The sequence below is a fragment of the Juglans regia genome, chromosome 11, assembly GCF_001411555.2.
Source record: "Juglans regia cultivar Chandler chromosome 11, Walnut 2.0, whole genome shotgun sequence".
NCBI lineage: Eukaryota > Viridiplantae > Streptophyta > Magnoliopsida > Fagales > Juglandaceae > Juglans > Juglans regia.
Window position 1 is genome coordinate 16,186,764 of NC_049911.1, and position 72,089 is coordinate 16,258,852.

A 72,089-nucleotide genomic window follows, 5' to 3' on the forward strand; every position below is an offset into this window, starting at 1 on the left:
TTTAGTGAAAATCTTTTACCGAAATTTAACCTCGAAGTGCCCCTAAAAATAATTTCACAATTTCCAACAGACGTTTCGTCCGGAATTATGAAAATAGGATATTGTGCCATAAAATCCTAAATAATCCACTGAGTGTAATGGCGTAGACCATAATGCATTCTGACACTTCTAACCACCTCAAATAAATAAAACTCATATTTCTAGCAGCATAGTGAGTGATAACACTGACTATGTTGACAGACTAAAACCTATGCAATAGGTCGATTCGTAAAAACTTATGGGATTTTTCACGAGATTCCTAAAGTCAATAGAAATTCCTTCAATGAATTTCTAGCGGGCTGTTACAACTAGAATGTGACATTGTTAATTCAAACAACATGGACATATTGTTTGTAGTGTTTTTTGATAGATGTGAAGTGACATTGCATAAATATTGTGATTATTGTTTGTATAGTTTGTGAATAGTATGTGAGTTTATGCATAGTTTGTCTTTAGGTTTTGTTAATACATGTTTATTGCTTACTCAAGTTTAGGAATATGTTAATATTCTTACCATTTAGTTAGAATATGATTAGTTAGAATAATCATTATTATTCAAATTATAACTATAGTATAAAAATTAATTTTAAAAAATATAAAAAAAAGTATATAACTTAACTATATATAAAGTATAATATATACAAATAATAACTATAATTAATAATTACTTATTAAATATAAATAACTCACTCAATTAAGTATAACAATTAAAATGATACGACTCTAGGAATAATAATAATTAAAATTAGTAATTATTAATTATAGTTATTAAGTATAACAATTAAAATGATACTTTAGGAATAAGATGAGTATAAAACTTAATTTAAAAAAAGAAAAAAGAAAAAAAATATATAACTTAACTATATATAAAGTATAATATACATATAATTACTATTATTAATAAACCGTCCATTAAATATTCTTACCATTGTGAGGTTCCAAACCATTATATTATTAAATATATATATATATAAAGAAAGAAAGTAAAATACTCTTCAATAAAAAAGTCTTGAACCTACAAAATAAGTAGAGTTGGAATAAATAAATATATTTATTTAAAATAAACTAGAGAGTAAGTAAATAAGGATCAAATAAATGCTTATATAAAAATTATATACTTATTGTCTATATAAATAAATAACTCACTCAATTAAGTATAATAATTAAAATTATAATTTAGGAATGGTAATAATTAAAATTATATAATAACCTTTAAAATTATATATAACAATTATAATAACAATTATATAATAACAACGATGGAGAATGATCTTGAAGAAATGTCTATCAATTTGCTTGACTGTCATAGTCTCTCCTGCCTTGACAACAGTCCTCCAGTCTTGACAACTACGACCTTGAGAGTTATCAAGACTGGAGAGTCTAACTGCTAAGAAAAACTACAGCAAACATGAACACCTCTCTTTCCCGACCTTTTACTGTTGTGGAGGTAAAAGAAGCCCTTTTTAGCATGAACCCCATGGGATCACCTGGCCCTGATGGGTTCCCAGTAGCCTTTTACCAGGGACACTGGGACATAGTAGGGGAAAAAGTAACAAAAGCAGCATCGGACGCTCTAAATGAAGGCTGCAGGTCTAATAAGATGAATGATACCCTGACTGTTCTTGTCCTAAAGATCCCATCCCCATCAAAGGTAACTGATTTTAGACCAATAAACTTATGCAATGTCTTTTACAAGATTATTGCAAAAACACTAGCCAACAGGTTGAAACTAGTTCTGCCTCACCTTATCTCACCTACTTAGACAACATTTGTTCCAGGGAGGTTAATCACAGACGATTTGATTATGGCCTTCGAGTCTTTCCATACTATGAAGTCAAGATTGAAAGGAAGGGAGGGATACAGGGCCCTTAAGCTCGATATGAGCAAGGCCTACGATAGGATAGAATGGACTTTCCTGAAATATGTTATGCAGTAGATTGGATTCAATGCAAAATGGGTGGATAGTGTAATGAATTGTGTGAGCTCAGTCTCCTACTCTCTTATTCTTAATGGAGCTCCTCAACAGTCATTCACACCTTCGAGAGGCCTTAGGCAAGGGGATCCCCTATCCCCTACTTGTTCATCCTTTGCTTAGAAGTCCTTAGTTGCATGCTTAACAAAGCTGAACATGATGGGATCTTAATAGGTCTACCTATTCGAAGAAACAAGCTCTCTATTAACCATTTGTTCTTTGCTAACGATTGCCTCCTTTTTCGCAAAGCAAATCCAACTGAATGGTCCAACTTATTTCACTTCATGGAGATGTATGAGAATGCCTCAGGTCAAAGGCTAAACATGGATAAGACTTCTATCTATTTCAGAAAGAACACAAAGGAGGAAACCAAAGGTAGCATCACTAGCATTGCAGGGATTAGGGGCTCTAACTCTTATGAAAAGTACCTAGGCCTTCCAGCTCTCTTAGGTAGATCTCGAGTCCAATCTTTAAACATCATACTGGACAGGGTGTAGGCCAAGCTCACAAACTAGAAAACCAAGTTCCTTTTTTAAGCAGGTAAGGATTCTGATCAAAGCAGTCATTAAAGCCATCCCCACCTATTGCGTGGGAATTGTTAAACTGCCAAGGCACCTGGTGAATGAGCTTAACAAACTAGTCAGAAGCTTCTAGTGGGGGCAGAAAAACGAAAGCACAAGATCCATTGGGTTCATTGGGACCAAATGAAAATGGACAAATGTTATGGGGGCATTGGCCTAAGAGATTTTGCCAATTTCAGCCTAACCCTCCTAGCAAAACAAGGATGGAGACTTGTTTCAAATCTAGACTCTCTGGTAGCCTAGGTCTTGAAGGAAAAATACTTCCCCAACAGCTCTTTCCTATCAGAAAATCTTGGTCAGGGGACATCTTGTGGCAAAGTTTTTTGGCTACTAGAGCTGCGCTAAATGAAGGCTTGATTCGGAGGATGGGTAATGATAATCAAACTGAGATATGGAATGACAAGTGGCTTTCTAAACAAGCAACCTTCAAGCCTCAGAGAACTCTCAAATTTCTATAAGGGGACATCAAAGTCTCCTGCCTCATAGATATAGCAACCAACCGATGGAAAGCTAACATGATCCATGCTTTATTTACAAAAGAGGATGCAAAGCTAATTAATGAAATCCCACTAAGCCCCTACCCCAAGCCTGACAGGCTTATTTGGAGATGCACCACCTTAGGGGAGTTCAGTGCAAGGAGTGCATACCACCTGCTCGCTGAACTGGACATCCAACAGCTGGGTAAATCCTCAAATCAAAGCAATCCCCATGACCCCTGGACCAAGCTCTGGAACCTGAGAATCCCAAATACAGCTAAGACATTTCTCTGGAAGGCATGTCTCAATGCCCTTCCCACTCGAGCAAACTTGTTAAAGAGAAAGACTTTGGAGGAACCAGTATGCCCCATTTGCATCCAACAACCAGAGACCATTGAGCATATACTGTGGGACTGTCCATCAACCAGAGATGTTTGGAGCCATAGCACAAGGAAATTACAGAATTCAAGCCCACACTTTCACCAGTTCAAAGACTTAGTTGCTAGCTTTATGGAGACTCTAGAACATGAGGAGCTAATGTCTTTTTCTTTAATTTCATGGCTAATATGGAAGAGAAGCAACGACATGGTGTTCAAGGACCTGTTTCTGCACCCAATGGCTATTACCCAACAATCAGCCCACTTGGTGGAGGAATTACAGCAAAATCCACAACAGACTACCTCAGCTTCTACCAGGCAGCAGCCATATATGTGGGAAGCTACACCTCAAGGTAGGGTCAAACTAAATTGGGATGAAGCACTTGACAAAAGGGCTTGCAAGATGGGAGTAGGTGTTGTGATAAGAGGCAGTGAGGGCCAGATCCTTGCTACTCTAAGGATGCAACATCATCTTTACCCAGACCACTTTCTGGCTGAAGCTTTGGCTACACTACAAGCATCCCTTTTCTACAAATATGTTGGTTACTCGAATGTGATCATGGAGGGTGACTCCTTGCAAGTGGTTAATGATTTGAACTCAACCTCAGACTCCATCACCTATGCAGGACAGTTTATAGTCGATACTAGATACAACCTTAATAATTTCTGTGATTGGTCAGTAAGGCACATTGTAAGAGTCAACAACTTAGTTGCTCATGCCTTAAGCAATGATGTACTTCGCATCAGTGATTATACCACCTCTTTTGACTTTGTTCCCCCTTGTATCCGCTCTTTGGTTTAACTCCTTTATCAATATATGCCATACTTTCATAAAAAAAATAATAATAAATAAGTCATAGAAGTCAATGCTTGTGAAATATCATCAGATTGGAGATCATGATCCAACTGGTGCCAACATTTAACGTCGTGTGTATATTTTTTCTTCAAATTGGACAGGTCCCCGAGCATTGTCACGAGCTATGCTGTTGGAGATAGCAAAATTGTGGGTCCCACTAGAGGAGACATTAGGACGAGACGTGTGATTGGCTTGGGAGAAGCCACTTCCTGTGGAGGAGAACGAGCATTGTTTGCCCTTGTTCCCGTGTCAAGTTTTGTTCCTATAGAAAGCATATGCTTGTGTGTTGAAGGAAACAAAAAGTTGAGTCTCACATCTCATATCCTTGCAGCAGCAGCACAAGCTCGGCGTAGGAGGGCATTGGTGGCTTGAGCATGGAGGTGGTGAAGGGTTCGTATTTCGGACCTAAGCTGTTGAGGAGGGAAAAAACCTTCATATTGTCAATCACGGGACGTCCGGCTGCAACTAGGTGGTCGCACACAAGGTTGAATCATTGGAGGTGATCTTGATCTTGCAGCGACGTCATGGCTTCCTTCCTCATGTATGTCAACTGTTGAGTAAGCTGGAAATCCCTTTCTTGGGATTCTTGGGCATAGGCTTCTTGAAGGGCATGCCAGACTTGATACGAAGTCTCAAGACCAACTACTCCTTGGATGGATGGACCGATAATCCATCCATAGAGTAGTCGGTCAGATTTCCTCCATCTTAGGTATGTAGAACTCAATTCTTTGTGACTAGTTGTTGTGGCTTCATCGGGGATGATTTCATACGGTGGAGGGGAGGCAGCGTCTGTGAGGTGTCCCACGAGGTCTTGGCTCTCAGCCAAGGCCACAACCTGCTCCCGCCGTAAGTGTAATTCCCCTGGTTCAACCGTAAGGTCAAGAAATTGTTGACCGAAAGTGAGATTGATGCCATGGGAGTAAGGCTCTCTTGCTCGCACAAGGCTCTAATTACCATAAAGACAATTGAATAGGAGGTGTTTGTGAAAAATTCTTACACATCGTGAGAGTCTATTGAGAACCCTTAAGTTACAAAGTTTGAAAAAGTAAATTAAGAGGATTCGTTGGATGTGATTTCCATTCTAGTGCATGTAGCTGTTGAGTGTAGAGTTTCCTTTTGTGAAACAGGAGCCGTTGGTGGTAGAGTTTCCTTGTGTGGAATTGTATCCGTTGTCGGAGTGTCTGAGCATTTTCCTTTATTTTATGCTGTTTGGTGACCTACCTATTAAAATCTTGAGATAGTTTTCGAAGGGTAATATTACTTTTCATCATAGATCTTTTCATTCCCAATCAGTCGTAAATATAGCACATTTACCCGGGTTCATATACCAAGCACTTAAAATGTGTCATATATTATTAACTAATCAGGAATACATTGCAGGAAAAGCACAAGACACTCGATGGAATTGCAGTGTTATAATGGAGCTATTCAGGAGTTAATCTTCCTGGAATTCTTTCTAATCTCTCCCCTTGAACCTATCAATGAAGAAATATTTCCCATCTTAATCATGGATTGGGCAAACTACTCGAAGAATAGCTCGTTGTTTTTCGAATATTTCTTCACCAATTCCATGGATGCTTCGTTCTTTGTGAGAAAAACTTGATCAGAGCTTAAAGGCCTTAATGTCTTTGATCTTGTTGCGCTATCCAGTAATATTTAAAGAGCTAGCTTGAACCTACCATTGTGTCAAACCATAATCTAGGTCCTTAATTTAAGGATAAATGATTGAGGGCAAGGGTGTGGAGGAATCTAAATTACCCAGAACACACGTGATTAACTTGGTTTAACTTCAAAACAAAGTCACCATCTAAATTAACCTGGTAAAATTTAGTATGGAAAGAAGATTATTGAAGTCTGAATAATTGTTATGCAGGGAGCCACACGATAGGAAATGCCCTGTGCACCAGTTTTAGGCAGAGACTCTACAACTAGTCAGGCGAAGGTGGTGGACGCGGTCCGTGACTCACAGGGGTGCCTCAACTGGCTGCAGTCCTAGAAGGACGCACTTAAAGAGCAATGTTTCGAGCTACGAGAAGGTAAGGAGGAAGTTGAGTCCCAACTCTTGGAGCTGTTACAATCCCATAGGCAACTAGAGGGGGGGGGGTCTCAAGGCAAGAGGGTAACAAAATTGGAGGTCGAGCTTGCTGCGACCAATGTCAAACTTGCCCTATTTACTCTCGAGCTTACAGCGGCCAAGCACCTTCGCAACCAAGCTTGGAGTCGTGAATACTCCCAAAGGCTAGATAAACTAAAGAAGCACTGGATGTCAACCGTGGAACTCTCCTTTGTGACTTAGGCCTAAGTCAACGGTCACTGGTGAGGAGGGAAGAGTGGGACACAGGGCAGAGGTGTTCCCCCTTTATGCTGAACAGGTGAGGCGTAAGTGTGGAGCTTCAACCTCAGGGGCCATGCAGGATCCGAGATCGACCACCAGGCAGGCAAGGGGAGAATGGGACACTTGGGAGATGTGTTCCCCTTCAACTGTCGAGGCACGAGCGTAGAGCAACAACCTCGGGGGTCAGACAAGATTTCAAGATCGACTACATTGGCGGGTGAGGGGAGAATGGGACACTTAGAAAAGGTTTTCTTCTCTTAGGCTGTTGAGGCACAAGTACGGGAAATCGGCCTCCAGGGCTAGGCGGGATCTGAGATCGACCTCACTAGCAAGAGAGGAGAAAGTGGTACACTTGGGAAAGGGGTTCCCCCCCTTCGGCTGTCAAAGATGGAGCACGGAGCTTCCATGAATTCCCCCCTTTGTGACTTGAAAAGGTTGTCTCCAGCATTGACAAAATCGTCTGCCCAATCCATGATTTCTCGCAAGGTCAAGGAGGTCTTCCTTGCGATTTCAACCATAAATGAGCTAAAAGGCCACAAGCCTCCCAGGAGTACCGCCAACGTGATTGTTTCATCTTGATTGTTGGTGGCTAATCACTCCCTGTTGAAGCAAATAGGTACGCTTTCAGGCTCTCTTCTTCCCTTTGCTTCACAGTGAGTAAGTAAGTGGTTGGTCGTCTTATGTTTCGTCTGGCCATGAATTAAGTTAAGAACTGTCAATCAAGCTTTTCAAAGTTGTTAACGGAGCCCGACTAGAGAGTCTTGAACCATGGCTAGGTAAAACTTTTCAAATTAAGGGGGAACGCCCGGCACACTATCTCTCCCGGGAAGCCATCTAATGTCATGTGGGTTTTGAAAGTTTCTAAATGTTCGGTCAGATCCTTGGATCTGTCATACATTTCTATTTGGGGAGCTTTGAACTTGGGCAGGAGTGGCACTACAATCACCTCTAGACTGTACAACAAGTCTATGTTGCTGGGTATTTGATCTACAGACGAGGACCCTCCCAATCTATTTGCCATATGCTCGTACTTGTCTTTGAGGCCCCGTATCTCGTCGCTCATTCGTCTATGTACCTCACCAACGGCTTGTGACTCTCCCTCCATTTCTTAGCTTTACTCAGGCTGGCATCCTCCCCAAGTTTCGCGCTCGTTTTCCTTATCACTTGGCCCTCTCGTCTGAGGGCCTCAGTGTCTACCATCAGTTTCTTTATTAGTTCTTCCATCTCCGCCATTCTACCTTCCATTTTTGTGAGTGAGGATTGCTGCTCAAATGTGGGGTCCAGAATACAAATGGCATGCTATTGTTGTAAGGCCAAATAAGATTGGATCTCATAGACGGCACCAGCGGTTAGGACTTGTTAATGTGTACTGCCCATTGAAGGAGTTATCTTCAACCTACTACCTATAATAGGAGGGGAAGGTTGGCCGAAGCTGGGAAGCCTCCGATGTCAAAGTCATGAACTCTCATTCCGTTTTTCAAGGGTCTAGAGGCTGAGTATCGCTTTCCTGTCTTCTGTAGCTTTTTGCCTTTTTCACTGTGTCATGGGTTCACTTTTGCATCCTTCCTCATGAAACCCGTCTGTCACGATCATTCCCGCTTTTCATGGTGACGGTGGGATACAACATTTAATGCGGCCATCAATAACAGACATTGAGCCAGCTTAATGAGGAGAGGGGACGAGCTGCTAATTTAATCCCCTTCTCATGGTGGACGCTGTTTGGGCCCAATTTCTTCAGATCCTTCCAGTTTACTCTTTTCACAAATTGTGGGTAGGATAGTATGGGCTTGGCCCAAAATGTTAAGATCTCCCTTCCAAATTCCAATAACTATACACAATATTTACAGCGAAGGGTCAATGTTAGGGGTGTAAAAATTAACGAGAAAGTTGAAAAATGGGTCTGGACTGGCCCGGACAGGTGGAAATGGTCCGGTTTTGGACCTGTACGGTCTAAGACCGATTCCCTTAGTTCCAAAACCGGTCGGTACCGGTCCGGTTCCGGTTCTATGCTTTTTAGGACCAGAATGGACCGGTTTACTATATTATATATTTTAAATTAATTTTTTTAGTATTATATATAATAATATAAATTATAATTATATATAAGATAATGTTATTATAATTTATGACATAAAATTTTAATCTTAAACATGAAAATTGATTTGATCATATGCTTTAAACATAATATATATATATTAATAATATTTTATGGCCTAATAAATTCTCAACATATTTTTTTTATACATATATAATACATTATTATTACTAATATATATTAGTATATTAATTACATTTCTTTTTTAATTAATTAATATACTAATGCATATTAGTATAATAATTACATTTTATCCCCTAATACTAATACTATTAAAACTGAAGAGTCAGATCGAATTTATCGGTCTAAGAAGATAACTGATGTATAATTGGTTATTGAAAATGCAAAATCAATATATACCAATTTGATCCTAAATTTTATCCAAAATCAAACCGAACCTAATCGATTACTGCAAAGTATAGCATTTGATTCTTCCATCTCAAGCGATTCTTTTCTTATGCATATAATTTAAATGCAACCTTTTAACAAGGTGATATGACAATGATTATCCTTATGTGCACGTGGCACCATCTACTTTAAAAACGGACGAAGTTGACCGTGCACGTGGAAACATGAGTAATAACTTTCCTATAACATCTACTTAATTAATTATGCACTTTTAGCTGGCTCAAGTAAACCTTTCTTTCTAAGCTTCTCGTTAAGAAAGCTATGGCTCTTCCATTTTAGGAAAACAAGATTTTATAAAGGAATGATATACACAACTAATTTTTTTATAATTATCATGTTTTAAAATTAGAATATTTATATAAAGTGATATTAATTTTATAAGTTATTTTATAAAAATGTTTTTCATTGAAAATATAATTGTATAAATTATTTTAGAAATATTGTTTGTCCATAATTTTTTTTAATTAAATGAAATAGTTAATACAACTTAGGGCCCGTTATAATTAATTTATACTATATTTTAAGGGTGTGGTAATGAATAATGGTATGCTAAACTTGGTTTCTTTGGAGTTTGGAGCATGTAAGAGAGCTTTCCATGCCCATATACCCTATGCTCTAAAAATAGGAAACATAAATAATGGACGTTTGCAGACGAAAAAAAATAAGATAGGCCAGCTCTCCCATGGGCAGCATGTGGTCTTCATTTTCCGATCATCTTATAAAGATTTATCTGATTGTGAACTTGGATGTTAGACCGATGAATCAATAGAGGGACATAAGTGTGATGATTTGGAGAAAAGATGGGAAGTTTTTATATTTATTTTTTATTTTTTTGAAAAGAGAAAAATTAAAGTAAGGAAAATTCGTTGCAAGCTTAATGGAACGCAGTGTTTCATTAAAGGGAAAGTGAAATCTGCAACAAACAGCCCCCCTCCCAGTTGGCTCATATATATTCGCACTGAATCTCCCCTTGATAGTTGCTGCTTTCTCTTCCCATCAAGTGAAACCCATGCATTGCTTCTAGCATCCATGATCAATAAGCAAACTTTACTAGTGACATAAAACATAGAACATCAGTTCTTGTATCATACTCGAACAACTTTATGTGATGACAGAATGGTTTTAGACTCAAAATAATGTAGAAAGAGAGAAAATTTGGCATGAACTAGTACTTTCCTAGATACTTCTTTGAAGAACTAAAAGGCATTCAAAATATGACATCCCACTACTTCACTAATAGGAATTACAGTATGACAGAAGTCAATGTGAATACAAGTAGCAGAACCTGCTTTGGATATGAGTGCTGATGATCAATACTCGATAATTTATATTGGGCCGTGCTGATGTGAGTGTTGTATGCCCGAGAATTTTCCAAGCAATACAATTAAGCAGTTGAGGTTTTAATGCAAATTTTCAGCAGAAGTTTTTACAAATCTTCTTTTTCTGTTTTGTTGTTTGATTTTGTGTTTTTTTTTTTTTTTCAATGACAGGTTTATGAACTCAAGTTATAAGCTCTTCGGCCAAATTCGAAAGGTTTTGATTCGAGAATTTATGGACAGCCAATGGACTAGTTGAAATTGAACCATCCATCTTCACTAGAGACAATTGTGTCTAATCTTTTGAACTTTCCATCAAATATCTTTGTCATCCCAATTGCACTCGCAAAATCAGATTAAGGATCTCCAAAACCCAGGTTCAAAAGAGGTTGCCAAATTGCCACTCCTACTAGAATATCTCGAGGTCTCATTGCAAAAGAAGCCAAGGTTACATTTAAAGTTGAAGCCACTTTGACACGAAAAGCTAACTGTTTGTAGAAAAATCTTAGGTCTTCACCATCAAGGCCATTGACCATTTGTGCTTCTTCCTCCTTTTCACAACCACTCAAGTTTTTCTTATCAACAAGCCATTGCCAAAGTGATACGTGTGGGTTAGCATTCGAGGGAGCTTGGTGCACTGCATCTATCTACTTCTTCAATCACCATCAAAAGCCCATTTTTGTGGGGTCAATATGATGATCCAACACCCCAACATTTGTCATTGCTTTGTGACTTTGTCGATGGTGGAGGTGGTTGTTCCTTGGTGAGAAAGTTTTTAGTGCATATTTTGGTTAGAAAATTCATTGAAAAATTTTCATATTGTTTTTCTCAAAGAGTGTGATCGTGCTACATGTTGGAGAATTGATTGGTCGAGTTTCAACCACTGGAGTTCTAGGAGAAAAGCCAATGTTTCAAGATCGTCAGAGGTTTTGGCTGCTACTACGGTAGAAGACAAATGGGTCATTTTTCTGGTCAAGTAAGAGTGTCAATTGACGAAAGTTTTGTAATTGAGCTCTACTCATAATTGATTTTCAAATAATAAAATTGAATTTTCTGGGTTTGACTATATCGTAGGGTTTTACTTTTAAAGAATTCTTTAAAGGGTTTTCCTTCGATGCCAATCTTGGTGTCATGCAATTTATTTTATGTTATTATTTAATTATTAAATATTGCATGATTAACAATTAACCAATTTATTGAGTGAATTGATAGATATTTCTACTGCATTATAATACAAGGCTACTTGAGTAATTTCACAGACCTAAAACTGACAACATCAAGAATCCAACAAGAACCAATTTGAATTCTAGCCAGAGTGGCTAATAAAACTGTATTATGTTTGTATTTTCTAGCAAGAGCGAGACAGAGCCATCAAGATCTCAAGCAAGCAAAAAACTCTTTATCACAAATCCAACAAGTTACCAGCATAATAATTGGACTGGGGATATATTACTGTAAATCAGAATCTAAAATAAAGTTATGAAATCTACCATCTAAATAGAATTATCGAGCACATAGTTAATTGATACTCGGAACAACTGAGGTGTCGTACCTGTAATATGACAGCTAAAACGAAATTTATGTATGAGAAAAAAGAAGTGACGCAATCTTTTTTTCCCCCAAGGCACCACTAGATAAGCATATTTCATTTGACCCCTTGCAAAATATTTGAAAACCCAAAACACTTAGCAATACCAATTATAAAATATCTCTCTCTCCGTAACAATTCCTTGTGAAACGTAAATTAATTGTTTTAATGAAAAAAAGAGAGAAAAGATAGAAATAAGAATCTTTCGTTTTCTTTCTGGATGATTTTTGCAGAGCATCACTGTTCCTTACATATAGCTGGCATATTCCAACGGTATTGTTCCTATCAAGCAGCTGGCATATTCTTTACTTAGACGTAAACAAGACCATTAATGTGCATCAATTGTCCAAGTCAACTGATCTGAAATTTTCTTCCGTCTTGTTTACGTCTTCTAGGCTGACATTAACATCAACCCATGATCAAGCTGGCCTGATTCTCACTAATGGTGATGTTTGTTAAATTGTTTGATAGTTTGGAAAGCAAGGGAGCCTCTTTCCTATATATATATATCTCTAGCTAGCCTGTTAGTGCTAGCTTTTGTCATAATTCTCCAAGTCATCTCCAAATTACTATCTAGCAAGCATTTCTGTAAACAAGTATTGTTTTTTTCAAGTGTCCAATGGTTTCCCTAAGCACTCAAAAAGCCTCATCATCAGTACCACCGTCTTCTTACAATTCTCCAAGACCTCGATGGATACATGATGTTTTCCTCAATTTCCATGGCGAAGACACCCGCAAGAGTTTTACAGACCATTTATACACTGCTTTAGAAAAGAAAGGCATTATCGCCTTTAAAGACGACGAAAAACTTGAGCGAGGAAAGTACATTTCTCAAGAGCTCTTGAAAGCAATACGTGAATCCATGTATGCCATCCCCATTATCTCAAAAAACTATGCTTCCTCAAGATGGTGCTTGACTGAACTTGCCCAGATTGTCGAATGCATGAGAGAGACGGGTTTGACAGTTTTGCCTGTTTTCTACCATGTTGATCCCTCTGAGTTACGAAACCAAACTGGGGCTTTTGCAGAAGCTTTTGCTAGGCATGAAGAAGACCCTAATATTGATATGGAGAAGATGCAAACGTGGAGAGTTGCTTTGAAAGAAGTCGGCAACATATCTGGATGGCATTTTCATCTTAGGTAACATTTTTTCTTTTATTCTTATAGCGAGAGCATGCATGGATATGTTGGAGATTCTCAAATTTGTACCCCCATAAAATTGGATTCCGGCCGGTTGTACCAATCAAATTTAATTGGATCCATATAAATACACATGTTAGACTCGTGTTGATCAGTTAGCGATCCAGCTCATGTGACAAAAATGATAAATTCTTGATGTGAAATCTAATCCCTTTAATTAAATAAATTTAACAATTGATCGTTATGATCTATTAATTTTTTGTTAGAGAAGTGCTACTGCCACGATTAGGTTTGGATACAAAAAACATTTCATCTCAATCTCATCTAGATCATTACAAATATCTCAAATTTTCATACCCAGTATAATAAATAATTTAACTTTTTTAAATCTCAAAAGAATAATAATATTAAAAAATAATATTCTAACAGTATTTTATTCAACTTTCAACTTTCATCTCAACTCATCTCATCTCAACGCACTATCCAAACCTCCCGTAGGAGATTTCAAAAAACTAAATTTATAAATTGATATGACTTTATGTGGTACGCAAATTTGTACGTCAGATTGAATATTTGATGATCTATTTAATGTTTCCAGATCAATATTTGTTTGGCTGCTTTTGGTTGTGGATAACAACAAATTTAGGGAAACGATGAGGGAGATCTGGCTACCCATTCAACTGGTGCTTGCCCCCTAATATTAATCGTTTCATCTTCGACCATTGGCCATTTAGCTATTGCCATCACCCAATTTTCCCTCCTTGTTGGATTTTTTTAAAATATGTATATTTATCTGACTATTAATTGTATCATCACTCATGGCTCCTCCTCTCTAAGGACTGACAACCGTCTTAATTTTCATCCATATCTATTCCTCTAAAAGCCAGCATGCATTTTATGGCTTCCCTTCATCCTCAGAGCTACAACTTCCTTCCTCTGGCTTTATTATATGCATCTGTTACTTTTGACTACATATCATTACATTGCTCCCTAAGTCGATTCCCTTGTACTTTACTATCAATTGTATGAAACTACATCATGCAACCTTGTCCCTTTGGATTTAGCATCAACAACAACTCCCAGATCATCAACATACCAAGAAACCCCGATTCCTTATCAAAACCTACAATTCTCCTATGGATTCTAATTTAGAAAAAACACCCAAACTCTCCTAATTCTCACAAAAAAATAATGGAAATGTAAGGGTCAAAAGTTCAACATTATTAGGGTGGTATAATTTTGTAGATATGTGAGCGGTACTCTAATTTTATCGATAACCCTTATTTATGGTAGGGTAATACCATATACAAAGGGAGCATCGAGGTTACAACTAAAATCCCAAAACCATGCACCTTATAATGTGCTATATTGCACATTAATACATTATCATACATTTGGCTCTTGAAAGGCTATCACTGTCTCATAATAATTAATTATCTTATCATTTTTCCCAGGCATGAATCAACAATTGTCCAAGAAATCATTAAAAGGATACTTCAAGGATTAAGTCGTAACTTTTCAACTCTTTCCAAGGACCTTGTTGGAATAGAATCTCGTGTGGAGGAAATGATGAACATACTTGGTATTGGATTGGATGATGTTCGCTTTATAGGAATTCATGGCATGGCTGGAGTGGGTAAGACAACTTTGGCAGAAGTCATTTATGATAGAATATCTTACCAATTTGAAGCAAGCAGCTTTATTGCCTGTATTAGAGAAGAAACTAGAAATCGTGGTTTAGTTTCTTTACAAAAACAACTTCTTTCTAAGATCTTCATGGAAAGGGCAATAAATATATGGGACGATCGTGAGGGAATGAATATGATACGGAATAGACTATGTTATAAAAAAGTATTTTTAGTCCTTGATGATGTGGACAGAGAAGAACATCTAACAGCATTAGCAGGGAGCCATGATTGGTTTGGTCCAGGGAGTAGAATCATTTTAACGAGCAAAGATAATCATTTATTGAAAAGACATGGAGTGAATGATATCTATAAGGTTAATGAGTTGAATAATGATGAAGCATTGTAGCTCTTTAGTTTGGCAGCTTTCAAGAAACCCTATCCTGAAGAAAATTATGTGGATTTATCCAAAGGCTTTGTGAAATATGCTCAAGGCCTTCCTTTAGCTCTCAAAGTTTTAGGGTCCTCCTTGTTTGGTAGAGGAACAAATGCATGGAAAGGTGCTTGGGATCAACTGAAAGTAAAGCCTAATAAATGAATTTTAGATATACTTCAAGTAGGTTTTGATGGATTGGAGGATTTGCAAAAGAAGTTGTTTTTAGATATTGCTTGTTTTTTCAATGGAGAGGTTTTAGATAACATTTTAATGGATATATTAGAAAGTTTTGGTTACTATCCATACCTCAATATTGATATTCTCATGGAGAAATGTCTTATAACCATCTCATCTAAAAGGTTGAGGATGCATGATTTGCTACAAAAAATGGGAGAAGAAATAATTTATTATGAATCCCCCGAAGAGCCTGGCCGGCGTAGTAGATTATGGCATTATAAGGATGTTCTTCACGTGTTGACGAATAATACTATAAGTGGATTAATCCAGATATAAATCATGTATAGTGTATTTTCGTTCTAATTCTTAAGTGTTTTGCAAATATTTCTCACACAATTTTATTGTTCTTGGTTTTTAGGGGACTGACGTGATTGAAGGTATAGTGCTAAACTTACCTAATCAAAATGAGGAACGATTCAGTGTTAGAGCCTTCTCAAAGATGAAGAAATTGAGAATTCTTAAAATTCGGAATACAAGTTTTGTCAACATGAGTTTTTCTAATCTCCGTGATAAGTTATTCAATCTGCATTGGCACAGCGACCCTTTAAGATTCATGCCAACACATGGGTTACGGGTACTAGAATGGTCTGGATATCCTTCAAAATCCTTGTCAAATAGCTTTCAAGCAGACAATCTTGGTGAACTTAGATTTCCATGCAGTCACATCAAGCAACTGTGGAAGGGAATTAGTGTAAGGTGTTTTCTTCTTATTCTTCTTTCTACTAATGGTACTAAGCTTGTTAATGCTTTTTTTTTTTTTGTTCAATATGTATTGTTTTATAACAGAGTTTTGGAAGTTTGAAACGCTTGGATCTTAGCAGCTCTCAAAACTTGTTGAAGACACCAGACTTCACCGGAGTCCCAAGTCTTGAGACACTAGACCTTGAAGGTTGTACAAGTTTATCTAAGGTCCACAAATCTATTGGTGTTCTCAAACAGCTTAGACGATTGAATCTACATGCTTGCAAACGCCTTAAAAGCTTTCCAAATGAGATTAGCTTGGAGTCTCTTGAACATTTTTATCTTTCTGATTGTTCAAGATTTGAGAAGTTCCCAAACATTGTGGGAAACATGACTTCATTGCGGTTACTTTATTTGGATGGTACTGCCATAAAGGAACTACCCCCATCATTTAAGAGTTTATGCAGCCTTTCCATATTGTCTTTACATAATTGCAAAAAGCTCTTAAAGTTTCCGAGCGTTATTTGTAGTTTGTCATCTCTTAAAATTCTGGATGTATCTGATTGCCTAGCACTTGGTGGAATTCAAGACATGAATCGTGAGGGGTATCTGGAACAATTGTATGAAGGTGGAACTGCTATCAAACTCACTAAGTTTTTTGCAGTGCCAGAGCTTGGCTCAAATGATGCTTGCTCTATGCAAGAAATGTTTATGACTAATGATGACTCTATTGGGGCCTTCTATATCGGTTTTGATGACAGAGTCTACTATATTAGAAGCTTGAATCATGAAGAAAGTAATTTGCAAACAAAGGGCTATGACGTTGTGAGTCTCTTTGATCTCTTCTTTTCTTTTTCTTTTTTTTTTGAAATGATACTGAATTTCATTGATAACAGAAGACATTACATCAAATCACTAATTACAGTGGATTAAATACATAATGGAATTTCTTCCAATGTATACTTGTCTTCTACAAAATCTAACCCAACTCATGCCAAAATATATGCTGCCATGTTTGTCAGTCTGCTTGTATGAATAATAGACTATGAACTGAGGGTTGTTAGTACTCCTTTGGCATTTGCAATTAGTAGACCAACTAAACTGAAATTTGTTTCAGCCTTGTTTGCCATCAAAACAACTTGCATAGCATTCCCCTCAAATACAACCTTGGACAGCCCCATCTATTTGGAAAAAATTGCAGCTAATAGAAAACCATAAGCTTCTACAATAAAAGAATCACAGTTTATTGATATGGGAGCTTGTAATATGCCAATCACCTGCCCTTGGGAATCTCTAGCAATCACTCCAATGCCAATCCTTTCTTCTGAATATTTTGTAGCATCATCCCAGTTTACTTTATGAACTCCCTCATTTGGTTTCTGCCATGATCTCTTCTTAAGATGTTTTGTGGGAGTGGTTATTTAATATACTCCAACTAACATCTTTCTGTTTTTTGTTTTTACTTCACGTGCAGGAAAATAATTGTTTAAATCCCAAGTTAATGTATGGCTCTTCCCTGGGAGCTGAAATTCCAGAGTGGTTCAACAATAGAAGTTTTGGTTCTCATGTAACACTTCAAATCCATCCAAACTTAGATAATAATAGTAAGTGGAAGGGATATTATCTTTTTACTTTTTATGAGGTTGATGATGAGGTAGAGAATTCAGATCCAAGGAATTTCCAGGGCAGTCATCCGGATGAAGGCCAGTTTGTTGAGTTTGTTTACCATTTCGAGACTAATGAAGGTCCTCTAAAAGAACCCTTAGTCCTTCGTGCCCCCAAAGATCACCCTTCTGTAGGGCTACTTGGGTTTGGGCTGTATCTACCAGTTGAGTGGTTTTTGGAGCAGTCAAATAATTTGGATAGATGGAGCTACATTGGAGCATCAGTTAAAACAAGTAGCTCAAACATGAAGGTGAAAGAGTGCGGGGCACGCCTTCTATATCAACATCCTCATTCTGAATTATATAATACTTTTTTCCCTCATATTGGTTCAAAATTAGAAATTAGGCATCATCTTTGTTGTTGCTTGGAAATGGGTAGTCGTATTGTTGTACCTTATCGTTTCTAAGGCATAGTAAGGAATTAAAATATGTGTGGTGGGTCAGTACTCTAGGCCAAGTTGTGTAAATGGATGCAATTCATGTATATATTGAGGCTTTCATCAATTATTAATGCTAGTTATTGGACAAGACGTTTGAGAATGTAGAAGTGTGAGATTTGCAGTGCTCTATACTAGATCTACATTAAGTATGAGATACAACTCTTCATTCAAGCTGTACAAAAGAGATCAACTTAGCAATTCCAGATTTAATTCAGGAGAAATTTCCCTTGGGTTAACATCGACCGACCTTAGCAGTGTTCCTTTACATTTTTTCCACAAATTTCTAATATAACAATATCGACCGCCCTCCTTAATATATATGTGTAAAAGAGTTTATAATATATTTTTAATATTACGTACAAAAGAAAAGTTTTAAAATTTTATAAAAATCTACCATATATCATTTACAATTCATTAGGGTTTCTTTTATTTTTTTTTTCAACCCCTATGATCTCAATCTTTTATCTATAAAAATGGTTTTTATGCTCTCCAATCACACATCACCACGTCGTGATTTCATTATACAATAAACTAAATCTATAAATCCAAAAATATGAGCCCTAAACTTTTATAAATTCTAATTTTATAATAATTCTTCTTATCATTCAGTACACCACACATCATATCTCTTTTATTTTATTTTTTTCTCCTTGTCATAAAAAGTATGTGATGTATGACTGATGAGAAGAACAACTTAATTAGTTTAGAAAAAATAAAATAAAGTAAAATATAAAATATATAAAATGTACTGTGTGAGATAATTTTTAGCATCTCTCCTAATTTTAATTTTAAGAGGCTTTGTAATCACTATTAGAACTGTCACACTTGGAGAGATCGTCCAAATCTCACGGCCATTCAAGCATATTAAAAGAAGAGCAGTGCTACTCTGCCACTCAAAGTAGCCCGCTACAACTTACCGCTGGGCCAATATCACATTTTTATTTTTTTTCAATTTTTTATTCATTTTTTTTATCATTTTAAAACATTTTTAAAAAATATGTAGAAAATATCAATACACTAATAGTCACTTCCTTAACTATTAAGTGAAGAAAAATATTTAAAATAAAATAAAATACCCGAGGTGTCAAAATGAGGGGGCAAATTGAGTAGGTGAAATAGCATTTTCCTTCAAAAAATTTCCATCTTTTTCCACCTTTAATATTTAGAAAGTTAGCAATCAATTTATCGGTCCCATCTAGATCAAAGTTGATTGGCCAATCATATTAAGATATTGTTATTTTATTTTAGGATAATGTTAGGTGACACCAAATGTGTTTCTCAAATATGCACACTAATGTAAATGATTTTTTTAAAGTATTTTTTAAACATCATTAATCACTAAGAAAAAATACAAATTCACTAATAATCATTTTCTTAATCACATCTCAAGAGCATACTTAGATTGAGATAAAACTACAGCTGGGAGTCTCAGTGACTTGAATGCCTAAAAAATAGTGTATGAGAGAACCAGATCTTTCATAGCAAACTATTGACCAAAAGTAGTAGTGAAGGCATTAAGATGTGAGGGGTTTGAACTAGTGAGAAGAATATTATCTACATATAATAGTAAAAAAATAGTGCCTAGAGATGAGTGATATATGAAAAGTGAAGGGTTAGCAGAGCTATACTGGAAACCATAGGCAAAAAGGAAAGTACTAAACTTATCAAACTAGACGAGAGGGATCTGTTTTAAGCCATATAAGGCCTTGTTTAACTTGCAAACATAAGAAGAAAACGTGGGATGGATAAAACCTGGAGATTGGCAAATAAACATGTCCTCTTGGAGATCACTATGGAGGAAGGCATTCTTGACATCGAGTTGGCGAATATCCCAATGGCGAACAAGGGAAATACTGAGAATGATCGGATGGTGCCGAGCTTGATTACAGGAGAGAACGTCTTTATATAATTGACACCATCAATTTGGTGGAAGCCCTTGAGAACAAGCCAAGCTTTCAACCAATTGAGAGTACTATCGGCATTGATTTTGATCTTGAAGACCCCCATTTGTAACCAATAACATCCATGTGAGGGGAATGAGGCACGAGTGTCCAAGTGTTGCTGTCTTGGAGAGCTTGGATCTCATCTTGCAGTGCTTTGGTCCAGCAGGCATGGTTAAGGGAGGAGCGTATTGTCTTTGGTTCCTTGGGAAGGTCAACAACAATGTCATAGTCGATGTACTTCAAGTTGGGTTTGCGGATCCCAGCCTAAGAGCAATTTACCATGTTGTGGCAAGGAGGATCTGAAACGAGTGAATCAATGGGCAGGAAAGGGAGAAGGTCATCATGTTGGGCACTTGGACACTTGACTTGGGGGTGAAGCCGGTGGAGACAACTCCATGGGAGTCAAAGATGGTATAGGGGTGGCGCCAATCATGGGTGACATGGAGTCAACTGGTGGAAGAGGTACTTGCACAGAAGAGACACTAGAGACAATTGTTGGGTTAGAAAGTGTAGAGTTTGGTGAATGCCAATCCATAAATGTTGATAAACTTTGGTCAGAAGAGTGGGAGGTGGAGATTCTCGGGCTGTTTGTAAAGGAAGGTGGATTCATAAAAAATATGTCAGGAGACGAAGGTTCAATGAGAGGTAGGGTGGTAGCATTTATACTCTTGGTGTTTGTCACTATAAAAATACATGGGAGAGCTTTTGGATGAAATTTGTTGTGCTTATTGTCCCAATTATATGGGTAGCATTTTGACCCCAAAGACCCGAAGAGATGTGTAGTCAGGATAATGACCATGAAGAAGGGAAAATGGTGAGTTAAGATCTAATGTAATGGAAGGAAGACGATTTATTAAGAAACCAGTAGTTGAAAAAACTTCGACCCAAAAACGTTTTGGAACACCACTTTGAAAAAGTAAGGTCATACCTAATTCACGAATTGTTCAATGTCGTCGTTCCATCAAGTCATTCTGTTCGGGGATATGAGGACATGATTATTGATGGAGAATACCTTGTTGTTGAAGGTGAAGATTGAGTTGTGTGTTGTTGAACTCACCACCACCATCGGTTTGAAAGATTTTGATAGTTTCATTGAATTGACGTTCAAGAAATTTTTCAAATAAAATAAAGACATTAAAAAATCAGATTTTTTTTTCATAAAAGAATAAACCACATATATTTAGAAAGCATCAACAAAACATGCATAATATTGAAATTTTCCAACAGATAAAACCAGGGCTAGTCTCCATAAATCACAATAAACTTCATCAAATACATTTAAACCAATAGAAGAAAAGGGTAGAAATGGAAGTTTGCTCATTTTGTCTAACTGAAAACTCTAACAAGGAGAGTTTTTTTTTTTTTTTTTGAGAACAGAAATAAAGCCATGAGAATGAAGAACACTAAGTGTAGATGCTTGGGGATGTCTCAACCGTTTTTGCCACACTTCCTTAGAAACAGTTCGAAATCGAGCGCAGAAGTGAGCTTCAAGTGGTAGGGACAGTACATATAAGTTACCATTTCGTTGTCCATTCAACAATGTGCGATTATTTGGCCTTTCCTTAATAGAGAAACCAACACCGTAAAATTCACAATTGTAAGGATAATCAGTTGTTAATTGGCTAATTGATAAAAAAAAAATTGCCTAATCAAGAACAAGTAAAATATCTTTTAATTTAGAGCATCCTCATCCGGTTGGCTATAAAATTTCCTAAATTTTAACTAAAATACATCATTCCTTAAACTTTATCCTAAATTTTACCTATCTTTAATAAACCTCCTACATCTCATTCTCTATATTTTCCCTATTCTATGAAAATAATTTTTTCCTATTCTTTCTTTATTATTTTTTTCTCACTTCCATTTATATTCTTAACTACTAACTCTTTTGTATTTTTCCTTTTGTTTTCAAAATACATTCTACTATATTTTGTAAACAGTTTATATGATTTTAATTTGGATACAATAGTACTTTTAAAATTAATACAGCATTACGAATAATAATTTTTTCTTAAATATGTGTGATTTCCAACGCAATGATATTTTTTAATATATTTTTGTCTGCATATATAACGGTAATATTTTATTTGTTTTGTGTAACGGTAACATTTTTTGTCCTTCATCCAACGTTTAATTATTTTCAGCCTTCCGCCAACAGTAACATTTGTTATCCTCTCTCTAACGGTAACATTTTGTTGGTCCTTTCCACAACGGTAACATTTTGTTAGTCCTTTTCACAACGATCACATTTTTTATCTTCTCTCCAATGGTAACTAAAGTAAGGCATGAATTTAATATTCATGTTAAATTGCATGAATTTAAGTAAGGCATAACTAAAGTAAGTCATATCTATTGGCATTTGGTGCCGCAAATGTCATTTTCCCTTATAATTTGGCGGAAAATTTAGGATTTTCATCCTAAACCATCAATTGCAATTCACAGCACAGAGCAATAAAATAGCATAGAGCAATGAAATAACACTAAACAATGGAACAACACATAACAACGGAACAACACTAAGCAATGAAACTGCACAACTGCATGGTCGCAGTGGAACATAACAGAGCAACGAAAGAGCAAAGAGCAATGAAACAACAAGTTGGCAATGAAACAACACAGAGCAATGAAACAATAGAAACCAATAAAATTGCACATAATAATGAAACAACATTGTCATAATGGAACAACAAAGACCAATGAAACAACACAGAGTAATGAAATAACACTAAGTAATGAAACAACACAGAGCAAATAAACATCACAACATAATGAAACTGCATAGAGCAATAAAACTGTACAAAGCAATTCACAACACAGTGCAATGAAATTGTACAGAGCAATGAAATAGCATAGAGCATTGGAATTGCACAGAGCAATGAAATAGCATGGTTGCACTCCGACAACACAGAGCAATGAAACAACACAGAGCAATGGAATAACACAGAGCAATGAAACAACACAGACCAATTCAACATCACAGAGCAATTGAACAGCACAAATCAATCCAATAGCTGGCGAAAATATCTAGAATTTTTTTCATAATTTGCAATATATAGATCAGTGGAAAATAGCCTCAAATCTAAGGATAGAAAATGGCAACCCCAGCACATGGAGGAAACAATTGCTCAGAAAAATCTAGGATTTTTTTCCCCAAATTGCAATTCACAAATCAATGAAAAATAGCCCCAAATCTACGCATAAAAAATGATTACCACAGCAATGGAGGAAATACATTGCAACAAAAATCTAAGCAAAGCATTTATTCGAAGGAGATCTGAAAACCCAAAGGAAATCTTGAGTTTTTTGTCAAAACGTTGAATCTGAAAATCTAGCAATGGAGGAACCTTATTCTCAGTGAAATGAGATAGAGAAGCTCGGTGCAAACAACCATGGAGGATCTCGAATGGATGAAAATCCAAAACGCCTTGAGGCTGAATCGTCATTGTGTGCGAATGAGAGGGTATAGGGTATAGGGATACTCACAACGATGAACCGATGAGAGGCTAACATCGATGGTAGGTGCGGTGCAATGGAGGGGCAAAAACAATGATGGCACCCAATGGTCGAAGGGAGGGAGACGTGAGAGCAAAGAATGGCAGCCAACGAAAAGAACAATTCGGAATGTACAGTGGATCCCCAGATCCACTATAGCATCCGAATTCTGCCACCCTATTTTAGGGATTAGGATGGGAGAGTTTGGGGTGAAAACCCTAAACTTTCCACCAAATTATAAGGGAAAAGGACATTTAGGCACTGAATGCGAATGTTCTTAGTCATAGAGTCTCCATTACAACTACTCATCCCTCTGGAGTCTCCCTACTCATTCCTCTAGAGTAACAGCAACACCATTAACTGCCATCGTTCTCACCCTTCCACTCAGAAACAAGCCACTCACCAACACACTTCAACATGGATATGGACTTTTTAATCCAACAAACGGAAGCAGTACTTTCCTGGCAGGATCTAAATCTGGAGCCAGCTCATGACTATGCAAAGGTAATCACATAACTTGCACTAGTGGGAAGAATAGTAGCAGCACGTCCATTAAACAAAATATGCAAGCTTCAAGGCAGCTTGGAACTTCATCAAAAAATTTCACATTGAATTGGCTACGTTTGGGTAGTGAGAATACCTGAGAAGTGTTGAGAATGTTTATGAATAATTATGAGTAGAGATTGGAGTGGGTTTGTGGGTCCCATTGAGAGTATTTTTAGTTGTTTGGATGTATGAAGTATGTTGAGTTGTTGACTTTTGAATAGATAGTTGAAAAAGGTGTGAGTCCTATCAATGATAGATTTTTTTTTTAACAATGATGATATGATAATTTTATTTATATATAACAGTGATAAATATTTTAGTATTTTATTTATTTTTTTATATATGATAGTGATAAATATTTTAGTAATTTTATTTATTTTTTACATATAATAGTGATAAACATTATAGTGATTTTATTTTTTGTTTATATATAATAGTGATAAATGTTATAGTGATTTTATTTATTTTTTATATATAATAGTGATAAATATTATAGTGATTTTCTTTATTTATTTTATATATAATAGTGATAAATATTATAGTGATTTTATTTTTTATTTATATATAATAGTGATAAATATTATAGTGATTTTATTATTATTTTTTTCTTTCCTCACTGACTCACTCACTCACTCTCTCTCTCTCTCTCTTTCTCTCTTCTCTGGCCCGATTCTCCCCGACTGAAATGGGTTTCACCCCTTTTCTTTGCACTTGCGCCTCCGTACACGGCAACCCAACCTCACCGCCACCACCAATGACTCCCCCTCATGCCGGCGACCAAGCCAGACACTACCGATCTCCCCCACGCGCAACTCTCTCTCCTTTGCAGTAACCAAACCGAAATGGGTTTCACCCATTTCTGTCCACTTGTGCCTCCGTACGCGGCCACCCAGGCCACCGCACCTCACCACCTCACACCGGCAGTCACCTCTCGCAGACCTAGCCACCACTAGCCTCCCTCTCCCTCTCCGTCGCACACTGGCATTCGCACCCAACACAGACTCTCAGCTCATAGTGAAACATAGTGGCAAGAGATGTTTGAAAACTACTTCAAACTCATTTAGAGGGAAGACTATTTTTATCCGTACGAGAGTTTCTCAGAATACCTAAGAGTAGTTAGACACCCAAACATAGCTAGAGGTCAACCTCTTCCTTTTCACTTTTTAAACTCCCCAAGACAGACAGAGGATACTCAACCAAGCTCCTTCAAAGGCCATTTACTCATACTAAAATTGTGGTCACCAGGTTCCACTTGGCAGGAGATAAGTCTAAATTCTTCTATGTTTCATGTGCAAATTCATGATCTTACTTTAGATCACATGACAATGGAAAACACAACAAAAATAGGTAATGTTATTGGGAAATTAGTAGAGGTAGATGTAGACCCACAATTTGGGATAGCCTGTAAAACATTTATACGAATGAAGGTTGAAATAGACATAACCAAGCCTCTCAAGCAAGGTTTTTGTCTCCCTATAGATTATAGCATAAACACTTGGGTATCATTCAAATATGAAAGACTATCAGATTCTTGTTATACTTGTGGGAGGCTGGGACACTCATAGATTTTCTGTAGATTTCTAAAAACCTTCCCCTTAGAGTTACCCTTTGGTTCTTGGCTCAGATCTGATACGTACAGTACAGGATCAAACCCACCACCACAGCAAAATCAAGCACCTTTTCACTTGAGAAAAGCATGGAAGGAAAATCGAGAAATACACAATTAATTTGCTTGAATGGAGAAAAGGGGAACACAAGCAGCAACAAAACACAAGAAGCTGAAAAATTGATGGGAGCAAAAAAAGGAAAAGGAAAAATTGATGAACTCCCTGAAGCTTCATCTCAAGGAACAACCCGATTAGAAGCACCCCCAAATTTATTGTTGAGCTCACATGCAGTAGAAACATTTTCGGTCAAAACCCATGGAATGCAATCTTACATTTCGGACCAAGCTCAAAATGCCGCTTCACTGAATCAACAAAAGGCGGTGAGAGTTTCTTCTAAAAACAAGGTTGGTTTAGATCATGGTTTTAGATGAAAGATGAAATTTGAAAAAAATATTGTTAGAATATTATTTTTTAATATTATAATTGTTTTGAGATTTGAAAAAGTTGAATTGTTTATTATAATTTGTGTGAAAATTTAAAAAAATTGCAATGATGAGATGAGTTAAAATGAAACACTTTCCGAATTCAAACGGAATTATTCTCCTGCAATGATTTCAACCAAAAAGCAAAAAGTGGTGGAACAAATCCAGACTAACCCACTTATGGCATTATTTGTGCCGATGCACAGAATATTGCACGGCGAATGGCTCCAAAAGAACATTGAACCAACAAGCAGACCTCTTCACGACGGAATGACCCATTCATGGCAGAGCGCTCCCTACACTCGTGCCAAGCCCAACTGCTTCGGCTTCCTCAAATGAAGTATTGTTCAAAGAAATAAATTCATCCACAGTTGGGAATAAGTCTTTATCAACAACTGCTAGGTTTCTCAATACGAAAATACAGTTAAGCCCATTGAACCCTCTCCCATCAAATACAGTGAAAGGAATTTCTGAAGTAATGGAGGACCTGCAGGGAAGGGGAGAAGATAAATCAGCTTTAATTCTATTAGGGTCAAGTGAGCCGTGGGTTCATTCATCTGCGAAACTTATCAATCAAGAGTTCTATCTCTACACTATTAATACCTTTTCATCAAAAAAAGAGACAAAACCACCTTTTCCTAAAAGAGGAAATTTCTCTGTAAAAGCCATGACAGAGGTGGTAAATATGGGAAATATTTTTTCTACAACTGGGAGCCACAAACCAACAGTCAACCTGCATGCTTCTCGGACGAGGACATCTACATCAGCAAAGAAAGTCAAAGCTCCAAGTGAATAGCAATAGCCAAGTCAAGACCAAAAAGCAAATCAAGATCTGGATATTCAATGTAAGCCCATCTCCCCACTCTCAACTTTTACTCAACATGGCCCATCAATTAAAGTACAAGCACATATAGCCCAGAAAAAAGGCCCCTACGAAATTGAAGTGAAGGGAACCAAGGTGGGCCTAGTCTTAAAGATATGTTGCAAGTTCCAGATGGGCCAAATACAAGTTCAAGGGCTTCAACGATGAAAATTATGCTTTTGATTCATTTCATAAGCTATGGAAAGGGCAACAACATGACTTATAGGCTTTGGACACTTGAAGGCTTTCAACTTATTTAATTAATTTCAAGGACCTATTTTATTTGCTTAGAATAATTGGGTTTATGCCTATGTAAGGGCATGTTGGGAAAGTTATTATTTTATTGAACTAGGGTTAGGGTTACTGTAGCCGAGTTACTGTAGCGCCATACTGTAGCCGCGGCACTGTTCACTCAGGGGTATTTTTGGAAGATGGGGTTTTATTTTATCTAGGATTTTAATTAGGTTTTGCTTTAAATACTCTTTGTAGCCTCATTTTCAGAAGTAAATGAAGTTTATGAAATTTGATGAATTTATTCATTGTGAGTTGAGTTTTACTCCTCTTGTTCTTAATTGATCTTTTGAACTTATCAAAGGTAAATCACAACCTTTGTGGCGTTCCTCCTTTGTAATCTGGGTTCTTGAGATGTGTTCTTCAATGGGTCTATATTTTAATATAATCTAGGTTCTTGAAACGAGTTCTCATCGGGTCTAGGTTCTCCATCCATTGACTTGATTTTGGCTTTCTTGGGGTGTTTTCAAATTGACTATGGGTTCAAGAGATTCCTTCCCCGCGGGTTCATATCATTTGGTATTCAGAGCGAGGTTTCCAATCAGGTCTGATTCTATCTTTTAATTCTAGCATCCTTAAATTTAATTCTAGGTTTTCATTGTTCTAGGGTTGCCAAAAAAAAAAAAAAATAGAAACAAGAATTAGGCTGTCGAAATTCTTATGATTTTGGGTTTGGCTGAAATTTGCATCACCTAGGGCTTCAAAACTCTAGGGTTTCCTGCATCTCTAAGTTTGTTAGTTGCTTGGAGTGTCGTTCCATTGATTCTCTTCTACTTCATTGTCCATGCTTGTGTGTTTGAATTCAATTGTTTGGTTTTTACAATTGAATATTGCTGTTTGTGATTGAATTAGAGAAAAGAAAAAGAAATGAAAGGAAACGAAAAGAAAAGAAAGGAAAGGAAAAGAAAAGAAAAGAAAATTCGAAAAAAAAAAAAAAAAAACTAGAAAGAAGAAGAAGAAGAAAAGAGAAGGTGGCGTATTCAAAGTTGCTACATAGCTACAACAAAGAGAAAGAAAGTGTTTGTTGATTGAGCTTTTATCATCATAAGAGCTGAATACATCTTTCTAGTTGGCATCTTGTTTTATAATTACTCTTTCCCTCGTATAAATTCCTTGAGTCTCGTGTCATTTTATTCATTCCTTGTTTCTTTGATCTATATTACTGGTTGGAATAATACAAGGTTGTGTTGTCTTGATTTAGTTCAACTAGTTCTTAAAGAACTTGAGTGTGAAAACTATTGAGGTAAAAGGCAAGAGAGTGTGAGACTATTATCGGAAAAAAGCCATTAAGAATGAAACACGAGTGGAGTGCCATTATTTGAGTGTAAACACGTAAGGGAGTGTGTGAGGTTTTCCACTAACATTATTTTTGTACAACACATTAGGATGTCTCATAGAAGTGACTTTTCACCAAAGGGGATGGCAGATAACTCATCCTTTGTGTTGCAAGCCATGCAAAAACAGTTTGAGCAGTTGAACTTAGTGTTGGGTGAAGTGAGGGATAGTATGGATAATCAAGAATCAGTGATTAGAAATCTGCAAGGTGAGAGAGATAGGAGGCGACGTCAGTCTAGTGTTGAAAATGGGTACGAGAAAGAAGAGTATGGTGATTCTCTTGTTACTAGGCCTGCACTCAATACACAAATTAACATGGATGATAGAGAGCAGCAAAGCGAGAACAATTTTCATACTAGATGCCACATCAACAACAAGGTATGTTGTATGGTCATTGATTTGAGGAGTTATATTAATTTGGCTAGCACTACTTTAGTTGAGAAATTGAATTTACCTACCTTGAAACACCCTAGACCATACAAGTTGCAGTGGTTGAGTGATTGTGGGGAAGTCATGGTAAATAAGCAGGTACTAGTTTCTTTTTCAATTGGGAAATACCATGATATGGTGCTTTGTGATGTTGTGCCTATGCATCCTGGCCATATTTTGTTGGGGAAGCCTTGGCAGTTTGATAGGAAGGTGATTCGTGATGAGTTAAAGAACATGTACAGTTTTGAAATAGATGGAAAAATAATCAAACTTGCTCCTTTCAGTTCAACTCAGGCTCATGGCAACCACCTGAAACTGAAAAGTGAGATTGAGCAAAAAAGTAAAAGTGAGGATGAGATTGAGAAAAAAAGAAATAGTGAGACTGAAAAAGAGAGAGAGAGAGAAATGAGAAAGAAAAAAGATGATGGTGAGGCTGAAACCTCAAGAAAAAAAGAGAATGAGTTGCAAAAATATTGTGAGGCTGAGGGTTCAAGAAAAGAGGAGCGTGGAAGAAAAAGAGAGCGTGAAATGAAAAAAGAGAATGAGAGGAAGAAAGAGAATGAAACCGAAACGTCGAGGGAAAGTGTGAGTGAAAAAGAAAATAGAGAGATGGCTGAGAGTCAGAAAAAAAGAGTGGAAAAAAGAGGTAAAAGAAAGAGAGATTGCAGAGAGAAACAGAAAGAGAAAATTGAGTTTTTATACTAAGGCAAGCTTTTTTACTAATGAATTTAACGATTCTTTGCCTAGTGTTGTTGTTTCTTTGTTGCAAGGATATGAGGTCGTTCGTAGCTGTGTGTTTAGTGGATTGCCACCTATTAGGGAGATAGAGCACTACATTGATTTTGTCCCAGATGCAACAATTCCAACCCGACATTTCTTTGAAGAACATGAGTCCTTGACACATTTGAAGGGACAAAGTAAGTTGTTGAATAGATTGCATGCTAAGTGGGAGGATTGTATTGAGACTTTTCCTCATGTATTCAAATACACACAAGGTATGAAAACTTTTGTGGTTGATGCTTTAGCAAGAAGGTATGTCCTTATCTTCATTTTAGATGCAAAATTGTTGAAACTTGAATATGATAAGGAATTGCATGCTAATGATGATGACTTTGCTAGTGTGTATGGAACATGTGAGAAAGCATCGTTTGGTAAGTTCTATAAACTAGATTGGTACTTGTTTAGAAAGAATAGATTTTGTGTACCTACTAGTTTTATGCGTAAGTTGCTTGTGTGTGATGGACATGGTGGTTTGTTGGGTAACCATGGTGTAAGGAAGATTTTTGTTGTATTACATGAACGTTTGTGGGAATATCATTTGCCTTTCAAAGACGTGTTGCATGAACGTTTGTGGAAGTATCAATTGTCATTCATTGATGTGTTGCATGAATGTTTGTGGGAGTATCTTTTGCCATTCATTGAAGTGTTGCATAAACGTTTATGGAAGTATCATTCGTCATTCATTAACATGTTGCATGAACGTTTGTGTGAGTATTGCTTGTCATTCATTGTGTTTGCATATAATTGGACTGGTCATTTTGGTGTAAGAAAAGCTTTAGGTGTGTTTCATGAACATTTGTGGGAGTATTTTTTGCCATACATTGACTTGCTGCATGAACGTTTACGAGACTATCATTTGCCTTTCATTGAGTTTGCATATAATTGGAGTAGTCACTCCGGTGCCAAGAAAACTTTAGACATTTTGCATGAACGATTATGTTGGTCTAAGATGAAGAGATATGTCAATCACATTTGTGGCAGGTGCATTACATGCAGAAAGGCCAAATTTATACTTTTGCCACATGGGTTGCATACGCCCTTACCTATTCCTAGTGAGTCATGTGTAGACATATATATGGACTTTGTTTTGGGGCTGCCTAGGAAAGAAAGGAGTAGAAATTCTATTTTTGTGGTTATGGATGGATTTATAGAGTTTGCATATAACAGGACCATGCATACTACCACTTTATATTCTCCTTTTGAAATTGTTTATAGACTTAATCTATTTACTCATTTAGATTTAATATCTTTATCTGTTGACAACAGGAGTAGCTTGGATGGATGTTCTCAAATTCTTGAACAAATTAATGACAATGCATATGAAATCAATGATAATGTTACTAACATTTTTTCCTTTGATCCAGGTAGAGATTCGAGGTCGAATCCTTTTGAGGAGAGGGGGAATGATGGGAACCAAGGTGGGTCTAGTCTTAAAGATATGTTGCAAGTTCCAGATGGGCCAAATACAAGTTCAAGGGATTCAACGATGAAGATTATGCTTTGATTCATTTCATAAGCTATGGAAAGGGCAACAACATGACTTATAGGCTTTGGACACTTGAAGGCTTTCAACTTATTTAATTAATTTCAAGGACCTATTTTATTTGCTTAGAATAATTGGGTCTATGCCTATGTAAGGGCATGTTGGGAAAGTTATTATTTTATTGAACTAGGGTTAGGGTTACTGTAGCCGAGTTACTGTAGCGTCGTACTGTAGCCGCGGCACTGTTCACTCAGGGGTATTTTTGGAAGATGGGGTTTTATTTTATCTAGGGTTTTAATTAGGTTTTGCTTTAAATACTCTTTGTAGCCTCATTTTCAGAAGTAAATGAAGTTTATGAAATTTGATGAATTTATTCATTGTGAGTTGAGTTTTACTCCTCTTGTTCTTAATTGAACTTTTGAACTTATCAAAGGTAAATCACAACCTTTGTGGCGTTCCTCCTTTGTAATCTGAGTTCTTGAGACGGGTTCTTCAACGGGTCTAGATTTTAATATAATCTAGGTTCTTGAAATGAGTTCTCATCGGGTCTAGGTTCTCCATCCATTGACTTGATTTTGGCTTTCTTGGAGTATTTTCAAATTGACTGTGGGTTCAAGGGATTCCTTCCCCGCGGGTTCATATCATGAAGTCTCCCATACGGAAAAATATTTCCCTTCCCCTAAGATTCAAACTGAAGTTGTCAAAATAGTAGACTTTAACAAGTCCCCACCCAGACTTGAGGAAGCGGGTAAACTCAAAAGACAAGCTGCTGAAATTGAACATGGCACACCCTCTATTATTTCTAAAGACCACCAGCGAGTAAAGAAAAAACATAAAAACCTAAAGAGAGAGGGAAAACAAGAGAACCCAATATGCTCTTTAGATTATGCAAATTTGGCTTGCCTGTTGCTGAAATTGAAATCTGAACCAGTTGGGAAAATTAAGAAAAAAAGAGAAGCATCAAGGGCCATTCCATATTTCAGATCAGTTTTACCAGACTCCAAGAAATCCAAAAAACATGAAGAGGCAAGCTCCAACATGCCTCCCCCATCCAAATGAAGACACTAATTTGGAATTGTAGGGGTTCGGCCCACCCGAAGGCAATCAGATCATTAAGGGCTAATATTAGGAATTATAATTAGGATATAATCTTTTTGTAGGAAACCATGATGTCGTCTGATCGCATCTTATCTATTGTAAATTGCTTGGATTTCCATAATTTTGTGAATTACCTAGCCTCAAGCAACAAAGGAGGCCTCCTTCTTGTATGGCGATTGGGTGTAGATATTGAACTGGTCAATATTAATATGAATGCAATATCTATTTTAGTCTACTATGATCCTCATTATAATCCATGGTTTATCACTTTTGTTTATGCACCGGCACAATGCCAATTCAAAGAAAATTTTTGGAAACACATGGAATCTATACCTAGATCTTTTCTAGGTCCATGGTGTTGTATTGGTGGTTTTAATGAATTACTCAATCAATCGGAAAAAAGCAGGGGATGCCAGTGGCGAGATCTTCAAAGGGAGGATTAAAAAATCTAATGGATTGCCATGGATTGATTGATATTGGATATTCGGGCCCATCTTTCACTTGGAGTAATAATAGACATGGGGGAGCAAACATTAGACAATGGTTAGATCAGGAGATTGTCAATCAAGAATGGAGAATACTTTGTCCAAATGCAAAATCTTATTTCTACGTCATCAGATCATAGTCCACTTCTACTGAGCACAACTGCACATCAGAGGAGGCCGCACTCATTTAAATTTGAATAATTTTGGATACATGAACCCCTCATTCAGATAATTATTAAAGAAGCATGGAACAAGCAATTCAGAGGAACTCCAGCCTACATTTTGTGCAAAAAAATTAAGGCAACCGAAGCAACATTAAAACTCTAGAATAAAGTTCACTTCGGCAAAATTCAGCATCACATTCACAAAATTGAAAGAGATCTTCTTGAAGTGCAATGATTAACTCCAACTCCACAAAATCAAATGAGAGAACAACAACTCCAATTTGATCTTCAAAAGTAGCTGAAGAATGAAGAAACTCTGTGGAGGCAAAAGTCCCAAATCTCTTGGCTGACAACAACAGATCTCAACACCAAATTCTATCATCTCTCAACAACCATTCGAAGACGAAGGAATGCAATCGACTCCATCAAACTTGACCTTGGTATTTGGTTTCGATGGATGAATCTTTAATTGAAACTTCTTTTCTATATTATTTTTGGAACATTTATGCTTCTTCGAACCCAATAAATTGGGGACATCTAGAAAACCTTTTTGAACGGCAGACATCAGACATAGAAAATGATTTCCTTAGTGCAACACCAAATGAAGCCGAAATATTCAAAGCACTAAAACAAATCTCTTACCTAAAAGCCCCTAGACCAGATGGAATGACAACACTCTTCTACAGACACCATTGGGATATTATCCAAAGTGAAGTAGTCAAAATAGTGCAAAACTTTTGTAAGAGTGGTAAACTGCTAAAACAAATGAATCACACAAATATTGCACTCATCCCAAAAGTCTCAAATCCAAGTCAACCCCAACACTATAGGCCCATCAGTTTGACCAATGTCAGCTACAAAATCATTACTAAAATTCTAGCTATCCACCTTAAATCTACTCTTCCCAGTATCATTTCTCCTTTACAGAGGGCGTTCGTGCTGGGTCGAAACATAAAAGAAAATACGCTAATAGCTCATGAGCTATTTCACCACTTGAAGAAAAAGACAGGGAGAAGGTTTAATGGCAATCAAATTTGATATGGAAAAAACAATTGATTATGTAGAATGGGGTTTTTTTATTTATTAAAGTGATGGAAGTACTTGGATATAGTGCAAACCGGATTATTCTCATTAAGGAATGCATAACTATAGTGTCCTTCTCTATCAGTATAAATGGAAGCCCCAGGGGTTTTTTTCACGCTCAGAAAGGACTTAGACAAGGGGATTCAATCTCACCTTTCTTATTCATGCTATGCACAGAGGTATTATCTAGATTGATTTCCAAATCAAAGGAGCAAGGAAATTTCGAGGGAATCCGAATAAGCAGGACTTTTCCACCAATCACTCACGTATTATTTGCAGATGACCTCATTGTCTTCGGGAAATCAAATGAGCGAAGTGTCAAAGCGTCATCTGCAAATATTGAGAAATACATGGCATGGTCAGGACAATGAATAAACCTTAAGAAATCTTCGATCCTCATTACAAGAAATGCGAGTTCAGCGACAAAATCAATGATCAATCAAGTTCTGCCATATAGACCATCGTTGGCAAGAATGAAAAACTTAGGGCTTCCAACATCATTTTCAAGAGGAAAAAATGAGTGATTCAAAAAACTCATGGAAAAAATCAATAGCAAACTAGAAGGTTGGAAATCCAAAGTATTATCTCAAGTAGGCTGTACAATGTTAATCGGGTCAGTTGCCAGTTCAATTCCAACCTATCAAATGCAGTCATTCCTATTGCCAACGTCAGTGTACAAGACTATGAATAGGAGCTTTAAAAATTTCTGGTGGGGTTTCCTAAAAGGGAGAAATCATAACCTGACAACAAAATCATGAAAATCAATATGTTAACCAAAATATCTAGGTGGATTGGGTCTCAGACTAATGGAACAATGAATCTATCATTATTAGCAAAAACAGGCTGGAAATTGAGTCAGAGAAATAATGGACTATGGCACAAGCTTCTAAAAAAAAATACCTCAACTCAACCACGTTAAAAAATGTAGATTCAAAAAGTTTGGACTCGTGGGTATGGAAGGGACTCCTAAAGACAAGGGATTTATTAACAAAAGGCTCATGCTTCCAAATTTTTTACGGCTTATCAGTAAATGTATGGACAGAACCATGGATACCATACATGGAAGACTTCAAGCCAAAGCCTATCTAGAATATGGAAGAGATATATCCTCAGTTAAAAGTTTCAGACATCATCAGCAACCACCCACGTGCATGGAATATTGAGAAGATGCGTACACTTTTTGAACAGGAAACCATAGAATGCATTAAAAAATTCCTCTTGTCCGAAACAACCAAAGAAGTGACACATTGATACGGCTCCCAAACCACAATTGTAAATTCTCAGTCAAGATAGCATATCACCTGGAGGCAAGATTTACAGGCTCCACCTTGCTTCAAGATTTTCTAGAGCCTATCTTCAAAAATCTATGGAGATTAAAAGTACATGACCATCACAAGCTCTTTGGAAAGCTGTATGGGACATTCTTCCGACCAGGGAAAAGCTAAGCAGAATTATTCCAAATTTACTTCAAGAATTTTGTCCAATGTGCAACCAGGCAATAGAAACATTGCTCCACCTCTTTGTGGAATGTCCTGTGGTTCGAATATTGTGGAAATATAGCAGATGGCCCCTAAATCTGGCATCACTTCCAATTACATCCATGCGAGATTAGATAAATCTGATAATAAATCCAGCGCCTAAACTTGGTTTAACAGAATCAGAAAGACATCCCTTTCAGATCTTTGCAGTAATCACTATGGACTTCATTTGGAGGAAAAGAAATGATATTATCCACAATCATACATCCTCAACTCTTGAAAAGGATTCTCTCCAGCTAGACACCATATATGCTTATAAACATGCATGGGAATGAAAGGCAAAGAAGAAACTCAAGGAAAGCTGCATAAAGCCTCCAACGAACCACTTCAGCTCTTCATCTGATGCAACAATTAGGGAATCTTTCTCAACCACTTCAACCATCTGTCGGGACTTAGAAGGAAGAATTATGGAGGTTTGGACCTCTAAGATCCAAAGCATCAACCCCACATTTGCAAAAGCCTCAGCAGCTCTTCTTACGACATAAATGGCAAATTATCTGGAAAAAAGACCATCAATTCTAGAAGGAGATGTCCAAACAGTAATTGACGCTATAACAGATGAAGCGCTTTCACCACAGTGGCAAATACTACTGATCCTAGAAGACATCAACAAAAACCTTCATCCCCGGGTAAACTGGAGGATCAAGAAAATACACCGATCATAGAATCAGTGTGTGCACTCAGAGGCGCAATGATTTTTGGTCATGTACCCCTCATTAGTATTCGTAATTGTATTATTCATATAGATAGTGGAAAGGACCCACCTTAAACTTATTGTAATTCATCTATATATATATATATATATATATATATATAAGGAATGCTTGTTGAGAAGGGGAAAAAAAGTCTTCACTAGAAACAAAGGTGTCACCAATGTGTGTGATTTTGTGAAGACTCTCATCACCAATTTAAAAAGCGTCATTACCAATATATTGACCAAGATTAAAAAGCATACTTGAATTATTTGTCAGAAGCACCAATGTCTGCAGTGCATTCCACATCATGGTGCCATTTTCAAGAGGAAAAATGCTACTTTGTCCACTTCATTTGCTCCCTCATTTTGATATCTCATATATTTTAATGTCGTGTGTCCATTTTTCCTGCATGTGTCCCTTTTTTCTGAAAATTTGTTAGGTCTCAGAGCTATGGTGTTGGGGACAACAGAATTGCGGGTCCCACTAGAGGACACATTACGACGTGAAGTGTGAATACCTTGGGAGAAGCCACATCCTCTAGAGGAGAACAGGCGTTGTTTGCCCTTGTTCTCGTGTTCAGTTATGTTCTCATAGAAAGCGTACGCTTGTGTGTTGAAGGATTCATGAAGTTGAGTCCTCATATCCTTGCAGCAGCAGTACAAGCTCGGCATAGGAGGGCATCACCAGCTTGAGCAGGGAGGTGGTGAAGGGTTCTTATTTCGGACCCAAGCTGTTGAGGAGGGAAAAAACCTTCATATTGTGACTCACAAGACATCCGATTGCAGCTAGGTGGCCACACACAGTCTTGAAGCTTTGGAGGTGATCTTGCAGCAATGTCATGGCTTCCTTCCTCATGTATGTCAACTGTTGAGTAAGCTGGAAATACCTTTCTTGGGATTCTTGGGCATAGGCTTTTTGAAGGGCATGCCAGATTTCATATGAAGTCTCAAGTCCAACCATCAAGCCAACCGACTCTCAGAGAGGGTACCGATAATCCATCCACTGAGTAGTCAGTCAGATTTCCTCCATCTTAGGTATGTAGAACTCAGTTCTTTGTGACTAGTTGTTCTGGCTTCATCGGGGATGAGATCATATGGTGGAGGGGAGGCAACATCTGTGAGGTGTCCCATTAAGTTTCCCATGAGGTCTTGACTCTTAGCCAAGGCCAAGACTTGCTCCCTTCATAAGGGGTAATTCCCCTAGTTCAACCATAAGGTCACAAAATTGTTGACCGAAAGTCATGAGATTGATGCCATAGGAGTAAGGCTCTCTTGCCCACACAAGGCTCTGATTACCTTAAATACAATTGAACATCAGGTGTTTGTGAAAAAATCTTACACACCGTGAGAGTCTATTGAGAGCCCTTGTGTTATATATACATGTACAGAGAAGTATTTTGTGTAACGTTACAAAGTTTGAAAAAGTAAATTAAGAGGATTCGGTGGATGTGGTTTCCATTCTAGTGCATGTAGCCATTGGGTGTAGAGTTTCCTTGTGTGGAATTGTATCTGTTGTAGGAGTGTCTGAGCATTTTCCTTTATTTTATGTTGTCTAGTGACCTACCTACTAAAAGCTTGAGATAGTTTTCGAAGATTAATGTTACTTTTCATCTTAGATCTTTTCATTACAAATCACTCGTAAATATAGCACATTTACTGTAACACCCCGTATTTTAGAGTATTTTTATTGAAAGATTTATTATTATTAATTCAAAAATTTATTCTCTTGTTTTAAAATTCTTAGATTTTTAGTTGGATTATTTTTATGATTTTTTTTAATTTTGTGAAAATTATTTTGAAGTGCTTTCTTAAAATTAATTATTGTTATGCATTTAAATTTCTTTTCATATTAAATTAACTTATTGTTGGATTTAACTATTTATTTTTATTTTAATCACTACGTTTGAATTATTTTATTTACTTGTTATTTTGAAACCGTTTCCGATGGATCATTTTTGTGACCCAAGATGTGAGGATTGGACCTCATTTCTTTTCCTCTTTTTCTTTTCTTCCTCTTTTTTCTTTTCTCCTCTCTCTCTCCTCTCTTCTCGCGTGCTACGTCATCCCCCTCTCCTCCCCGTGCATTTTTTTCTTCTCCACCCAGCTCCGTCGTGGACCGCCCGTGTCTGACACCGCTCCTGCCGTTCAGTCCCCCACCGGCCGGCGACCACCACCCTCCAATCTCAGCTCCTCCCGCTCAGCCGTTAGCCCCCACGCCAACGCTAAGCCGCGACACCTCTTGTGGTCGCGCGCGCCACCTTCGGCCACTATTTCTTCACCACTTCATCCTCGACCTCCTAGCAACCCAATGCACCCAACCCCAGCTCCGATCCGCCATCGGTGAAGTACATCCAACTCAATTTCTGATTTGAGTATATTTGCACTTCAACCACACTCTATGCCTCCACCCACGGCCAACCACCACCACCACTAGCTTCATCGGCATCCCTAAGCCCTACCTTATCAATCTCGGGTCTTAGTTTGCACCTATTCAAAAGTGGGTCTTCGAGACCCATGGCCACATTGCATTTAGCACTGTTCTGTAGCTGTGTTGCCACTTCTTGCAGCTTCGTGATCTCACGAAAATTATTATATAGCGCTGTAAGTATTTTTCCAAAGAACTCTTATGATTTAAATGTATTTTTGCAATAACTCATTACACTGTGATCTAGTTGGTTTTGTCGGACTAAGTCCGATGAGTACGGGGGTCAGGTGGATTAGTGGAGGAAGTTTTTTTGTGCAATTGGATTGTGTTGAATTGTTGGTTGGATCTTGTGTGGTTTGTGTACATTGCATATTTGCACGCATGATCATGTTTGTAAAGGAAACTGAGCTTTCGTGTAATTGTATTCATGTTCATGTGTTTAATAAAAATTAGGTTTCATGTGAAAGGACTTTTGGGTGCGTGTGTATCACGACCCCAAGCCGAGATGGGGCATTATCTCGGTGGAGCTCTTATGGTCACTCGCGAGCGGAATATACTGAGTGACATCCCTTGGATTGTCGTCGGGCGACAATGGGATCGGATGAGATGGTCTCGTGCCGACTTCGTGGTCCCTCTGCTGGCGAGGACTAGAGGACACTTGGCCATGTACGCGCTAGGCGTGGAACTGGGCGTCACTCGTTGCGTAGAGGATGCTTGGCCATGTATGCGCCGAGCATGGAACTGGGCATCGCTACAAAGCCAGGACGTGCGGATGATCCCTAAGGGAGATCATGGTGCATACGGTAAAATGGATAATTTTTTGGGAAAATAGCATGTGTTGGATTTGTAAATTGTGTGATCATTTTCTGGGAAAATGTTTTATGGATATTCTTTGGGCCAAATGGGATTTTGGCGTGCATTGGAAAATATTCATTTTCGGGAAAAAATGATGTTTTGAAAATAATGCATATTTCATTATATGCATGCATGTTGGTTGCATTAATGCATTTTTATTCCTAAGGATTGTTTGGTTTATACTTACCTACAGTACCGTTTTATGGTAATGCAGATTTCAATGCAGATGAGGATGAGAGTGAGCCTGAGTTGTCGGCTCCGCCCAAGGAGTGATTTGGGATCACTCATTTTATTTGGGACATGTATTTTATTTTATTTGGGATGATTGTATAACTACTTTTTAAACCTTTTACTGATGTTTAGATTGTGTTTAAATTCTGATACTTGGTTGATTTAATCCGCTGAGTTGTTATTGTACACACACTTGGCACTTTTGTTGGGATGCGTGACCGAGTTGTCATCATCCGGGTGTCTTGATTCCTGTGTTCCCGTACAGGGGGGTCGGGGGCGCCACAGGTGGTATCAGAGCAGTTCGGCTCTGGGTAAAACCATATGTTCCTTTGGTGGGGTACCAGAAATTTTAAAAGTTGTAAATTGAAATTATTTAATTTATAGTATGTGGTTTTTATTGGTTTTATTTAGTTTATTGTGTACTACTTGTTTGTTTATTTATTTTATTTCTTTATTTTATGGTAGGTTATTTTATTGTTTTAATTATTTTATTGTGAACTACTTCATTGGTTTTATTCATTTTGTCGTATGTTATTTTATTTATGGAATTTTATTTTATTTTGTTTTGTTTTGTTTTGTTCGAAGTTGAAAGGCGGGTTAAGGGTTGTGCTATGGCAGGAAGATTGTACAACTGTGAATGACATTGTTAGGCTTGAACATTTGGTGTAGTAGGCCTGAACTCTTGGTGATTGGTTTGTTTTAATATCGAGGCTCGAACATCATGGTCTGGGTGAACTCTTTGGAGTAGGAACTCAAGTTGTGCTAAGGAGGGGAATAGTTTTAAATTGCTTAGGATAATTGAGGTCTTAGGTTCCGTAGAATTTATGTAATGAGTCTATGGGGTAGGAGGTTGTAAGTTCAACGAATTTCAAGGTTAGATTTATGAGAAGTGCATCTAAGGTTTGAGGCCCCATAGTTTTTTTTAAGGAGATATGTTTATGGGATTTAAGGTGGTAGGTTCAACAAGCAATTGAGGGATTACTTAGATTAGAAGTTTTCGATCTTGTCGACCTTGATAAGCAATTTGATAACATTTGGGGTTTTAGAATTTACAAGTTTTATAAGGTGAATGTTTTAGATTTAAGGTCATCGGTCTGGAGGATTTCGGGAAATGATTTTTATCTAGTTTAAGGTTTTAGAATTGCAAAATTGAAGGGCTGAAGTAAAATAGGATTGATCAGAGTTGAGTTACTAATATGAGAATTTCTTTGGCGATGGAAGGTGATGATCTAGTTCATGTATTTTATGGGGATTGAAGATGTTGACTTTGTTCGGAAAATGATTGTTTTTAGCTCGAGGTTACAGTGACAGGTTGAGGATTTAATCCATATCAATTTTAAGGATAATAGATGGTACAGATTTAGGAAATAATTCTTGTTGATTTCGAGGTTATAGGTCTAGATGAAGTAAATGGTAGTGATGGACCACTTGCATGATTGGAGGCTTTTTGGTTTTGGGCTAAGGGTGCATGAGATCGATACATAGTAGTGGTGAGTGTGTATGCATTTTGGAGAGTACAGGTCCTAGTTTCATTTTTGGCTTGGAGGAAGGGCTTGGGTAGGCGTTGAAGAGAAGTAAACACAATAGTATTAATTCAGGAGATTTTGAGTTGGAGTTTTTTTTTTTTTGTGAGTTGATTGGAGTGTGCAGTCGAAGCAGGTTACTCAATGGAATGATGGTTGGCAATAATTATTGTGATTATCTTCAGGAATTAATTGTGACTTGAGGTTACTTAGGAATTTAAATTTTGAGGTTATATGGTAATATTTCATTTATTATTTTAGAAGTGATTTTGAACTCGATTTGGGCCAATTTATTGACAGATTACTTCTTTTATTATGTATTTAATTTTGGCATGATTATTAATATTTTATTTTTTGTAAAATTCTGATAAAGTTGATTTTCAGCTATTACAACCCAGCTTGTGGGTTGATTTTTTCATTTCTTAGATATTGATAATTTTGAATTGAACATCAGAGGCGTTCTCTGTGTTTTTAGGCGATTGTCTTGTCTTCTATCATGTGAATTATCTGTTGAAATTAGCCTGCAGAATAATCGCTAATCTGCCTGGCGTCAGCCATCAAACATCTCGATCCAAGATACCTTCACTTCTTTCCTAATCATCGTTCTCCCTAAAACCCAAACCTTAACTTTTGATACCAGTCGTTGCGAAAACGATGACAATAAAGCAAAAGTAAATACGAAATAAGCAAACTAGCAATCACAGGACACAAATTTATGTAGTTCAGAAACGTGCCTACATCTACAAAGTTGTAAAGGATTTTATTATACTAAGGAATCACAAAATACACTTTGGGGAAAAATATTATTGTTCATCATGACCATACTGTTCATAATAAGCATATTTTTAGGGTTACATGATGGAAGCCTTAATTTTCAATTTTTAGCGATATTTGGTCAAGCGAAGTGTCGAGTACGCATCAAGCGAACTCTCTGTCTGGTTTTTGCTCGAGTGCCAAGTCGATCGATTGTCAAACAAACTCTCTGCTTCAGCTTCGCTCGAGCTGAAAGTCGAGCGAATTTTCTGTATGGCGCTTCCTTTGTCAAAAATAGAAGCCTCATTGAAAATCCACTCAAACCAAGCTCCAGAAACCCAACAAGACATGGTCTAATACACCGACAAAAGCAATTATAGTGTGTTCAAAATAATAAAATTCAAAATGGAGCTAACAATTTGGTCCAGTCCTATGCATTTTTGATCAACAAGCAAATAAATGGGTTGCAACCAATACGACGATGTTTTAAGCAATCTAACTAATGGGTTGCAGTGACTTTTTTTGATACATTTGCAACCAACAATGGGAAAGGGTGTACTGAAATTGAGTTCAATAAATATCCCCACTCCAACTTATTTGTAGAAGAGAGCATAAACCATACAATGGAGCAATCGAGTCCAACTTAATCAAGATAGAGTGAGATTTTGCTCTCTAAAAGAGGATGAGCGAAGGATGAATGTGTTGAGCCATGGATTTTTTCTTCTCTTCCTCAAGGTGTTGCACCTCTGTCAGTCTCTGATCCCATGCTCTTTCCCCTTGCCATGATAGTCATTTTACCCTTTACCCTTTTGATGATCTTCTTCCTTTTAACCTCCTGCAATGCAACTAAACCTTTTAATCCTTTTTATAAGGTCCAAATGGAAGCCCAATTACTCCAAAATGAGTGCTAGTTAATGATATATTTAGAGTTCCATTGAAACATTATAAAGAGTAAGAACTTCTCATTCTCAAGTTATGCGGGATCCCATACACCACATGCCTAGAGTATCGCATTCAAGATAATAATCAAGTATGCAAGGTAAGCAATTTACATCCATTGTTAACACAAGAGACTGTCTTTTCACAAAACTTATGCAAGTGGGCCAAGGAAATAATCTCATAGTATATAAAGAACACCAGCTTTAAAGCAAAATTTGATCTCTTTCATTCTACATTTAGGAGAGGTTTGGATACAAAACCCATCTCAACCCACCTCAACTCATCTCATCTCATCATTACAACTTTTTTAAATTTCCACACAAAATATAATAAACAATTCAACTTTTTTAAATCCCAAAACAACTTTCCCAAATTTTCACACAAAATATAATAAATAATTCAACTTTTATTCTACTACTCACAAACCATCTCAATCCATCTCAAGTCATCTCTGAATACAAACCTCTCATTAAACAAGAAATCCAATGACAGCTTTGAATTGGTTGGTGTGAATATCAAGTGTTCGACAATTAATGTACACGATTCCATCAGAACTTTTTATTATTCCCTCATACAAGATATATATAGATAGAATAAAAGGAGTGTCCAATACAAAGTTAATTTAGAGTACAAAAGAAATCTATAGGGGATCAAATCTAGTGTGGGTCCCCAATACAAAGAGTCATGTGTGGCAAGATCCTGAGTAATGCTGCTGCACCGGAGTGAGTTAGCAACCCTTTGAGCAAGCTCATGTGCCATAAGAACTTAACAACCTTTTCTTAATTGATATGTTCCATTAGAACTCTAGAGTTAAGCGTATTTGGACGAGAGTATAAGGGTATCATCCTAAGGAGTGGGTGTGAATACTACAAATATGTACTTATCAATAAACCTGTAAATCTAGGAACGACTGAAATAAGTTTGAAAAAACTAAGACACGGTCCAAATTTTTGTAGCACAACCTATATTGATGTGTCACTAGATTCAATAAGATTCTTCAATACTGTCCCTTTTGATTGTGAGATTGAACTTTACAATGATCCATTATAAAGCCCAAGAAGTGATAACACCACTAATGTTGTGAACATTTTTTTTTTTTTGGTTGTTGCCGAGTCCCAAGCTGTGAACACTACAGTGAATTGGCTGCGGAAGAAGCTCCATTGAAAGCTACCAAATAAAACCTCGCAGACGGAGAGAGGGAGGGAGAATTGGTATGACTACAAGAACGAATTTACTTTTCCTGTGTCAGGTTCAGGGAAGACGATTTGGGCCTCAAAGGTGGACTCACTGGACTGACAAAAAAAGCCCACACCTATGATGATCAATATTCAAAAACTTGAGTTAGGAAAATGAGTTTTATCATATTTATGAAGTATTTAATTCTATACTCTCTTTTCAAACTCCTTAAATTTGGACGGGGTTGTTTAGGATGTTCAATGTAATGGGCTAATAAGGAATAGGCCCAAATTATGGGCTAGTTAGGTTGGCCCTAGAATCTAGTCAGCTCCGTTGTCAGTGAAGGGCCTAGCCCACCCAGAAATAAAGCTCAGAAGGATCGTAGCTAAAAGTATGAAAAAAGATGGAAGGGGCCTGCGGGGCATCTCGACTTGTTCTTCCAAACATGTGTGACCAACCAAAAGGATCCTTCAATACATTAAAGACAGGAGGATGTGCTCAACGCCCAACGGTGATCAATACGCATTAATAAGTACCTTACAAATAAATGGAGTTAGAATCTCTAAAACCTTCTGTGTTTTTCTAGTGACCAAACATGTTCTGGGCCTCTACACCTAATCTCATATATATATATATATATATATATTATTTTATCCCTTTTCAGAAGGGTTTATTTGCGGCAACAAAAGTCGCTGCAAAAATTTGTATTTGTGGCAATTTTTTTTTTATGAAAAGAAAATGTGGCTATAGTAAAAAAAATCACTTTTTGCGGCTAAAGATTAGTCGCTCGAAATAACTTTAACCTTTAATACCACGTTTCTTGTAGTTAAGAGACCAATTCAGCTTTTAATTTCCTTCAGAAAAATGCAATACCCCACTTCTTTCTAAACTGTCAATAACATAACTGTGATTGAATATATTTTCAATTCTCTCTCTCTTACATTTGGTTTCAATGAGGAAAACCAAAGTTGGTCTTCTTTCCTTCACCAAAGGTGAAGTTCACGAACTACGGCCTGTGCATGTAGGCTAAGGAGAGGATGTTGAAGGTGGTGAGGAGGATCGTGGAAGAAAGAAAAACAGCTCTGAGAAATACAAACGAGATTGATTTTGTGGACGTGTTACTGCGGGATATCGAAGAATCAAGCGAGATGCAACGCCTACTGTCTGATTTCATCACTAGGAATATCATAGAATTGATGGTCCCTGGAGAGGAAACTGTGCTGACGGCTATGACACTAGCTGTCAACTTTCTCAGTGAATTGCCCCGTCGAGCTAGAAAAGCTAATTGTACGTATGAAAATACATGATTGTTTTTTTACATGGATTTAAAAACAACGGTGGGGATTATCTCTGATTTCGTACATGGATGGGTCCCAACATGTCCACGTCAAGATATATAGTGTATAAATTTTTACAAAGAACAGATTCATGCAATCATTAGAAACATCAATAATTGGTCGGCGATAGAGGAGAAGGTTCTCTAGTATTCTTATTCATCGGAATAAGAAGGATTGTCTCACTTCTAGGTGAGGTAATGTACTATGATGGAAGAGTTGCAGGAGGATTGGAATAAAATTGATCTCAATGAAGATGAGAGTGCTGCGATTGATATTGAGCATGTGGATTTTGACTGTGTAACTGCATAAAAAGGAGTTTAATTGGGAAGGTGTGTGTAGACAGACGGATTAGTTTAGAGGTACTCCAGACTACGATGTTAAAGTTGTGGAAGGTTAACAAAGATGTAGTCTTTCGGTTAATAGGAGACAATTTGCTTTCTATTACCTTTGTCACTACGGTGGATAGAGATAGGGTCTTGTCTGGTCGACCCTGGTTATTTGATAATTCAGTTTTAGTCCTCAAACTAGTCAGTCTGAGCACTCCACCTCATGCTATGGATCTTACGTCTGAGTGTTTCTAGATTCAGCTTTTCAGGCTTCCAATGGGTTGTATGACTCATGCTATTGGTTAACAAATTGGTAAGTCGATTGGCAGAGTGCTTAAGGTCGATATTCCAGATGATGGCATTGGGTGGGGTCCCTTTCTTCAAGTTCTTGTTGAGGTGGATTTATGTAAACCTGTATCTCGGGGAAGAACATTTCAATATAATTCACAGAGGTTGTGCATTCCTATCCAATGGGAAAAGCTTCCTTGTATTTATTTTTCATGTGGTCGTATGCTTCATGGAAAACATCGATGTATTTCCCCAGACACTATAAAGCAGAAAGGTGGAACGCAATTCAGAAGTTGGTTACGGGCTAGGTTCTATGGAGGCAAAAGAGGAGGGCTCGAGAAAAATAGCCATGAAGGCTCTACGAAGCCTTCTTCTGGTGCACCTAAGGACGGGGGCCAAAATCTGGGACGCAGGAAGGTGGATCGGTGGGGTGAGGAAAGTATCGGTTTTGGGATGGGGGGAGAGGATTCCGAAACTCAAGGGATAACTGACAATGTTGTGGTAGTTGCGAAATCTCTAGAGGTGGTTGATCAGTTACCGAATGCGGAAGTTAACAAGGAAAACGAGAAGGTGGCAATTACAACTGTCGTTGACTCTAAGCTCATTACATGGGAAACTTTGATAAGAGAGAGTTTAGATAAATGGGCTAGGGATTTAATTGGGCCTCGGCTTGTGGTTTCAAGCCCATATCCAATCCAACATGTTGAATGTAGCCGTACAATGGGTTCCGATATTGGAAAGCTCCCTGCTACCAGAACTTTCGAAACGAATTTCCCAAGTGGAGAAGAATCAAAATGGGCTTGCAAAAGAAGGGGCTGTAGCAGTAAGTGATGGTGTTCGGCTTCCCTCACCTCAACAAGCTGATATACCGTGTAGTAAGAAATGGAAGAGGAAGGCCCGAAAGCAAGGGCCTCCTAGTCAGTCTCCTGTATCCTTCTCTCATGAGAAAAGAGCTAGATTGTTCTTACATGATGAAAAAGATGATGTCTCCTTGTGGAAAAAATAAAAAATTGTGGTTGAGGACCGAAGTGATTCAATTGAGGTGCTATAGACAGAGGCTGTCAGCCAACCTCGCCGAGAATTATGATTCTGTTTAGTTGGAACTGCCGAGGGCTTGGGAACCCTCGGAAAGTTCATGACCTTTCGCTAATGGTGAAAGATAAGTCTCCCAAGGTAGTGTTTCTTATGGAGACACTGCTTGTTGCCTTTAAAATGGAACATATTCAGAGAAAGCTGGGTTTTGATTGTTAATTTTCAGTAGATCCAGTGGGTAAAAGTGGAGGTATTGTTATGTTATGGCAAGAGAATTTGGGGTTTACAGTTCATAATTTTTCATTAAGACATATTAGTGGATGGGTTAATGGGTTGGATCAGATGGAGAAGGTTATGCTCACTAGCTTCTATGGGGATCCTCAAATTAGCCGAAGGGTTCAATCTTGGGATTTGTTACATAGATTAAATCCAGGTCGTTATCCTTGGTGTTTATTTGGGGAATTTAATGAGATTTTATTCTCTTCTGAGAAGGTGGGAGGTAGAGATAGATTTGAATTGCAAATGAGAAGGTTTTCAGTGGTTGTGGATCAAAATAGTTTGATAGATATGGGGTGTCGTGGAAATCCTTTTTTCCTGGAGTAATAGTCATTCAGATTGGACTTTCACAAAGGAAAGGTTAGATAGGATTTTTATCAATAAGATATGGCAGGAAAAAGGTGTTAGAATACTAGTGGATACAATGGTGGCCAGATGTTCTGACCATGCTCCCCTTTTGGTTTCTTTGGTTTCAAATGGTGGGGGTATGGGAAGGAAATTCAAACCTTTCATATTTGAGGATTGTTGGTCAAAAGAAGAGGATTGTGGTCGAGTTATAGAAAAAGCTTGGAGGGATAGTTCTGAGAGGGGTTCTAATCAAGATAAATTACAAGCTTCTTTGAGGTAGTGCAGTGAAGAGCTGGGTAACTGGAACAGATCCAAGAGGTCAGAAGTCGAGAAATTGATAACTGTGAAGAGTGCTCATTTGAAGAGATTACAAGATAGAGAAGGGGTAGATAATGTGGATGCTATTAGAGCCTTACATAAAGAGGTTGGTTTGCTTCTAGAGAATGAAGATTTGAGATGGAAACAAAGGGCTAAAGTAAATTGGTATAAGGCTGGTGACAGAAACACTAGATTTTTCCACTTGTGTGCTACTCAGAGAAGGAGAAGGAATCGAATTATGGAGGTCAGGATTCTAATGTTGTTTTAAGGACAGGCCAGGTTAGTAATTGAAACGCTTTTGAGAATCATTTTGCTAGTGTTTTCTGTTCTACTAATCCATCTGATGTGTTAATTGAGGAAGGGTTAGCTGATCTGAGTTGTAAAATAACTAGTGAAATGTCCCATACACTGGATGCACCTTTTGACAGATGGGAGGTTGAGTTGGCTTTATCTCAAATGGCTCCTTTTAAATCCCCAGGCCCAGATGGTTTTGGCCCTTGTTTTTACCAAGATTATTGGAGTATAGTGGGTGATAGAGTTGTGAATGTGGTTCTGGATTTTTTGAATTCTAGTATTTTTGAGGTTGAAATGAATAAGGCCAATTTGGTTTTGATTCCTAAGGTGGATAGACCTAAATCTGTTTGTGATTTTAGACCGATTAGTTTTTGTAATGTGATTTATAAACTAATGGCTAAGACACTAGCAAACAGGTTAAAAAAGATTTTACCTGAGATTATTTCCTACAATTAGAGTGCCTTCATTCGAGGTCGTTTAATTTCAGATAACGTTATGATTACTTATGAGGCTATTCATACTACGAGAACCAGATTAAAGTGGAAAAAAAGGAAGTGTGGCTATTAAATTGGATATGTCTAAGGCATATGATAGGGTGGAATGGTCTTATTTAAAAGCTGTTAAGTTAAGAATGGGTTTCAGCATGAAGTGGGTTGATAGAATCATGGTCTGTGTTTCTTCTGTTAAGTATTCAATTTTAGTGAATGGGTAGAGCATCAATCTAATACACCCTTCTAGAGGTTTTAGGAAAGGGGATCCTCTATCCCCTTATCTCTTTTTATTATGTGCAGAAGGCCTATCTTCCCTGTTTCAGAAGGCTGAGGCAAGAGGGGTCCTCATAGGAGTGGAGGTTAGTAAGGGAGGCATAAGTATTAACCACTTGCTATTTGTTGATGGTTGTTTGATCTTTTGCAAGGCTGAGAAGGATCAATGGTTAGCTTTGGAAGGTCTTTTGCATACATATGAAATGGCTTCTGGTTGGAAATTAATTTTGGAAAAAACTTCATTGTTTTTTAGTTCAAACACAAGTAGGGAAGGACAGGAGGTTTTAACTCAAACTGTTGGGGCTTGAATTTGTGGAGATGCTGAAAAATATCTTGGGTTGCCCTCGATGGTGGGTAGATCTAGATGTAAAGCTTTTAGTAGCATCTTGGATAGAGTGAAGAAATGTATCAATAATTGGCAAAATCAGTTTCTTTCTCAGGCTAGTAGGGAAGTTTTAATAAAATTTGTTTTGCAAGCATTACCTGCATATGCTATGAGTGTATTCAAGTTACCTTTGAAGCTGTCCTGACAGATTTCTCAATTGATAGCTAGATTTTGGTGGGGTCACATGACAAACCGAAATAAGATTCAATGGAAACAGTGGAACAAGGTTAGTTTATCTAAAGATTATGGGGGTATGGGGTTTTGAGATATGGTCAGTTTTAATCAGGCTTTGTTAGCAAAGCAATATTGGAGACTTCTGACAAAGCCGTCTTCTTTGGTGGCTTGAATAATGAAAGATAAATATTATAGAAGTGGGGATATTCTAAGTGCAAAAAGTGGTACTGCCTCGTCTTTGATTTGGAGAAGTATAATGGTGTTGCTGGGTTAGTATATGCGTTGGAGGGTGGGCAATGGTAAAAAAATAAGGATTTGGATGGATTAGTGGCTGCCAGTCCCTAACACTCATATGGTTTAGTCACCTAATTATTGTTTGCATAGGGAGGATACAGTTGACAAATTGCTTCTACTTGGAGGTTCTTGGAATGTCTCTTTAATTGATGAGGTTTTTTGGTGGAAGAAGCTGAAGTGATTAAAAGTTTGACTGTGAGTAGAAGGGGTTCTGAGGATAAGCTGTATTGGGGTCCTACCAACAATGGGTTGTTTTCTGTTAAATCAGCCTATCATTTGCAGTGTTAGAAAAAAAAAATTTAATTGGGGGGGGAGGTGTTCTGATCAGCAATATTTTTCTGAGCTTTGGAAGAAGGTATGGGCTTTGAAGGTTCCTAATGCAGTTAAAGTTTTTATGTGGAGGCCAGTTAATGAGACTCTTCCTACTAGAAGCAATCTTTACAGAAGGAAGGTTATTGATAATGAAGCTTGCCCTATTTGTAACCAACAAGCTGAGACAAGCAACCATGTCTTGTGGTCTTGTGGGGTTGCGATGGATGTCTGGCTGATTCGGAGAGTTTTTTGCATAAATCTAAAACTATTGAGATTGATTTTGTGTTTACTTGGAAGAAGTTGTCCGACTGTTTAACTGTTTCTGAACTTGAACTTACAGCTTGTGTTTTTAGGAAGTTATGGCTGAGAAGAAATAGGTGGGTGTTTGAAGATATATTTGTTAATCCTAAGAAACTATGGCAGGGTGCAAGATTAGAATTGGAGAATTTCCAAGCAGCTCAAGCTTCAACTCTAAGGCAAAGTGAAGGCCAAACTGTTAGTAGCAGAGTGGTTAAATGGTGCAGACCTGAACAAGATTGGATAAAAGCTATTTGGGATGCAGCCTTTCAGGACAGCAGTAAGAGAATGGGAGGGGGATGTGTTTTTAGAAATCACAATTGAGAGTTATTAGCAGTAGCAGCTTGGTCTAGAGACTTTATTTCCTCTCCTTTACATGCAGAAGTTATGGCTCTAGAAAGGGCTACTGATTTGTGTGTAGAGCTGGGGTTTAATAAGGTAGTGTTTGAAGGGGATTCCTTGACTTTGGTTACTGATATTCAGAATCCAGCAGAGAATTGCTCATGGTATGGCCAAAAGGTGGAAGATCTGAAGGTTGTTTTTGGACAGTCTGCTCAAAGGAAGCTCCAGTATGTTTAACGGCAAGCAAATCAGGTAGCTCACATTCTAGCCAAGTTGGGTTTACAGAGGAATGAGGAAATTGTTTGGATTGAAGAAGAGCCCACTGAAATTATGTATTATGTTGTACATGATTGAATTGTTTCCTTTGTTGATTAATGTGATGAATGTTTTCTTTCAAAAAGAAAAAAAAAAAAAAAAGGAACTCCAAAAAAAATGGTTTCAAAATTACTTGCTAAAAAGAGAAGAAGAAATAGCACCCTTCCTGACTTTTTGACAGTTAATACGGATGAAAAATAGGTAACGTGTCACAACTTTGACCTCGGATCTTAACGAGTTCATGCAGACATTACAACTATATATTTTGTAGTAGATCATTAAATCGTTGTATCAATTTTAGTAACATTGGATGAAAAATGTAAAACATGGGTGCAAAGCTATTTTCATCTCTCAAAGATCTAATTGATAGTGTTCATTTCTTGGAAGACTTGGAAATTAAGGACATCATGTCCAAGATCAATATTTTCAGGGAAATTTGGAGTACCAAACCTGTCTCTCTTTATATGGATGATACTCATGCGCATTAGATGCCTATTTCCACATGGTACTGAAAAAGGGTTCCCCGTCTTCAAATATCATGTTATTTCATTCCTTCCAAATGCAGAATAGAACATATATGAGAATCGTCTTCCACACGACTGAAATTTGTGGGATGCCGCTGAGGTTCACCCAACATGTCAAAGCTTAACCACTATAGCAGGCATAACTGAGGCTAGCTCTACCCTTCTGAATACATTGACCCAGAAGCTTTAGTAATCTCATAATGTAGTAGAAGATGGTCCAGAATCTCTCCACTTTCTTTACACATGTAGCACTATTCTACCACTACCAACCCGAGTTTCCGTAAGTTATTTGTTGTCAAAATCTTACCCAAAGACGCTGTATAGGCAAAAAATGCCGCCCAAGGAGGGGCCTTGTTTCTCCAAATTCTTTTCCATGGAAAGTGATTGTTCTACGGTTGTGTGAGGGCCTTATAGAAAGAGCGAGCTAAAATGTACCTTTCTGGTAGTGTCCACCACAAAGTATCAGGTCTTTGAGTGCTCAGTCTTACGGACTATATGACTAGGAAGAAATCTTCGAAGTTGCTGACTTCCCAATTTTGGACCGCCCTAGTGAAACTCACATTTCACTAGAGTAAATCACCATCTGTCTCCATGGGGTTTTGCCACTGAAGCTTCTTTCCCATGGGCAATTATGAACACAACAGGGAATAAGTCCCTCAAAGCTCTATCTCCACATCATATGTCATGTTAGAATTTAGTTCTTGTGCCATCTCCCATCATAATTCTTGAACAAGAAAGGAACAAGCTTATGCTAATTAGCATTAGGAATCCTGGTCAATATGGAAGAATGGAAAAGTATATATCAAGAATCCTGTGTGTGTGGAATGCACATAGTGTGGAGGCCATCACTATTTACAGTTTACCCTGATTATACTAGTTAGCAAAAGCTGAGCTTTCAGCATGTTAAGCAGGTTGAGGTAACTTTCAGCATTCAGGGTATGACTTTTAATCCTTAGTTATTTCCCCCTTTGTTCAAGCACTTTAATCAATGTGTTCAATCAGGTTTGAAAAGTGCCATGTTTTTCAACTGAGAAATTCAGATATATACTTCCAATTTAAGATCCATTACATACTATCTCTCTCTCTTCAAAAGCACCTTAGTATATTCTTCACCATCCCCATCACAGGGATATCAATATGCTCAACACGGGTTAATCTAAAGTATTCTGTGTAATGGGCAATTTCGTACAGCATTAATATGTAGAGTTTCATGCTCATCCTGGTAAACTCATCTTTGAAATCTCCTTTTTGCCATCCAATACCCTGTTTCTGCTGAAAGCCTTTTACAACAAGTCTGGCCTTATACTTTTTACTGCCATCATGCTCAGTCTTCACCCGGTACACCCACTTGTTGTGAAGTGCCTTCTTCCCTTATGGAAGTTCTTTCAACTCTCATGTCTGATTCCCTAACAAGAAATCCATCTCATCCTTTATAGCCAGCTTCCACTTGCTAGAATTTTCATCTTGCAAAGTTTCCTTGTAGCTCTGTAGTTCTCCACCATCTGTCAATAGAATGTAATTCAAAGTAAGTGAGAAACGTTGTGGGGGACGAATAGTCCTAACAGACCTGGAACTGCAGCTGTAGGTGTGGACGACTCTGGATCTGACTGCGGAACCTAGGAATGGGTGCACTGGGCCCACTATCTCCATCACTCCTATCATTGCACTGCACTGAAGCCTCAGGTCTCACAAACTCAGACTCCTGAGGAATTGTTTTAGCAATTGTACTGGACTTGTACATAATCTTCTCATTGAATATCACATTCATGTTCCTTATAATCTTCTGACCCTGCTCATCCCAGAAATGATAGCCAAATGCCTCGTCTCCACAACCAATGAAATAGCATTTCTTTGACTTAGCCTAAAGTTTAATCAAAATCAACAAGAACATAAGAACGACAACCAAAAGTTTTAAGATGAGAAAATTCGACCTCTTTCTCGCTCCAAGATTCCTTAGGCAATTCACAATCTAACAGAACTAATGGCTCTCTATTTATCAGGTAGACAGCAATGCTGACTGTGTCTACCTAGAAAGTAGGTGGTAATCCATCATGAAGCCTCATGCTTTTAGCACGCTCATTAATGGTTCTGTTCATATATTCAACAACTCTATTTTGCTATGGTGTCCCAGGAATGGTCTTCTCCATTTTGATACCATGAGCTGCACAATACTCCTTGAACTCTCCATCAATATATTCTCCACCATTATCAGACCTCAAGCATTTCAGCTTTAAGTATGTCTCTGTCTCAACTAGGGCCTTCCAATTTCTGAACACATTAAATACATCAGATTTATGCTTCAAAAAATAAACCCATACCTTCCTGCTGTGGTAGTCAATGAACATGACGTAGTACTGAGAACCTCCAAGAGATGCCAATAGAGAAGGTCCCCACACGTCTGTGTGCACAAGATCCAGCTTTCCTATTTTCAGTGTTCTGCCACTCTTCAAGAAACTAACATTTTTCTGCTTCCCCAGAATACAACTCTCACACATACTGAGATCAATTGACTTCAGTTGTGGTAGCTTGCCTTTAGACAGTAATTCTTTCATGCCTTTTTGACTCATATGGCTAAGCCTACAATGCCACAAATCTGATGTACTCTTTGCAACGGTAGTAGCAACAGTGTTATTTAAACTAGTAGTCATATATAGAGTACCAGTTTTCTTACCTTGAGCTAGTACCAATGCCCATTTATTAACCTTCCAGGTGCTATCTGAGAATAGTACTGAATGGCCACAACATCGAGCTGCCCAATAGAGATGAGGTTCTTCTTTAACTTAGGAATGTGTCTGACCTTCTGCAAGGTCCACTTGTTCTTGTTAGGGAGTGCAATATCAATGTCTCCCATTCCCACTGCGTTCAACACCTCTCCGTCAGCCAGGTAAACTTTCCCAAAATCACTAGCAACATAGTTTTGCATTATCTCTCGATGGGAAGATAGGTGAAAAGAAGCCCCTCAATCCAATATCCAGTTATCAACTGGACTATGAACTGCAAGTAATAGTGCATCATGTACTTCTTTAGCTACCATAGTAGCACTATCATTTTACGTCATTTTCAGATTTATACAGTTCTTCTTTATGTGATCAGCCTTGCCATAGTTCCAACAAGTTGCCTGCTGCCCAGGCTTTGACTTGCTCTTGCCCCTGTTCTTTAATTTTGATTTGCCTCTATTTGAGTTCATGTCTTATGATCTTACCTGAGAATCAACATTCAGTGCTAAACTCGAACTTGAGGTCTCACCTGAATCCTTCCTACGCACCTCCTCAGCCAAAATAAAATTGCATATGTCATCATATTTCAGTTTAGTTTTCCCAATAGAATTACTGGCAACCATTCTCATGGCCTCCCAACTATTTGGCAGTGAGGTCAATAGTATCAATGCAAGTATCTCATTATCAAACTCAATTTCAACAGACGACAATTGATTTGTGATAGTATTAAAATCATTCAAATGTTGTGTAACAGACGTACCTTCTACCATCTTCAAATTGAATAACTTTTTCATCAAGTATACCTTGTTATTTGCTTACAGCTTTTCATACATACCCTACAAAGCCGTTGTGAGATCCACAAACGTCTTCTCCTAGATGATGTTGTGTGCAATAGATCTCGATAGGGTTAGCCGAATAACCCCCAGAACCTGTCTATCTAACAGGTTTCAATCAACAGCCACCATGTTGTCTGGCTTCTTCCCCAACAATAGAAGATGAAGTCTCTTCTCATAGAGGTAGTCCTCTATCTGCATCCTCCAGTAACCATATTTTGTGTCATCGAACTTCTCAATTCTCGAAACTGTCACTTCTTCTCCAACCATAGTTTTTCCTCATACCTGAACCTTGGCTCTTGATACCAATTGTTGTGAAAAAATGATGACAAAAATTGAAAGTAAATGTGAAACGAATAATCAAACAATCACACGACACAAGATTTACGTGGTAAGGAAACTTGTCTACGTCCACGGGAGCTTAAGAGGATTTTTATTACTTAAGGAATCACAATACAATAGTTGGGCGACTACTATGCATACATTGTACAACCACAGAACCACAAAACACAAATATATAGGGGACAGGACAGAGATCCTAATATTTCAACAAAAGCGATGTTCGCTCAAGCGGCGTGTCGAGCGAGCCTCTAGCGATCCTGTTTCCTGTCAACTACTCGAGCCATGTGTCGAGCGACTCATGAGCAAACTTTCTGACTTGAACTCTGCTTGAGCGATATGTCAAGTAAGGTTAAGCGAACTCTCTGTCTCGCATCCGCTCGAGCTCACTGTCGATCAGGTCTTGAGCGAAGTCTCTGTGACGCCTCCGCTCAAGCAACTAGAGACTCCACTCGAGCGGTGTGGACCAAACTCCACAGTACTCAACATTGCGAGGTCAAGTGTATTAAAAAATTGCACAAAGAACTTAACCCAAATTTCTCACAGTGCAGGAGAAAAGGATATAAAGATAAAAGATGTATCCATCAACTGAATCCAAAAACAATCATTCTATACGTAAAAGTAGACCACAATCTTCCAAAGGCAGGAGAAAGTTCTAAAAAATAATCAAGGCACCGTCTTGCTAGTTATATTTATGATTGGAAAGATGCTACATTATGAAAAATACTTGTCGCATGTGCTGTATGAGGGGAAGTAGTTTTAGCTAACAACTTCCCCATATAAGATCCAGCTGCTCGCATTTCAGCTTCCAATCAAATGGCATATAAAGCAGGTAAGCAATTGGTCGACAAAACAGAGGCCTATTAAAGATTATGCATGAGAATTAATTGTTTCTGAACCAAACTGTTACAGTAGAACAACATGACCAAAAGTAACATTTGAAGGAACCAATAAGCTAGTAAGCAACTCATGACACTATAACAACATTGAACAAGAGAGGAACAAGCTTATGCTAATTAGCATCTGGAATCCTGGTCAATATGGAAGAACGGAAAATTATATATCAAGAATCCTAACTGTGTGTGGAATGCACATAGTGTGGAGGCCATAACTATTTACAGTTTACCCTGATTATACTATTTATGCAATGTCACACGCATCTATAAAAAAAACACTAGAAATAATATCTTCATGTTCTATGTCTAGATTGTCAAACAAATAGTATTGCATGTTATATTGTTAAACTAGAGAGAGATGGAAGAACACATTTTTGTTACTTCTACTTTCCATGTTTAATATGAAATTTCGGTGTCTTCCTCTACTGTACAATACAAATAATATAATCTCAAACTGTCTACACTGGACAATTCAGGAATTATTGGACGTATAAATGTACACTAATTCCCAAACGGGTCTAAGATTATTTATGCAATGTCACACGCATCTATAAAAAAAACACTACAAATAATATCTTCATGTTCTGTGTCTAGATTGTCAAACAAATAGTATTGCATGTTATATTGTTAAACTAGAGAGAGATGGAAGAATATGTTCACAAGTTTCCTATCATGAGTAGATACGAGGGAGAATGATCTTGAAGAAATGTCTGAATTTTAGTCTAATTGCTTAACTGTCATGCCAGTTGGACTTGAAGAGGTGAACAGATCCTGGAAAAATTGTTGGAAGGATTTGTTGATGTCTTGTTGGTTATTGTGTTCAAGTCCCTGCATGTCTAGGATCTTCTTGATGCCATTATGCTTTTTCCTTTGACTGGCACACTTGTGAAAGTAGGAGGCATTTCTGTTCCCTTCTCTAAGCCAGGTTTGCTTGTCTCTTTGTTGCAATTTCAAGTTTTCAAGAAGGAGATCCACTTCTTTTTGAAGGGTTTTTATCTCAACATAGAGGTGCCCCTCATTTGACTCTTTCAAGGTATTGAGTCTTTCTGTTTTCGACTTCAGCAGCTCCCCTTGATTTCTGTGCATGTTTTGACTCCATCATTTCAAGCTGTTTTTACAGCCTTGTAGGCTTTGTAGAGTGTTATGGAGTGAGTCAAGCTACCTTGTGGAGTTCTCCCATGACTATTTTATGGTATCCCTATAACCTTTTTGTTTACTCTAGCTTACTTCGTACCCGAATATCCTGTCCACCTTTTTGGATTCAAACTTATCATGAATCTGTATGAGGAGGGGCCTGTGGTTTGAGGATGAGGCAGACGAGTGTTGCACTGAATACTTCACAAAGCCCCCGACAATTCCAGCTTTTGCAATTCATTTGGGGAGGTGGGGCTGCTGAGCAGCCTCCACCACTGGGGCCAGAAGTAAACTCCTTGCAGGGTTGAGCATTTTTTTAGGTTTCTTTTGAAAGGGGTGCTAGTAGAGTATACCATTGCATCGCCATTTCTTTTGGAAGCTCTTGTTCCTCTAAGGGCCTTTGGGAGATTTGATATGTCAGATAGAGCATTGTTCTTCATCCTAGCTTTTTTTCTCCACTTGTTTCCTACAGGAGCATAAAGGGTTTTTGTTAGCATGTCAACTTGTGGAGAAGCAAACTGGAGGGGAATTGGCAGTTTTGCTTCCCTTATGTTGTTGGCCTTTCGTGCCTCAGCTTCTAGACAAAAACTTGGATCCTCACAACTTCCATTAATAGTTCCTGGGGTCTGGGAATTTCCAGGGGTGAAATTGGTTCCATAGCCTTTTGTTGCTATGGCAGGTAGTAGGTCCTCATGGATCAAGTGGCTACGAGGTGCATCTGGTCCCTAAGATTGGGGTGTTGGCTCCTGAAATTGGGGTGCTGGCTCATGGCTCGAAGCCTAATCCTCTGTTGTTGATTGAGCCATAGATTTGTCCACTTCCCTAGCCCCTTTATCACCTCAATGTTCCCGGAAAAGACTTCCCCAGGAAGACTCTGATGAACCGCCAGTCATGTTTCCCTCGGTCATGTTTATATTTTGGACATTTCCCTCGTTCATGTTTCATCTAGCCACACTTGAAATATAATTTGGGGAACCTTTCGTATTTGAATTGAACCCAAATGTTCTTACCTCCATGATAAAGCAGCCTACCCCAAAGCAGAGGTTTAGTTACGTTAATGTCCACTTGGAATCGTAGGAAACTTCCCCACCCATCACCCTAAGCATCAACCTCCACCTTGTGCACCTTGCCAGGGGCTGCACCTATGCGTTCTCCCATCCCCTTGTTCATGGCCTCGAAGGGAAGGTTGTGGGTTTGCACCTAGAATGGTTCTGAGGTAAACTACACCTCTCTTGGGGGAAGCTCCCCTCAAATTCTTGTAGGCAGATGAGAAGTCTGTCAAAGGGCCAGGGGCGCCCTTGTAAGACCTTCTCCTTGTCTGAGATTAGTTGGAACTCCATGAGATACCTCTTTGATCCCAGTTCTGTGAAGGCTACCCACCCAGTAATATTGCATACCTTTGCCATTTTGCTCTTGATTTCTTCCCACTTTGTAGTTCTGTCATTCAGGATTAGACCGAGAAGGCAATGGCTCCCTCTAATCTTTGTTGCTTCTATCATAGCCTCTGGTAGTATTGTTGCCTGCTGTTCCACATCTATTAACGTCAAGGAAGACCAACGTAGGGTAATGTCATCCGCCATGAGAAACAAAACCAAGCTCCATAGACTATAGTCCAAGAGACAAAAGCTTTGTCAGGGACAAAGCACACAACCATCCCCTGCGAGAGGGAAGGACCCAACTTTTATGACTCTTGAAAATGGCACCCATGATGCTGAATGGACAGCAAACACCGATGCTTCTGCCTACATGAAAAATAATTCAAATATGCTTTTCAATCTTAGTAGTGATGCATTTCTAATTGGTGAAGGTAGTCTTCACGAAATGATACACATTGGTGACACTTTTGTTCGTAGTGGAGACTCTATGATTAAGAACATTCGCATTCGATATCCTAAATTTCATTTTTCCTTATAATTTGGAGGAAAGTTTAGGCTTTTCACCCCAAACTCTCCTCCATCCTAATCCCTAAAATAGGGTGGTTGAATTCGGATGCTACAGTACTGTACATCCCAAATTGTTCTTTTCGTTGGATGTTGTTCCTTGCTCTCGCGTCTCCCTCCCTTCGACTATTGGGTGCCTTCGTTGTTTTCACCCCTCCCTAGCATCGCAACCACCATCGACGTCAGCCTCTCCATCGGTTTATCATTGTAAGTATCCCTATGCCCTCTCACTTTCCTCCATTGCTGGGTTCCCCCATTTTCATTCGCACATACTGACGATTCAGCTTCATGCAATTTTGGAATTTCATCCATGACTATTTGCACTAAGCGTCTCTATCCCATTTCACTAAGAATAAGGTTCCTCCATGGCTAAATTTTCAGATCCAACGTTTTGACAAAAAACCCTAGATTTCTTTCGAGTTTTCAGATCTCCTTCGAATAAATGTTTTTCTCAAATTTTTATTGCAATTTATTTCCTCCATTGTTGTAATAGTCATTTTCTATGGTTAGATTTAGGCATATTTTCCACTGATTTGTGAGTTGCAACATAGGAGAAAAAACACTAGATTTATCTGAGCAATGTTTTCCTCCATGTGCTGAGATTGTCATTTTCTATGCTTAGATTTGGGGCTATTTTCCACTAATCTATATATTGCAAATTATGAAAAAAAAACCCTAGATATTTTCACCTATTGTTGGATTGATCTGTGCTATTCAATTGCTCTGTGAGGGTAGGTTGGTTTGTGTTGTTTCATTGCTATGTTTGTTGGATTGAGACCATTTTGTTTCATTGCTCTGTGCTGTTTCATTGCTCTGTGATGTTTCATTGCTCTGTGCAGTTTCATTACTCTGTGCTGTGAATTGCTATGTGCAATTTCATTGCTCTGTGCAGTTTCATTGTGTTGTGATGTTTAATTGCTCTGTGCTTTCATTGCTCTGTGCTTTCATTGCTCTATATTGTTTCATTAGTCTGTGTTGTTTCATTGTGACCATGTTGTTTCATTGTTCTGTGCAATTTCATTGGTTTGTGTTGTTCCATTGCTCTGTGTTGTTTCATTGCGAACTTCTTGTTTCATTGCTCTGTGTTGTTCCACTACGACCATGCTATTTCATTGCTCTGTGTAGTTTCATCACTCTATGTTGGTCCATTGTTATGTGCAGTTTCATTGCTCTGTGCTGTGAATTGCAATTGATGGTTTGGGGTGAAAACCCTAAAATTTCTCTCAAATTATAAGGGAAAATGACATTTGCGGCACCGAAATCGAATGGATATGACTTACTTTAGTTATGCCTTACTTAAATCATGCAATTTAACATGACTATTAAATTCATGTGTAACGCCCCGGTCCCGGAAGTCCGGAATGTTAGCTCCCAATACTGAATAACCTCTCCACTAGCACAATTATATAACAAATATCTGTCCCTCCACTGAAACACTAAAGAAAATCCTCAATAAAATAAATTAAAAACTCCCCAATGACTCAAAAATATCCTTAACTCAACATATCAAAATAACAAAAAATAATCAATTTACTAACTATGACTCTCAAATAAGTACTTGTACCCTCGAACACTTATTCCTCTACGATCATCACACCTTGCTAAAACTTCCTACTTTTGTTCTCCAGTTGAATCATTAAAATATATTTAAAAAATAATGTGGAGATAAGAGGTGAGTTGTCAACAACTTAGTACGTAGAGAACATATACTTGTATGAAAAACACTTTTTATAGAGCATTTATAGAGTTCAAAATGCAGAACAGAATACTTTTTATTTTTAGAATGCGAAATCATAACATGTTATAAAAAATGTCAGAGCGAAAGTTCAAAAATATTCATAATCAAAATCAAACTGTTCATATTCAAAACCCTTTTGGAATAACATAACTGGTCATCTTCTTCTTATCATATCATATCATATCAGAGCATCATATCAATGAATCACCATGACGCTAAAGCGATTGTACTTAGAACATAAAACTGCTATTATATCCCGTGGTAAGGTTAGAGGTCACTATTATATCCCGTGACAAGGCCAGATGTCACTATTGTATCTTGTGACAGGGCCAGAGGTCACTATTATATCTCGTGACAAGACAGAGGTCGTTATTATATCCCTTGATAGGGCTACATATCAGAGTAAAACAGAATCAGAATTACCATATCTAAACCAGAATTAGAATCATAACATAATCAGAAAGTCATGCTAAAGGTTTTTCAGATGCCACATCATATCAAAACAGAGTATTGAAATTAAGATCATTTCACATTTTTCAAAATAGATTCAGAACATCTTCATGTCACATGCAAAAATTATCAAATTTTCATATTCTCTCATTTTTCTCAGTGCAATAATCGAATGCAAAAAATAAGCTCATGTATACACCAATCATGTCAGAAAATAGTTTATTCTTATACATAATTTTATGAGTAATGAAAATAAATAACTGAGGTAGTTTGAAATTTCTTTTCATAACAAAACATGCATATTTTTCAAAAATCAACCTGAGCCCATTTTATTTTTTATGCAAAGTCTAGCATAAAAGCCCTGCTTACCTAGACTCTTAGCTTTTTAGAATTTTTTTCAACAATAGTGCTGAACAAAAATCAATCATCACTTATAAAATAGTCACGTAATTTTGTAAATTTTCAATCGAACACGTATTTCGATACTTAAACCTGAAATACTAAAGTAACCTACCTTACCTAGATGTCTAAAATTCTCTAAACGCTAAAATATCATTACTTTCCAAATTTCATCGATATCCTTTAACTCTTCCAACTAATATATTAATTCTAAAAAAATATTTCTATGAAACATAATTTTTGTACTCACATAAATTAAGTGAGACTAGGCCCACTTAAAAATGTTGTACAAATCATCTGGAACCAACTGAGGTCCACTGTAACATCAGACCCCACTCAAATCTAAATTCAAAACCCTCATGCTTAATACACTGAGGGAAAAAATGTAATATTAACTAAAACTAGTCTTCCCTACCATCTCTATGTAAGGAGCTTTACGACAAAAAATATAACCTAGGGAGATATGCGCTAGACCAGGGTACTTGTGCGACGAAGACTCACCGTGAGAGAAGCTGCGAAGTGGTTGAGATACAGGGCTGGCTGGGTGACTGTGCACTGAGAGGGAGAATGATTTGAGAGAGAACATAGTGAAAGAAAAGGGATGGAGAGGTAGTGGGAAATGTTCAGCGATGGCTTACCATGAGGAAGACGGTAGACCTAGGGTGTACCACTGGCATTTTTGGTGCTTTTTTAGTCACACTACTATATTTCCTTACAATGGCTGGTGGCACTGAAAAGAGTTGGGGACAAGGTTGTCATTGCTCTATTTCAAGGAGCTAAAACAGGGGAAAACGAGGATGATCAATGTGGGGTATGGTGGTGCATGATGATGCTATGGTGGTTGAGCGGTGGGCTATCATGGACCATTTCATGTTTGTCATGGCTGTGGGCGGTTCCTTCAGTAGCGTTGCTTCCAATGGAGATTTGCAGTGGTGCAGGTCATGAACAATGGTGGTTGGCTTCGGGTGCTATGGTGGTGGAGTTTACAGTGGAGGGAGTCTGGCTCACAGTTGATCTATTCCAAGGGTGGTGCAGAGATAGCTTGTGGGGCTAAAACATACAGGTTAGTTATGGCTTCGTGTGGGCTAGTTTTGGAAAGGGCGAGCTGGCTTTTGGTTTCCATGGTTAGTGCACGGCAGTTTCTGAAACGTGAAAGCGATATCATGTTTGTATGTCGGACAGATAGAGGGAGATTTCTACTTGGAAGTGAGGTTATACATGTATATATATAGGAAAAATGATAAAACCCTAGAGAACGATGAAAAGGGAGACGTGCATGCAGTGAATAAAACAGGCAAGAAACGTGTTGAACGTGGAGTCTGAAACAAGATATCACGGGCTAATAATATATAGGGAACTAGATGAGGATGCTCTAAATTAAAAGATATTTTACTTGTTCTTGATTTGGCAAAATTTTTTTTTATCAATTAGCCAATTACAACTGATTATCCTTATAATTGTGAATTTTATGGTGTTGGTTTCTCTATTAAGGAAAGGGCTAATAATCGCACATTGTTGAATGGAAAACAAAAGGGTAACTTATATGTACTGTCCCTACTACTTGAAGCACACTTCTCCACTCAATTTCGAACTGTTTATGAAGAAGTGTGGTATAACGCCCGTCCTTGTGGTGGGACTTTTTCCAAAATATTTTTATAAAAGGACGACGGGAATTATCATCCTATTTAAAACTTTTCACTTGCATACCCAGGGTACGAGACTTCACGTTTATAAATTAAAATGTGCTTTGACAATAAAAGAGGTTTACAGCGGAAAACATAAATCTTATAATCAAAGGCCTCTCATACGTTTAAAACTCATGCCTAGACTTCCGTGCTCTTTCCCATGGGCGTGTCCATCCCGACCATGCAGTTCCTGTGGGGGGAGGGACATGCATAAAAACAAAAATGAGTCAAAAACTCGTAAGCATTACTTCATACAGTTAAAATCTAGCAACATATGTTTTTATTCATGCATTCATCACTCGTACATACTATTACGTGCATGCATACGTGCTTATGTGCGTTCGTTTGAAAACTTCACTGGACGGGGTTTTTCTCTTTAAAACATGGGCATCCTTTTCGTAAAAGATTTCTCCCCTCAGTGCCCTCATTTCTTCAAGAGTTCGTGCATGTTTACGTGCTTGCATGCGTTCTTTTGAAAACTTCACTGGATGGGGTTTTCCCTTCAAAAGGCTTTCCTTTCTTTAAAATGTGTCCCCCGTCAGTGCCTCCATTTCTTAAAGGTTTGTGCATTCATGCGTTCATACATGCATGCATACATCCATTCGTTCTTATCACTTTCATAGGCCAGTACACACTGTTACGCCCTGTGTGTTTGGGGTTAGGGTCTTCCTTTGGACCCGGATTCCGCTCGTGGCCACGGGTTGGGAATCCCTTTCATAGGGACAACACTGGGTGCACTTCCAGTACTACTTACCCGGCATTGCAATCTGCCCATTCATTGGTACCCTTTCATTCATTCACGTGGCCGTTACGTATCTTCATACATTCATGCTTTCATTTCTTTCCTTCTTGCTTTTCATTCATTCGTTCATTCGTTCATGTCAGCTCGAAAGAGCTGGAGATTTCATTCATTTCTTTCTTTCATTTAACAGTCCTTTCTTTTCATGAGAAAACATTTCTTTTCATGAGAAAATATCGTTTGGGGCGTAAGCTCGAAAATGATCTTTTCGTCTTTCAATTCATTTCAGTTCTATCCTTTCTTTAACAGTTCGTTCGTGCAAAACTTCATTTAAGAACATACATGGGCTTAAACGTCAGCTTTCGTGGCATCCATAAGCGTCACCTTGAACGTCGTCAATCATGGCATCCACGAGCGTCACCTCGTGGCGCACATGAGAGCATCGGTTCGTAGGATCCACAAAAACATCCGTTGTCTTGCCTTTCATGCATCTTCATCAGTTTATGGATTTTCTTAGAAAATACATACAATAGATACAGCGTATGGTCATCCATTCACATGCATACAATTAATACTTTGGTTGTGTAAATAGGGGCTGCCAAGGAGGGCCCGTACATACTTATACATTTGAACACTTAGCATTTTCTTTCTTAAAGCGTCTTTAGTTTCTTCTTAAAGCGTCATAAAGGAAGAGCTTTCGTTTTTCATTTTCTTTTATCTTATAAAGACTCTAGAAGAGTATGAACGTAACACTTACCTGGACTCCATGCTACTTGCATGTCATTCAGTCCATTCATGTGCTTGTCAGATGGCAACCTACATGCATATACATACCTTAGCGTCATTCTCTATCTAATGCATAAGCAACTTGAACTATAAATAGAACTATATATCACTTAGAACACTCTCCTTCTATCTTGTGCACTTACGTGCCCTTTACTATGTTGAACCCTTCGGGGACCACTTACGGTCACCACATCTTCCAACTCAAAGTCTTTTCTCCAGTGCTCATCCATTAAAGTGAACCCATGATTCACCTTAGGATTAAGACACTAAGACATCCGTCTTACTCTTCTTACAACCACATTTCGACACATGATTCCGACTAATGGAAATCACGTATCCCAATCTTAGATAATACGTCCTTCACTACCTTCGTGCATCTTAGCCCACACTAAATCCTCATTCCCATCCATCAAAGCCACACGGTTCTAAGCCAACTCTGAGGCTCAAGCACCGTGTAACTGTACTCATGACAGATTATCCATTACATATGGTGAATCCGTCCGACACATGTGTCTCGCCATGTTACACATGTGCCTTACCCCTTTATCACCTAAGATCAACATATAACATGTTGATCACCTGCTCGTAGGAACGAGCTATGCTCCGATACCAATCTTCTCTTAACCCGGCCAGCATGACTCTTCATGCTACCCATTCCTTTTAATAGTTCATCCCAACACTTAACACGACAAGACTTCATTCAAAACTACGCCTTATGTCACGTCACATAGCCCGAGATTGCTCCAGAGCTACTGTGACCTTGTCGTGTTACCCAACATTCTGCTATGTTAACTCCTGACTCATCACGAGTACAGTTCCTCATGTACTCCCGTCACATCGTGACATCTCATCATGTTCCCTTTACGCCATTCCTACACTTTAACACTTCACCCATCATAAGCATGACTTCTAACAACCACGTCACTTCGTGACGTTGCCCAGTCATGCTTCCACTGCGTACTCTTACATTTGTTCCACTACTTCGCCCATTAGAAGCACGACTGTCAGTAGTCATGTCACTTCGTGACATTCCTCAGTCATGCTTCCGCTGCGCACTCTTATACTTGTTCTGATACTTCACGCATACTCCTAGCCATAAGTCCATCATGGTGGCACTTGTCACCTCACACTACAGGCTATGCCATAACTACTTCGGGACACTGTTCCACAGTTCCTGACACTACCCATCACATTCCACACCCATAAATAACATAACCATTCTTATTTCTACGACACGCCACACGGAGTGTCGTTGCCACGTGGAGTACACTCTACGTATACTCCCTTCATACATACCACGCCACATCACCACTATGGCATACCCGCCATATGGTACATCACTATATCACATGGAGTACACTCCTTGTGTATTCCATCCACATGCATTACGCCACATCACTATTATGGCATATCTGCCACATGGTGCATCACCCATCAAATGGAGTACATTCCACATGTACTCCATTCATACACATCCCGCTACATCACCATTATGACATATCCACCATAGGATGCGTCACTCCACTACATGGAATACACTCTGTATATACTCCATGCGCGTTATGCCACATCACCACTATGGCATACATGCCATATGGTGCATCTCACCATCACATGGAGTACATTCCACTTGTACTCCCTTCGCATATACACTACGCCACATACACATAGAGTACACTCAGTGTGTACTGTTTCCATTCCACATACGCTACGCCACCATTACAACACAATCCACAACATATCACAGCACACTTCCCAATAGCGCCCAATACTTCCCAATACACTACACGACACAACACATCTCCATCCAACACAGACAAGCCCAATACTTCATTACACAGAGTGCCCAACACTTCATCACACAACACCACATCACAATACTACAACTCCACAAATACCAACAGCACAGTCCACAACCTAGTCAACTAATCAATATCTAACATAAATACGAGGGATAGAGGGTTATACCATCGACGGGATAACCCGTGCATTGCTCGTTGATTGTCACAGTCGATGATGTCGGAAGTGTCGTACGTGGCGGCTAATCCACATTAACTATTTAGGCGTTTGGATAGCTAGGTGTAGTCTTGGAAGGGCTCATGGTGGCCTTGTGATGATGGCAAAGAGCATAACATAGCGGATCTAGCCGTGTTCAGTGGTGGTCAATCACACGCAGTGACTGTCCATCACGTGCAGTGGTTACCCACCACATAAAGTGGTGGTTTGGACCTAGGGCTCGGCTAAGGGAGGTGCGGTGGATCTTGTGGTGGCGTCGAGGTGGCGCCATGGTGGCGGATTTGGCCATACAGTGGAGGAGAAGCCGTGGGAGAATGAGAGAGTGTGAGCTTTCGTGGGTGGCAGATCGGGGCCATGGGTGGTTGGCTTAGCTTGGTGGCGACCTGAGGAGGCTGATGACGGCGGTGGAGGACATGCAACCCGTGCATGCATGAGGGGGAAACCGATGTGGTGGAGAGAGGCTATGGGCCTCGGGTCACGTGAAGGAGGAAGGGGGAGGAAGAGGGAGGTCCGTGGTGGTGCTGGGTGGTCGTGGGTGGCCGTGTACGGCGGCGCACGGTGAGGAAATGGGTGAGAGACCCATTTCGGGTACTTGCCGTGGAAGGAGAGGGAGGACTGCGTAACAGGGGCTGGCTTCGGTGAAGGATGATGGCCGGTGGGAGGGGAGGTTGCCGTGGGAGCAGTGGAGCCATTGGGCTGCGCACGGCTACACAGTGGCCTTGAGCTCGTTTGGGCTTCGCATTTCCAAGGGAGAGGAAGCGAGAGCGTGGGAGAGAGAGGCTGGCATGGATGGACTTGCTGGAGGGAAAGGAGGCCAATGGTGACAGCAGTGAGAGCTGGTGACGCACGACAGCGCCGGGCTGAGGCGTGGAGGCTTCGGCATGGAGAGGGAGTCCGCGTACTGCATATGCTTGGGAGAGGGAGGAGAGAGAGAGGGGGCTGCGGGAAATGAGGGAGAAAGAGAGGGGGTTTGGGTATTTAACCAGTCCCTTTGTCTGGGGATCCACGTAATGATCTAACGACGAGGGATCAAAACACTGATTCAAAATGCATTAACTATTAACTTAATTAAAAGCGCTTAGAGGAGTTAAGGTAGAATATTATTTTAAACTAACTTTAGTTTATAAAATAATATTCTTCATCATTAATAAAATGATGAAGTCTCACTTAACATATTTAAAAGGATTAAACCCTTTAATTAATAAAAGTTCTCAACATAATTTAAATCTCATAATATCTTAAATAATTGAAATCATTTTAATAATAATATTAAAATGATTTCCGGCAATTATAATATTTTTGGAGCTCTTCAAGAATATTATGATTGTCATATTTAAGATCAATCTTAATTCAATAAAAATGGAAATATCCTTATAAATATTTCCAGCATATTTAAAACACTGGGCGTGCCCTAGAAATCACACGATATCTTTCGAGACACGCCATCATGGTTCGACACACATAACGTGACTTGCAGTCGCTAGTGAGAAGGGCAGATGATCACATAATTTCTACCTTCGGGATTTGCTTACGTCATCAAGACGAAACATACGTCAGAAAGAAGAGGCGTACGTAAGAAGAAGGAGCAGGGTATTACATGTGGCATCAACGGTTAAGACATCCCAAGCATGTACAGTTATAGTTCTTTGTTGTCAAGGCTTTTTTTTCTGTTCTAAGAAAAAAAAAACTACTCTCTTTGTGAGAGTTGTTAGTTAGACAAACAGCCTGGGAATCTCCACCTCCCTCCCACTTATGACCAAAGTTTATCAACATTTATGGATTGACATTCACCAAGCTCTACACTTTCTAACCCAACAAGTGTCTCTAGTGTCTCTTCTATGCAGGTACTTTTTTCACTAGCTGATTCCACGTCACCCATGATTGGCGCCACCCCTATACCATCTTTGACGACTGTGGAGCTATCTCCTCTGGCTTCACCCCCGAGTTGGGCCTCCTAGTGCCCAACATGATCACCTTCCCCCCTTTGCCGAGCCCCCTTCTTGCCCATTGATCCACTCATTTCGGATCCTCCTTGCCACAACTTGGTAACCCACTCTCAGACTGGGATCCGCAAACCCAACCTAAATTATGCCCACTATCACACTGTTGTTGACCTTCCCAAGGAACCAAAGAGAATACACTTTGCTCTTAACCATGCTGGCTGGACCAAAGCACTGCAAGATGAGATCCATGCTCTCCAAGACAAAAACACTTGGACACTAGTGCCTCGTTCCCCTCACATGGATGTTATTGGTTGCAAATGGGTCTTCAAGACCAAAATCAATGCCAACTGTACTTTTAATTAGTTGAAAGCTCACCTTGTTGTCAAGGGCTTCCACCAAATTGATTATGTCAATTATACAAAGACATTCTCTCTTGTAGTCAAGCTCGACACCATCCGGATCATTCTCAATATTGCCCTTGTTCACCATTGGGATATTCACCAAGTCGATGTCAAGAATGCCTTCCTCCATGGTGATCTCCAGGAGAATGTGTTTATTTACCAATCTCCAGGTTATATCCATCCTACTTTTTCTTCTTATGTTTGCAAGTTAAACAAGGCCTTATATGGCTTAAAACAGATCCCCTGTGTCTAGTTTGATAAATTTAATACCTTCCTTATTGCCTATGGTTTCCAGTATAGCTCTGCTAAACCTTCACTTTTCATATATCACTCATCTCTAGGCACTACTTTTTTACTCTTATATGTAGATGATATTCTTCTCACTGGTTCAAACCCCTCACATCTTAATGCCTTCCCTACTGCTTTTAGTCAACTGTTTGCAATGAAATATCTGGTTCTCATACACTATTTTTTAGGCATTCAAGTCACCTGAACTCTCAGGTGTAGTTTAATCTCAATCTAAGTATGCCCTTGAGATGTGATTAAGAAAATGATTATTAGTGAATTTGTATTTTTTCTTAATGATTAAGGATGTTGAAAAAAATACTTTAAAAAAATCACTTACATTAGTGTGCAAATTTGAGAAGCACATTTGGTGCCGCCTAGCATTATCCAAAAATAAAATAATAATGTCTTAATAGGATTGGCCAGTCAACTCTGACCTAGATGGGACCGATAAACTGATGGCTAACTTTGTAAATATTAACGGTGGAAAAAGTTGGCACATTCTTTTAAGAAAAATACTACTTAGCCCACTCAATTTGACCCCTCATTTTGACACCTCATGTATATTATTTTACTTTTTAATTTTTTATTTACTTAATATTTAAGGAAGTGAATATTAGTATATTCATATGTTTTTAATATTTTTTTAAAAATGTTTTAAAATGATAAAAAAAATATGAATAAAAAAATTGAAAAAAATAAAAAGGTGATTTTGGCCTGGTGGTTAGTTGTAGCAGACTACTCTGAATGGCAGAGTAGCACTGCTCTTCTTTTAATACGCCCGAATGGCTGTGAGATTTGGATGATCTCTCCAAGTGGCAGTTCGAATAGTGACTACAAAGCCTTTTAAAATTAAAATTAGGAGGGATGCTCAAAATCATCTCACACAGTACATTTTATATATTTTAGATTTTATTGTTTTTTTTGTTTTTACTAAACTAATTAAGTTATTCTGCTCATCATTCATACATCGCATACTTTTTATGAAAAAGAGAAAAAAATAAAATAAAAGAAATATGGTGTTTGGTGTATAGAATGATAAGAAGAGTTATTATAAAATTAGAATTTATAAAAGTTTAGGGCTCATATTTTAGGATTTATTGATTTAGTTTATTGTAAAGTAATTAATGAAATCACAACGTGGTGATGTGTGATTGGAGAGCATAAAAACCGTTTTTATACAACTCGAATGAAGAGTTGTATCTCATAATTAATGTACAGCTCGTATAGAGCACTGCAAATCTCACACTACTACATTCTCAAATTAACGTCTTGTCCAATCGCTGGCATTAAGAATTGATGAAGCCTCTATATATAGATGAATTGGATTCATTTAAACAACTTGACCTGGAGTACTGATCCACCTCACATTTTTTAATTCCTTACTATGCCTTAGAAACGAATAGGTATAACATTATGACTACACATTTCCAAATAACAACGAAGATGATGCTTAATTTCAAATTTTTAACCACGAGGATTATATTCTTCAGGATTAGGATGTTGAGATAGAAGGAGCACCCTGCACTCTTTCACCTTCACATTCGAGCTACTTGTTTTAAATGATGCTCCAATGTAGCTCCATCCATCCAAATTATTTGATTGCTCCAAAAACCACTTGGCTGGTAGATACACCCCAAATCCAATTGGCCCTACAGAAGGGTCTTCGGGGGCACGAAGGA

At 38.2% G+C, this 72,089-nt stretch overlaps 3 protein-coding genes and 1 pseudogene across 3 annotated transcripts in view; 3 read left to right on the forward strand and 1 right to left on the reverse strand.

Annotated features, from left to right (window-relative positions):
* Positions 1-1,447: 1,447 nt before the first annotated feature.
* LOC108993602 lies at positions 1,448-1,975 on the forward strand. The gene is made up of 2 exons (XM_018968587.1): positions 1,448-1,690; positions 1,802-1,975. Exons 1-2 carry the CDS (start codon positions 1,448-1,450, stop codon positions 1,973-1,975), a joined length of 417 nt encoding a protein of 138 aa, XP_018824132.1.
* Positions 1,976-3,107: 1,132 nt separating this feature from the next.
* On the forward strand, positions 3,108-4,673 carry LOC108993603. The gene is made up of 2 exons (XM_018968589.2): positions 3,108-4,120; positions 4,403-4,673. The coding sequence occupies exons 1-2, from the start codon at positions 3,108-3,110 to the stop codon at positions 4,671-4,673; spliced, it is 1,284 nt and encodes a 427-aa protein (XP_018824134.2).
* A 7,864-nt stretch (positions 4,674-12,537) lies between these two features.
* On the forward strand, positions 12,538-18,360 carry LOC108993604 (annotated as a pseudogene).
* A 53,514-nt stretch (positions 18,361-71,874) lies between these two features.
* LOC108993605 (disease resistance protein RUN1-like) overlaps positions 71,875-72,089 on the reverse strand; it is a 5,257-nt gene continuing 5,042 nt past the window's right edge. Inside the window, exon 7 of the mRNA XM_018968590.2 lies at positions 71,875-72,089. This exon is cut by the window's right edge and continues 21 nt beyond it. Coding sequence (XP_018824135.2) covers positions 71,875-72,089 — 215 coding nt within the window.

What these genes read in the sequence shown, in the direction of transcription:
- LOC108993603 (XM_018968589.2), top strand. Translation starts at nt 3,108, where the DNA reads ATGATCCATGCTTTATTTACAAAAGAGGATGCAAAGCTAATTAATGAA. An exon ending in CTTAATAATTTCTGTGATTG is followed by an intron (nt 4,121 to 4,402) that starts GTCAGTAAGGCA and finishes CAAATTGGACAG; the next exon opens with GTCCCCGAGCATTGTCACGA.
- LOC108993602 (XM_018968587.1), top strand. Translation starts at nt 1,448, where the DNA reads ATGAACACCTCTCTTTCCCGACCTTTTACTGTTGTGGAGGTAAAAGAA. An exon ending in AGATCCCATCCCCATCAAAG is followed by an intron (nt 1,691 to 1,801) that starts GTAACTGATTTT and finishes TCACCTACTTAG; the next exon opens with ACAACATTTGTTCCAGGGAG.